Here is a 72,089-nt window from a genome sequence, read left to right on the forward strand (position 1 = left end):
TCATGGATTTGATTTGCATATTTGCTCAAATCCTTCAATTGTCAGTATAAGAAAGCTAGAGACATGCATGATCAAATTGCCAATGTCCAAAAAAAATGCCTCGATATGTTCATTATGTTGGAAGCAAATTAGATATAACATTTCTTATGGGTCAATCTTGAGTGACTTGAGGTCAACTACAAGTGGGCCTAATTGTGCTTATTGAAGGAAATTGCATTGAAAGATGTGTTACGTTTGTTCCAGTGTTTGATTTGAGTTATTTGTAGTCCTATGATGTTGTGAGAGCTATGAGACAAATATTCCCAAGTATTGGTTGGTTATTTCACCATGTTGCCTTATATATTTTTGACTTGTGTTGAGTTTATGAGAAGAGAATGAGCTCATTGAAGAAATAATATGTTTGTAAGTTATTGAGAGTTGAACCTTTAGCCCCAACATCACAATCCACTAGAATGTGATCAACATGAAGTTGAAAAACTTGAAAACATAAACAAAATTCTAGATATATCAACTCCAAAACTCCAAATTAAGCTTGTTATGTTGAATTGTTCATTAGGGATGTGGATGTGACTCATAACTTAAAATTATTTTTAATTGACAATAACATTTGAAGAAGTGTATCTGCATAAAGAATGATTGTTGGTATAAGAAAGCTACAGACATCCATGATCAAATTGCCAATGTCCAAACACAATTAAGAATATTTTCATTGTGTTGGAATAAAGTAGATATAACATTTGTTATGGGTCAATCTTGAGTGAGTTGAGATTAATTGCAAGTAATGCATATTCATCCTTTGATGCACTATAAATATGATTTGACATACATCAAGCTTTTGTAAAGTTCATTATGAGCTTTGGCATCTAATGATGCACAAGAACAATAATATTTTAGAATACCTTTAAGAAAATTGTTGGAAGACTACAGGGCAAGTTCTCTTAGGTAAACCCTTTATTAGATTGACTTTATGCCTTTGGCCAAATGTTGGGAGATGACATGTACAAGCTTATAAATGGTATAAATGGTAATGTATTCCCTTTGAAACCTCAAAATCTAACTGCTCTTATAATAAACATTCTTCTATGATTAAACATACTTTATTATTCCTTGAATTTTTTTAATTGCACATATGGATGTCTTTAAATGGTAAGATATATGAACAAGTCATGCAAGTGTGTATCAACTTCTAATGACTAGTGTAAAAGGGTTAGATTGAACTTAAAAATTTAAGTTGGCGATCAATCTTGACTCTCTTGGGATTAAATCTAAATCCACTAAAATTTAGCAAGACAATGGAACTATAAAATCAAAATAGGAATAGGTGCATGAAAGTCTAGATTAACAATACAAAGAAGGTATAGAAATGAGATTAACAAAACTAAAAAATAAATTTACATGAATTTGAAAAAATCTCTATATTAATAATTATCTTTGTAAATTAAAATAACTCTAAATTGTTCTCAAACATCTTGTAAATAATGACAAATACGCTGACAATTAATTAATTCTTAATATACTTTCAACACATACACATATCTAGAACCAAATTTTTTTTTAATGGGGGCACTATTTACTTTGACGTTGAATAGAGTCCAAATATTTAATAAAGGTTAGCACATACCTTGAAAAGCGAATTAATTTTTGTAAACATTTGGAGACCAAATAAAGTGTTCCATAATCGTAAAGATAAAATAATATTAATAATAGCTAATATTATAATTATGAGAAACCACAATTTGGTGTTTCCGTTAACGGGATTTTTTTTCCGTCGCTAAAATGTGAATAATTTAAAGAACAGAACGGTCCTCAGGAACATCAGCCGATCGACGGACAGTTATTTTTAAAATTTTATTTTCAAACAAGACTTACTTCACAGATGGCAACGCCGTCAATCTTTAATTGCAGGCAAAGTATGAGCAAATTTAATTATCTGCTCATCGAGAATCCTCCCAGATCCGCTGCCTCCGCCTCAAATGCCGAAACTTTCTCTTACACGCTTTATAACGACGTGCAGATTCATGGGATACAGACAGGTACTTTATATTCCCCCTTTTAAAAAATTTCTCTGCTTTAGGACTTTCAGTGTTCTAATTTCAACATAGGGTAATTTCTTCTGACTTCGAATGTACGACTAGCTCGCATTTTTGAATTTTTATTAGTGGATTTCCGTGCTTCAAAACTGACAAAGTGTTTACCTTTTTTACTTTTTAAGAAATAGTTTGGTCCTTCAATGTTTCTCCAGACATCCCATTACGTTAGCAATCCAGAAATGGGCATTCGACAAATTAAATATCCATTTCTGCTGTTTTTTCAGATGCCCATTTCATAAATTAGAATACCTATTTCATATATAGGACAACTGTTGCGTATGTAAACTTGAACACGTAGAAAAGGTGGATGCATTTGTTCGTGCAAATATCCAGTTCAATATTGATTGGAATTAGCTTGTTTTGTTGTCAAATTGGCAGCTGCATTGGGAGGAGTTTATATGCTTCCTTGATGACATTGCTATGTATGATTGTGAGACATTTGGCAGTGCAGCTTGTCTGAATATCACAAGAAACCATGGGCTCAAACGCAAGGTCAGTTGGCCTTAACCTCTTACACTAGAGTATACATTTTATTTCATAGTTTTTAGCCCACACAGGGATCATGCTTATGGAAATAAGGCTGTAAATTATTAAGAGACGCATTTAAAAAAATAATTTTGAGACATGAAACTTACTTTGATCTTCAAATCCTATCTCAAGTGATATTGTCTACATTTACTGCAAAAGACCTATGGAAATATAGGAACGGTTGTCTCCTGAGTATAGGAGATGCAAAACGAGCACCATAGATTTAAACTTTGAAATGGAACTGGATCACTTGTCAACTGCATTTCTTGTTTGTATCTGCTCGTAGGTAAATTTGCTCTCATGAGAAAAATCAGGGTTCTGAGATGAGGATTTCAAAAGCAAATTGGCTTTGTACAGAAACAATAATGTACATATGTCAGGAGGAAAGTCTTGGGTTTTGAAGGAATTAGAAATGGCTGGAGAAGTACAAATGCACCTGAGAGTAAAATAATTATAACCCGTGTAGCCTAAAAACTCTAGAGTTAATGTTAAGAGAGCTTCTGGAAAAACTCTGTGTGATGTTGAAAATGTTAAAAACTCAACATACATTTTTTACCAGAAGCTTTCTTAACTAATGTCCAAGTTCCCAATGGGGCCAATGAAAGCCAACACCGTGAGTTCAAAACCATAAAAAATGACACTTATTGGGGCATATTGACCCACTTTTACATGAGCTTTAGCTAGCATCTGGAGACCCAACTGATCCTGAGGTCTGAAGTATGAACTATGGTTGATCGAATGTTGATCCAAAGGATTGGAAACAGTACCTATTGTAGACCTTGTTTTCTTTAAGTCTGCACTAGTATCGATTAAGTAATGACCTACATTATCGAACTTTGAACTCTAGACTGCTCATGGTAGTGGTCGATCCTGTTCCATATTATATCCTTCAGGCGTATCTTAGACTGATACCTACTTATTGTGTACAAATGGTATGACATAGCCTTGTATAATATTCATAGATTTAGGATCCATTTGTTTGGGTTGATCAGTTAAATTACAGTACAAACATAGAAATATGTTTTCAGGGTCACAATTGCTGATCGATAATAGACTATAGTGTGCATGCTTGCCAAGAAGTTCTGTGGTCAAGAAGCCTTTAGGTTATAATATTTTGCACTGTAAAAGATGCACAAGTTTAAGCATAATGGCTTAGCGATTTTGTAATTATACCATTGTTATGATATATTATAATTCTATATACAGGACCCCTTCTCTCTCTCTCTCTCTCTCTCTCTCTCATTTCCTTAAAGAGGACTTGGTTCTCGTTTGGCGTATATATTGAAGTTCAACAAATAATCCTAACATACAAGAATTCACTTCTATGATTCCTTTTACTGGATATGCTTCTAGTAGCAGTAGTTTCAATTTTTTAGCCTTTGAATGCTCAGATTGGACTTTTGAGAGCTTAGAGTTATGCGACAAAATAGATTAAATTTTTTGAGTTTAATATGGTGCTTCATTCCTAATGAGTGTCCTTGAGTGTATCTTGTTCTATGAGTGTTGTTGCACCCAATGAAATCCATTGTTTGTACTTACCTCATGCTCGTTTGTTGTTAAATTGATTGTTGTTTATGGTCAGCTTGAAGGTTGTCATGTGGTGATTGCAACAAGTTCGACTAAGAATGATGATGATGCTTTATATGTTGAAGGCGTCATAAAAGGGAAATTATGTAGAGATTGTAAGGATGGGGAATAACTTTGCATATCATGAAATGTAGCTTAAATCATCCAAGGGTCGGCAAAGTCATGGGAAATTGGCAACATGGGGAGAAAATTCTACTTAGCATAGAAGTTTAAGTAGATAGAATTTTGCCAATGTTTGAGGTGGCTAGAAGCCTAGCTGGAAGATGTGTAAAACAGTCCCAAAGGCTGGGAAGATTTGTGTTGCTTCTCTGATTGCTTTTAACCTATTTCTGGTATTCTATTTTAAAAACAAACTACTTTTACTTCTGAACTAATCAAGAATGGTCTTTAACTTGGCTTAAGAAATATATTATGATTAGTGATTAGGCTTTGAGAATTTAGAGATTTGAAATTAATGTTATACAACTTAAAGGTTAAAAAAATATACCGAGGAAGGGAACATGAGAATTCAATTTTTTGTTGTTGGAGGGGTTTAATGTTGAAGATAATGTACTGTTGGGAGGAGCAGGGGTGGCTACCACTACCATGGGGATATCAATGCAACTGCTGATTCATTTTCTGCATGCAGAAGAATGAAACTAACAGGCTAGTAAGTTGAAAATCTGGAAAATGACAAAAAAGGCGAATAACAAATCAGAAATATTGTAAAGTATCCCTTACAAATGAATTAAATGACAGGGTTGAAAGGTAAAGAGAGTGAAGTCAAGAATACTTGAAAGGAGTTTTTATAGATTATAACACTGTTGAAACTACTCAAGAATTTGCCAAATTGGCCAAGCCACAATTATGCCTCTTGGCATTACAAGATAACTATGAAAATCCTGTAATAATTAGTTTGACATCAAAATCATATAAGTTCTAGTCACAATATAAAGCCTTTTGACATGAAAATCTGCTATAATATGAATGCTTTGAAATACTTGTAGAAATAGATTGGTAGAAAAAGCCAGTGTTGTTTGCAGATCTTGGAGGAAATAAGAGAATGGAAGCTTGGCATGCTGCCATCTAGCACAATGTAGGATTGTCTCTGGTTTTGCAACTGTAAGAGGAGAGTTGATGAATGAAAAGAAGGAAAAATTATTTTGTTGTAGAGTTCATTGAAACTTAATAGGTTTGACTCGTTTGAGATTTGATGCTTACATGGCAAAATGAAAATAATTCTTGGGAAGTTGCAGCATCGAGTCAAGGCTAAAAAGAGTTGCTTTGGAATATTTTCCTTATGTCAGTATTTTTTTTTATGGTTTAACTGAACAGTGACAAAGCTTCTTATCTCTGCAACTTCAGTGATATTCCATTTGAAGATATACCTTCCAATTGTGTTAAAAAAATCCTAGTATTTATATCATTGTCTCTGCACCTATAACATTACACTGTTCTTCCCATAGTAGAACTCATTACCTTCTTTCCTTTGACATAGTGCCAAACTGACACTCTATTGAGATCTAGAACATTTTTTCATAGGGAATCTGCCCACATTTTATTACAATTCCTAGCCTATGGTTAAGAAATTACATTTTAATCTAATCTGTTCAAAAAATGCCATGTTCATACTTACAACTTTCCTTCCATCGGCCTTATCCTAAATCACGCTTTCTGTATTTCAGAACACAAAGGTTCATGTATAACCATCACTTCACCATTTCCTCTGTCAGACTTCCCTTAAAGGTATTCTGTTCATGCTAGTTGGATTAAGATACAACATATCATTATGCTCTGACATATGTAGAACAAAGGATGGAAGAACAGCATATGGAATTGTTAGAGCTTAGCTAGTTAAACAAAGTAAGCTAGTTGGGTAACACTTATTAATAAATCATTGAAACTTTAGATTGACCTTTATATCAAGAAAGCTTGGAAATCTTTTAATTTTTAAGTTAAAATAAAGAATGCATTATGTATTAGCCAAGGTTACCCCAAGTTTCTGTCATGGGTACGGCAGGGGACAGGGGGATGAGTTTCTGGGATGACAATTTTTTTTGCCAATTCTGGGGCAGCAATGTAAAAGTAGGGAAAATCAAAAAATGTAGGGAATTTAAAATATTCAGATGAAAACATGCATAAAGCATGTACTTATACGTTATAGAACTGTAAGATATTATAATCAGCATTATTCTTATGCCCAATCGGTGTTGTTTTGGTCAAAGTCAAATATCCTCTATAATTAGAAGTCAAAAGTACCCTAGGCGTACCTTGTCCCCATGATGTTTCCAGGATGGGGACAGCTGAAAAAAACTGTCCCTGGGTAATGTAGACTTTAGCATGCACTAAAGAGAAAATCATTCACATTGTTTACTATAAATATTATATTGTGGATTTCTCTTGAAAATGATCCAGATGTTTGGTTGGACTTCTGACAGTAAACAGCTTTGAGTTATGGACCCCTTTCTAATTCATTTATGCAAACATGCTTTGCCGCTTCTAAATATTATATGCCACTCTTAGTCCAGTTCTTCTATATTTAATTTAGATGAAGAAATTTCTTAGTTTATCATTCTGTTTTGGCCGTTTGTGTGATTCCCAGTCATTTTGCTTACTTTTCGTGAGAAAAAATATATATTTCTTTTTTCTTATGCCCAGTACTTCCGGTTTACATGGATTGACAAGCTTTGGAATTACTGAAAACATGGTGAGTGGTATAAAACCCAAAGACGTGCAAAATCTGAACAATACTTCAAGGTGAACAGAAAAATACTTCTCTCATGGACTTTTCCTAGGGAGCTTTCAGACACTAATTTTGTGTCTTGTTGACAGTGACCTATGAAACCAATTATAACTTTACCTTTTAGTAATTTTGTTTCCTCTATTTTTATAAAGAAAAATCTAAGCATAATGAACCACACACACATACACACTCATATTTTTCTAATATGAGCTGTGCTGTTGAATGGTATCCTTCTCTCCTGTCAAATCAGGATACTAAACATTGCCTAAGCTTATGATGAATTATGTGAATGCAGAATATTCTCAGGATCAAGAACAATATTACATGATAACATCGATGAAGAAATTGGTGATGTGGACAAAGACGTTGAAAGGGCTGTTCGGGAGCATGGGTTTATAAAAGTGCGCAACCAGGCTCTTATTTCTGGATTGGCATATTGTCTTTCCTCATGCAGCATGATACTGCTCAATAAAATTGTTCTCTCAGGCTATAATTTTAATGCAGGAATATCACTAATGTTTTATCAGGTAAAATGATTGAATAGAGTTGATGATTAATGGAAAATGTACTTTTGCAGAATGTTGACTCCTTAAATTAGGAATTTGTAACCATTAGTAGATTCCCTAATTGATTATTAACAAATTGCAGAACCTTGTGAGTGTGGTGATTGTGCGTCTCCTAACAATATTTGGGGTAATCTTGACTGAACCACTCACTCGGAAGCTTGTCCAAGTCTGGTTTCCAGTTAATGTCATCTTTGTTGGGATGCTTGTAACAGGTATTTTCAGGTATGCAAGAAGAGATGTTAGAAACGAAGTTAGAATTTCTTGTCATTGTTTGCTGGTAGCTACATGATTTTTCAGTTAATGTAAATATTGTCTGCGCTAGTTCTTTCAATGGGCTAACTGCATTGTCAAGAGCATTTTAAGACTATCAAAAAGCTATTGGCATATTGCATAATTCTATCACAGGAAGCACTGGCTCCTAGGACACTCAGAAAAAATAATATACTAGCCCAGTTATAACATTTACCTAGACTCACTATATTTAATATTATTGCTTTCACATACCCTCTCCTCCCAACAACTACTCAGCAATATAGATAAGTGTGAACTGCACTATAATGAAAGTTCCATTAACTGAAGAATTTTGACTTGATCCATTTTTGGGATTCATTTCTATGCATGTATGCTCATGGTTACACCCAGGATTAGCCTTTTAAAATTTTCATTCTTGTGACCTAAAGTTTCAAAAATCTCTTCTAACATAGAAGGTGGGAATCTGCCTCAAATAACATTCAAAACATCAAAAGCCATATATAGCCATTCCATACCATTAGAGGCTGAACTTGGTTGAAAATAGTTGGCTGTGAACTATTTGCATTGTTTAATATGTATATGATAATGAACTTGCCAGGCAACCAGATAGCTATAAGAAGTCAACATCCATTACCCTGTTCAATACTAATAGCATAGCTTCATGTACATAATCATATCGAATATTGTTGAAAGATTTTCCTTTTTAGAGGTTAGAAAGATGCACATGGTATTTGGGGTACATATATTACGAGCAAGATTATCTAATACCTGAACTATGTCTTGAACCCAATATATGGTGATTTCTATACAAATTTCTTCATTATTATACTTATACTAACGTTTAGCTTGTATACATGATGGCTACTGAATAGTCAATGAATATTTCCTTGGAAATATGTACATGTTTCTAGATGTAAATTTAGAGCATAAGGGTGTGAGCTTGTGCAAGATTGTTCAACTTATAAAGTTTTTGGCACTAGTGTTGATTGGGAAATTTGAATAATTAAGATGGATTGGTGGGCTGATTTGGTTACTATATGTTCTCATCGAAGGACTCAAAGGCCTATTCTCAAAAAATGAAACATAAATTGAGTTGTATGAGGCATAAGTTGTTTGTCAAAGAAAGTGAAGGAATATGAACTGTAATGAAATATCTTGCACAAATGTGAAATATGCTGCAAATACGTTATGCTAATATGCCACTTCAAGTGGCCAGCCTCTTTAATCTACTTTGAGGGGTTACCTGCAATATTATTCATTAATGACACACCTAACATATGCCACATATATATACCATACTTGTGATTTGGATGCGAAATAGGTTGACTTAAATAGCCAAGTATAAGTCCTAGGATGACCTAAATACATATATATGATTATAATAATTATTATGTAATTTATTTAAGTGTTAGCTAGCCACCGGCTACTCCTAACACATTACACATTATAGTGTTAGGGGCATGGCATTGCTCCCTCTTTACAATATCATTATCTTCAATGCTAGCTTTTTCTTTTCTTCTTCAACTACTTTTTTGGCATTTTTTTCTTTTTTTGTTGTTTCTTGATTCTTCTTCTTCTTCTTCTTCTTCTCTTGTTCTTGTTCTTGCTCTTGCTGTTTCGCTTGTTGTTGTTGTTCTTGCTCTTGCTCTTTTTCCTTCTCTGGTTCTCGCTCTTCTACCTTTTGTTCTTGTTTCCTTCTCTTCTTCCTTTGCTACCTTTTCTTATAAAGATGTTTGACAAAAAATATTGCAATAAATCACACAAATGAAATAAAAATAATGTGAATTTTTAATGTAACTTACCAAGGATTTGATGACACTTTCCCAAATTGATCACCAAGAAATTAGCTGATATGCAGCCTTGGGATTGAATTTATTGGAAACCCTAATTCCACAATAGATTGTTTAATTATGCTCCAAATTTGTTTGAAATTCTTAGTGTAGACTCCTCAATGAGTTCCTCAAACGCCCTTTCAAAATTGAGAATAAATTTGCTCAAATTAATTAGATGTTTTTTTCTTCAAAAAAATTGTGCAGAATCCCTAGTTTTAATGATGATGTTGCTTCTGGATTCGATCCAGAAGCAACATCATCATTAACAATGGATTGTGGAAACTTGATATTATTAATCCCTAGTTTTGTAATAATTCCTCTCAAATTTGCTCCAATTTCTTTAAAATCCGAATTGAAGATGCTTCAGTAAGTTCTTCATCCCTTTCAAAATCAAACAAAAGTTTGCCAAAATTAGAGAGATATGGACTTTTTGTAATGCCCTTCAAAATTGAGAAAATAACTAGTCTTCATGGTGCCAAGATCATGCTCTGATGGCACTTGTATAACTTGAACAAAAGATGAAGTATGCCGCAAATACTTGATAGCAATATGCCACTTAGATGGGGGAACCTCCCAATCTACTTCAAGGGGATATGCCCAATATTCTTCAAGTAGAACACAATACTCAACATCATGATAATACCTAACCAATACCTCCTACATATACCATATTTATGGCTTGGATACCACCTAGGCCAACTCGAATACTTAAATATAACTCGTAGGATGACCCAAATACATATGTATGCTTATAAATTCATAATATTGATTATGTAACTTATTTATTAGTTAAGGCAGCCACAAGCCGTCTAAGGAAAATGCAAGGTTGTTGGTTTACTGAGAAATTGCCCTTGACCTAAGTCCATACTTAGTCTTGTTGATGGTCCAATTGACACAATTCAACATAAGTAGTCTACCTCTCCTGAAAAGATAACTGACAAATTGGTTACCTCCAAGGATCTAGGAGTTGGCTCACAACTGTGTTACTATTGGGCTGGTCACTTGGCCTATGTGGTTTGTTAATCAAGAGGGCCTTTTCTGGTTTGGGATCTTATGTAAGCTAGATACTAGATTTTGGGGCTTTATGAGGGTATGCATCTTCGTGATCACACGTTGCAGCTTTAGTTTCCCTTGGGACATGATTCTGATCAGCTCATCACTTCCTTCTTCCCATCGGTCGGCCCCCCCACCAGAGGCACCGAGTGTTCATTGGGCTAGTCATATTTTGTTCATACCAGATCTATGAGACCTTGCGGAGATCACATGCATAGGCGAAAGCCCTCCACCCCTAGGGGTACTCGGAGATGGTCTCAAATCCCCTCTCACCCCAATGGTTACCCTTCGGTTTTGGGTTACTTCCCGTCAGTCGATTGATTGTTATTGGTTGTTCTTCACTGTTCTACACTACTCTCGGCCTCCAGGTGGTGCCTCTCTTTTCTCTTTGGCTTTGGTTATTAGTTCTTTTCTTTGCTTTTGTGTCTCTTTGTAACATATAGTCCCTTAGACCCTTTTGGTGGTCTCTTGTTGGACATAAATAATTTATCTTATCCTATCTTATCTTCCCTTTTTATTTTTTAATTCTGGTTTTATTTTCTATCTTAACAAATTATAAAAAAGGTCACAATAGAAAATGGGTAATGAGAAGGAAAATTTAATATTTCAACTCACTAAGGAGAACATACTGATTCCATTCACTAAATCCTAGCCTTTATAATGAAGAAATCCTGGATTTTTTTAAACCCTACTTTACTTTAACCAGTTAAAAAATTTCACTCAATAATTACTGCTGGTACCATTTTCGAAGATTTTTCCTTTGAGAAGTTCACACTCAAACTTAATGTATTTTATCAGCAAATATTAATTCAATGTTTTGAAGGTACCTTTAAGATTAAAACACATGAAGAAAGGAAAAAGTAAATAGATTCCACCACTCAAGAGAAGATAAATGTTGAAGAAAATACTATTTTTTATTGATTTCAGTATTAAGAGATTCCTGTAAGATGTCTACACTAATAAGATCCTTATATTTCTCTCTATTTACTGATATGACTATGAAAATAAACCAACTTGCTACAGAGAAGAAAAATAGGGTCTAGAAAGAGAACTTTTACAGTTATTGGAGCCACCTTTTATAGAAAAGGAAAAATAAAAGTACCTATCTACAACAGATATATAACTCCCTCTATTTTGTTTATGCAAAAGCTCTTATTTTTAGATACTCTAAAACATGTTCTGTTATTTTCAATGATAGTTACGTGACGTTGCAAAATTGAGTCCAGTCTCAGCATTGTATTAGTTTAATGCGAAAACTTGTAATTAAATCTAACAATACCTAATCTTAGGAACCATTTATAAATAGAATGGAACCCATTTACATGCAACTTTAGAGTCCTTCCATGATTGAAAAAAATATTAAATCGGTATCTTCATCAAAATGAATTAACTTCCACTGTTCAAATTGCTAGAGATAGCAATGTTCCTTTGGTGCCCAAAACATTTAAATTTTTTTACTTGGTAGAATTTTGCATCCTTTGATACTTGCATAGGTTTTGAAACATCTTCCCATAACTATGTCGTTAGGCACCAGCTAAATATCCCAACCTGACTTGATTATATAAATTAATATCATTAAAATATGGAGCTTGGTTTAAATCTATTATTTGCCACAAAGTTCCTTTGAAGTGTGCCTTGGAATCCTTTTCACATTCCCTTCATGCACAAGTTTAGGATTGATTGCATTAACCAAAATTGCACATGAGCTGATACACTTCCCTTTATTCCTTTCTTATCTTTGGTATGTAATGGTTTATTGAGTCACGTTAGAAAGAAATGGCTCATACACTTTTGTACAAACTTTACTCATCTACGTATCCTGTTAGCTACTAAATATTTGTGGCTCATTTTATTCACCGTTCTCAGCATCAGGTGATTCTTTTCAGACATGTCTTCATTTTCCATTAACTGTGCAAAAATGTCCTTGACTCCTCAAGGCAATGAGCTTGATCATATAATTAGCATTCAGTAGTTATTATTTCATTAGCATATTTAAACACTTACTTAGCCATGTGTCCAACACTTGATCTTTCCTTTCTAACCTACAAAGGCTCAATCTCTACTCTGGAAGTCAAATGTGGTGGTGTTGTGGAGGCACTATCCAGTTTAACTAAGGGAGAAATTAAGCCTTGACAAATATCTATAGCTGTTCTAACTGATCTTTTAATTATTTTTTAGTTTTCTCATTTTAAGCTGTTCTCAGCTTCACTGTTTCCATTGCAGTGTCAAAAGAGGCAACTTCTTTGTCTGTTTGTATACATGTATCCTGTTTATTTGATGATCATCAAATTTAAGCTTGCTAACATCTTTATCTACCATTGGAGTATCAATTTTGGCAATTGTCTCTCTGCATTTATTCATCCTAATAACAGCAAGAATCTAGGATTCTTTGGCTTTTTTCCCCTTTAACTGTTATAAACTCAATATCAAGTGGTTCCCAATCACATTTTTCTTCTTGGCAAGATTAAGCTTTAACTAGGTTGTAATTGGAGGGATATCTTGTACACCTTGATTTTACTTTCAGGTGTCTTTTGTTGTTGCTGTTCTTTGGAGTATCAATTTTTGCAACTGTCTCTCTGCATTTATTCATTCTAATAACAGCAATCAGTCTAGGATTCTTTGGCTTTTTTCCCCTTAACTGTTATAAACTCAATATCTAGTGGTTCCCAATCACATTTTTCTGCTTGGCAAGATTAAGCTTCAACTAGGTTGTCATTGGAGGGATATCTTGTACACCTTGATTTTACTTTCAGGTGTCTTTTGCCGTTGCTGCTCTTTTCTTGGTGACTTTGGTGTTTCTCTTGGCGGTTCCTTTTCTTCCAATATATTGGCCATGTCATCATGAGTTAATTCTTTTCAGATTCTGCATGTTTACCCACATATAGCTCTTCATTGTGTTGGTCATAATCCTACGATTAACTCTCTTCCATTCTTTCTTCATCCTAAGTTTTTCTTGTAGTAGATTGAAAAGTTTACAGAATCTGTTGCCCCTTGAGCAAGTGCTCTTTAATTTATCTGGCCATATGAGCCATTTGATCCATCCCTTTTTGGTGCAAACTATCTACTCTTTCCTCTGAAATATTAGTTGGTACGTTAAAAGGGGCTGAGCATAGTGGCAATTTCTCTGGAGAAGGCGTCTTCTATTAGGATGAACTAAAATCAAACTCCAAACCCTAATAACTTCGGAGACAGTGTCTTCTCGGAGGATGAACAGGGTGAAAGTCTGAAACCTGCATAGTATCACAGAGGTTGACAAAGAAATGAACATGATGCTTGGGTGTTAGGAACCTGTGTGTTCCTTCTGTTTATTTTGTTAGAGTAGTGTTGTTGGACGCATATGCTTTGTAAGTCGTCCCGTGAGTATATTTTATTATCCCACATGCATAGGTAGTATTACTTTTCTAGATCGTACCCAGTATATAAGAATAGGTTGAGGCCCTTGATGGGCACGGACGAATTTATTGTATTGAGCTTGCTCAAAGGAGGTTACCCCCTCGAAGTGGCCTGCGATCAGTAGATTCATTCTGAGTTCTGCTATCACTTTGTATTCTGTTATTTCGAGCATTCTCACGATATTGCTATAAGGAGGTTCTTCACATCTGGTATCAGAGCACTCTCTTGGGCTCGCTGGGTGGAAATTACATCAAATTTTTTTTTCTGTCGTGGCCTTCAGGTTCCTCTCACTTCTAATATCTCTTGTTATTGCAATAACTCTTTTCAGTTGTTCTGTCTGTGAGTGAATTTTTCTAAGTCGACTGTTAAAAAAAAAAAAAAAAAAAAAAAAAAAAAAAGGTTTTTTAGTCGTAGCTTCCTTGTTTGCTTTCTGTTTCTGCTCATACTTCCGCAGAACGTCTGCAATATCATTTCGCATACTTCCTTCCTTGGCGACCCAACCCCAAATTTTACATATCAAAGCCCTAAATCCCTCATTTATCTAATTTTAGGGTTTGCCCTATCTTTTTCACCTCTCATCCAATCGCCACCAAACTGAGCCACAAGATTCAATTCCTCATTTTGCTCCCTTATCCCTCTTGGACTGTTCGCCTCATTTCGCCTCCCTACCCTTGAAACCCTCATTTTTCTTTTTCCCTTGTCCCCAGATAGTCTCCCACCACCCGTCGAACACCCATTTCCTATATGAGTTTTACCCAAATCCAAGTTTGCCGTAACTAAAAAAGTTTTTGTTTCTCATCTTCTACCCATTCCAAAAAAACAAAAAAAAAAAAAAAAAAAAAAAACCTTGTTTTATGGTTGTTACGCGTACAGGAGCAAAAATCATGGAAGAGGAAATTGCATCCCTCAAAACCAAACTTCAAGATCTGGATGACAAAATTCTGGGTCTTAACTTTCAGCAGTCAGCCATGAGCCGAAACCATTCAGGAGATACTGGGTCCTCTTCTGGCAATTTCCGTGGACCAAAGCTTGATTTTCCACGCTTCGATGGTTCTGATCCGACTGGATGGATCTATAGGGCAGAGCAGTATTTCAGCTTGCATAATACTTTGGATAACCACAAAGTCCCCCTTGCATCTTTTCATTTGGAACATGAAGCTCTTCAATGGTTCCGTTGGTACATCAAGGCTAATGTAGGCCCAACGTGGAGAGAATTGTGCACCCTCATTTTGGAGCGCTTTGGCCCTAGTTCCTTTGATGATTTCACAGGAGCACTCACTAAACTGCGTCAAACAGGCACTGTAAGAGAATACCAGACAGAGTTTGAAAAATTAGCTAATCACACAGAGGGCTTGTCTGATGAATTCTTCCGTAGTTGTTTTGTCAGTGGTCTGAAGGATGCACTTCGCTCAGAAGTCAAAATGTTTCGACCTACTACAATGATGGAAGCCCTTGGGTTGGCTAAGTTAGCGGAAGACAAGATTAGTGCTCTACAACGCTCCAGATCTAATTTTGTTCCATTCAGAAATACAGGTTCTCACAACCCTCCAGTCATACCAGCTCCCAGAACTACTCCGATCAAGCACTTGTCTGAAACAGAGATGCGAGTCAGGCGAGACAAAGGGCTTTGTTATAATTGTGATGAGAAATGGTCTCGGGGCCATAGATGTGTTCAGCAAAAGCTCTATCTCTTGGATGTGGATTCTCCACCAGAACTGGAAGAATATGTAGATGCTCAGGAAACAGTGGATGATGAGGTTGAGCCTCACCAGCCTGAACCTCCTTCACTAGAAGCTCCACCAGAGATATTTGTCCATGCTTTGGCAGGAGTCACTACTCCACAAACCATGCGGGTCCAGGGTTTCTTCAAGAAGATCCCTCTTACTATACTCATTGATTCTGGTAGCACTCATAACTTCATTGATCCACGAATAGCCAAACAGGCTGATTGCTTTATCCATCCCTGCTCTAGCTTTGAAGTCATGATTGCCAATGGGGGCACTTTACCTTGTAAAGGGAAATGTCGCAATGTGCGTCTCTCTATTGGAGATTATAACATGCGCTCTGACATGTTTGCCTTACCCTTAGGTGGCTGTGATGTGGTTTTGGGTGCCCAATGGTTACGCACGCTTGGCCCCATTCTCTGGGATTTTGCTGAACTTTGGATGCAGTTTTCAGCCGAGGGGCACCAACACACTTTGAAAGGCTTACAACCAGGGTCTCTCAGCATCATCAGTTCACACCGTATGGAAAAACTTCTTAAGAAGAATTCACATGGTGTCATCGCTCAGCTCCATTCCATTCAGATGCAGCCATCAGCAATCTCTAGCACTCCTGCCGATCTCCAACACATTTTGGACAAGTATTCTGGTATATTTGCTGAACCTGTGGGATTACCTCCTTCTCGTCCAGAGGACCACCGTATTCAGCTCCTTCCTGGCAGTGTTCCGCCCAACATCAGGCCCTACCGCTACCCATTTCATCAGAAGACCGAAATCGAGATACTTGTTCGTGACTTACTGAAGCAAGGTATTATTCGCCCTAGTACCAGTTCCTTTTCTTCTCCAGTTCTGCTTGTTCGCAAAAAAGATGGGTCATGGCGACTCTGCATTGATTTCCGAGCACTTAATCATCTCACTATAAAGGACAAGTTTCCCATTCCAGTTGTTGATGAACTTCTTGATGAACTTCATGGGGCTCATTTTTTCTCCAAGTTAGATCTTCGTTCTGGGTATCATCAAATTCGGGTTAATGAGGAGGATATATCTAAAACTGCCTTCCGCACACATGATGGTCACTATGAATTTTTAGTCATGCCCTTTGGCCTCACGAATGCTCCTTCAACATTTCAGGCAGTGATGAATAACATATTTCGACCATACCTCCGGAAATTCATTCTGGTCTTCTTTGATGATATCCTCATATATAGCAAAACTTGGGCTGAGCATCTCCATCATCTGGAGTTTGTCTTGCAACTTCTCTCTGATCATCAACTCTGTGCAAAACTATCTAAATGTGTGTTTGGCCAGGAGGAAGTGGAGTATCTTGGGCATATTGTTGCACAACATGGAGTGCGGGTGGATCCTACAAAAATAGATGCCATGAAAACTTGGCCGCATCCTAAAACTCTCAAGAGCCTTCGGGGTTTTTTGGGGTTGACTGGCTACTACCGCAAGTTTGTCAAAGATTACGGGAAAATTGCAGCACCATTGACAGCTCTGTTAAAAAAGGATGCCTTCTCCTGGACCCCTGTTGCTGAGACTGCATTTGAACAACTGAAACAGGCTATGTGCAGTACACCTGTTCTCGCGATGCCAGATTTTTCCAAACCCTTCACTATTGAGAGTGATGCTTGCGGCAATGGATTGGGTGCTGTTCTCCTGCAAGATGACCATCCTATTGCGTTCACTAGCAAAGCCCTCTCTGGTAAGAATCTAGCCCTCTCTACTTATGAAAAAGAAATGATGGCTATTTTGCATGCTGTACAGAAGTGGCGGCCATACCTCTTAGGGAGTCATTTTTGCATCAGAACCGATCACCAAAGTCTGAAATACTTCCTGGAACAACGGGTATCCTCTCCTACACAACAGAAATGGGTCAGCAAACTCATGGGGTATGATTATGAGATCACCTACAAGAAGGGTAAGGAGAATATTGTGGCAGATGCTCTTTCTCGCACATTTGATAATCAAGCTTCCCTTTCCGCTATTTCTATGCCCATTCCCAATTGGTTAGCGTCTGTTCAGCAGGGCTATGACAGTGACTCTTCTTTATCTCAAATCATTCACCAGCTAGCCAATAATCCTTCTGCTATACCACATTACTCTTGGGATGGTGCTTCTCTTCGATACAAGGGTCGGCTAGTGCTTCCTCAGAACCCAGCTCTACATCAGGCTATTTTTTATGAACTCCATGCTTCTCCTTCAGCAGGGCACTCAGGCTTCCTCAAAACTTATGAGCGAGCAAGGAGAAACTTCTTTTGGAAAGGGATGAAACAGACGATTCAACAGATGGTGGCTGAATGTGATACTTGCCAACGCCACAAGGGTGAAACGACCCTCCTTCCTGGCTTGCTCGAACCATTGCCCATCCCTACACGGATTTGGACTGATATTTCTATGGATTTCATTGAAGGGCTTCCTAAATCCGGTGGCAAGACAGTGATCTTGGTTGTGGTTGATCGTCTCTCGAAATATAGTCATTTTTGTGCCCTCAGCTACCCCTATACTGCCTCCTCTGTTGCACAAATCTTCATGGACCAGATATTTCGTCTTTATGGACTCCCTTCTTCCATTGTCTCTGATCGTGATGCAACTTTTAACTGTCATTTTTGGACTGAACTGTTTCAGAAAACTGGCACCAAACTGAAGATGAGTTCGGGCTATCACCCACAAACTGATGGTCAAACTGAAATTGTCAATAAATGCTTGGAAACTTATCTTCGTTGCTTCACTTCCGAACAGCAACATCAGTGGGCCAAGTGGCTCCCTTTAGCTGAATGGTGGTACAATACCTCTTACCACACTGCCTCTAAAATGACTCCATATGAAGCAGTCTATGGTCAGGCACCTCCAGTGCTCCTTCCCTACACTCCCAACAGCTCACCAGTCCAGGCAGTTGACATAGTTCTCCGCAGCAGGGATCAGATTCTTCGTACCTTACAGGATAATCTTCACATGGCCCGTAATCGGATGAAACAGCAAGCAGATCAACACCGTTCTGAGCGCTCATTTCAAGTTGGGGATATGGTTTTTCTTCGTCTACAGCCATACAAACAATCCTCCCTAAAGCTGAAAGGGCGTCATAAGCTGGCCCCAAAATTTTATGGGCCTTATAAGGTTCTGCAGAAGATTGGTTCAGTTGCTTATAAACTGGAACTTCCTCCTTCTTCCCGCATTCATCCAGTCTTTCATGTTTCTTGTCTAAAGAAAGTTCTGGGTACCACTGTCAGAGCACAAACTACTCTCCCTGAAATGGATACGGAAGGATCCATTATCCTGGAGCCGGTGGCAATCATTGACCAGCGCACTCGCCAGCTTCGCTCTCGCTCCATCTCTGAGGTCTTGATTCAGTGGCATGGCATGCAACCAGAGGATGCTACCTGGGAACCCCTTCTTCAGATTCAACAACAATTTCCACACCTTAAGCTTTGAGGACAAAGCTTTTTTCTAAGGGAGAGGGGATGTTAGGAACCTGTGTGTTCCTTCTGTTTATTTTGTTAGAGTAGTGTTGTTGGACGCATATGCTTTGTAAGTCGTCCCGTGAGTATATTTTATTATCCCACATGCATAGGTAGTATTACTTTTCTAGATCGTACCCAGTATATAAGAATAGGTTGAGGCCCTTGATGGGCACGGACGAATTTATTGTATTGAGCTTGCTCAAAGGAGGTTACCCCCTCGAAGTGGCCTGCGATCAGTAGATTCATTCTGAGTTCTGCTATCACTTTGTATTCTGTTATTTCGAGCATTCTCACGATATTGCTATAAGGAGGTTCTTCACATTGGGCATCTGGATTCCCAAAAAATAAAATTTTGAAAATTTGTTGGAAAGAAGGGATCGAAGTACCTAGTGTTCAGAAGTGACATTTCGGGGATTTTGGTTTTATTTTCGGTATGTCACATATGAGACAAATTCAAATCCTCTTGTATTCTTAGGTCAAGTTTCCAGAGCAATTAGAAATGTCTGCAATTCAAATTATACACTGAAAAGTGGTCCGTTAACAGTTTTCAGCGCAATTTTGTAAATGTCATCCAACTACATTTGAACACTTCTGAAACTTCTGAAGGGTAAATTTTATCCTCCGGAGTTTAATTACTTAAATAAATTTTTGGAAACTTTGTTTTATTGTTTTTTCTGTTTCTCTTTTCTCCTCGACTTTTGTAAGGGGAAAATCCAACACCCTTGTAGTGGGCAATTTAATGCATAATATACCCTAGAGAATCCCAAAAACTCTATTTTGAGCACACACTTTTCTATGTGCCTAGTAATTGCTGGTGGAATAGAGATTTTGAATATGAAAATCATCAGGGAGATACTTTGCCAGAATTGACTTATTGCAGGAATGGTGACCTGAACGATTTCAATGCCCAAGATGAGAAGAGAAATTCAGAAAGAGAAGATTTGAAGGGAATATGGGATGCCTAGGAAAGGAGAGCAGAGAAGAAATTGAAGGTTGGAGCTGAGAAGAAGAAAGAGAGACAAACTTGTGCACATAAGTCTGGTGCCTAAATGCAAAGAATCAAAATAGAGTGGCTTTTTTTGTGGGTTGTAAGAGCTTGTTATAAGTTTAATTTTGCAAATCTGAAGTGAATATCTATTAGTTGTTTTGTATAGTTGACATTGTTACGTTGAGTTTGAATTTAATTTCTTGTAGCTTGCAATTTGCTAGAATTGTTGAGTCAATATCTAATGTGTTATTCAAATAATCTAGTACTAAGTCTTCCCTACAAGAATCCTTATCTATGCTTTTAAATTTGTTAAGTGTTAGAGGTTTCTTGTGGAAATCTCAAGGGTATTTTGTTGATTTACAATTGCAACAATTGACCCCCATTAAGGGTTCTCACTGGTAATAAGTTTTGTACAAAAGGAAGATGGTGTCATAGTAGATGTATTGGCAAGAGTTTGCCTTCAAAGTGTCACGTCTAAAGGTTTGTCTACAATTCTAGTGTCATGAGATAACCTTGTGGTTAATCCAATTATAGTTCTTGCCCTTTTAACCTTATTTCTTGGAAAGGCCACAAGAGACAATAAGTCTTGGTGGCATATATCATCAGGACAATTTCTGCAAGCCTTCATATTGTGCTAAGGGCTCTCACCAGTAAGTTTTCTAGAAAAGGAAAATGGTGTCGTAGTAGATGTTTTGACATGAGTTTATCATGGAAGTGCCTTGCCTTAAGGTCCCTCTCCATGTCTAGTGTCATGAAATGACCTTGTGGTTAATCCAATTATAGTTCTTGCCCCTTTTACCTTATTAAATTATTTATTGGAAAGGCCTCAAGAGGCAATAAGTCTTGGTGAGATATATCATTAGGATAACTTATGCAAGCGTTCATATGATGCCCTAGAAACTTTGTTGAATTCCATTTGAAATGGTCATTGCTCAATTGGTTTTGTTTCCACAAAAAATGTATTTAGCTAATGGAAATTGTGCACGGATTTGTAACAAGTTTGTGTGAAATGTCTTTATCCCATGTAATTAGGTTAAGTTATACACTAATATGCATAATGTTAAGGTTAATAAAAGAAGATTTTCTAGACTCGGATTCGACTTGGACTCAACAAGGCCGACTTGACTCGTGACTCAGCTACAACTTGAAAAATGAAAAAACCCTTCTAATCATATATATATATATATATATATCATATTCTATAACATGAGCCAAGTCTTAAAAATTCGGCAAGGTTTGCTTGGCTCGGCTGCCCAAACTACACACACGACTTGCAAAGAATCATGAAACTCTGAATAATAGTAATAAGAAAAGAAAAACACAACAGCTTGAAGCCTTAGGTATAGTAGGGTTAGGGTTAGTTTTAGCATAGTAGAAAAACCTCTAGGTATTGCTTAGCAAAAATTACAAACCCTAAACCTAAATTTGAAAACAAGTTTTCTTGAGGATAGGTTAGGGTTTATGAGATTATCTTCTTAAGATATTTGAATTTCTTATGTTTTATTCTACTCGACCATGAGAGTTGACAACCATCTTCGCATGACTTCCACCTGGTCGATCTTTGCTCGTGGGCTTCCCGCATGAGCTAGGTGACTCTATGTGTGGTTGTCTGTTTACGTTTGGGGTTTTCTAGTCATCGCCTTCTTCCTTCCCTGCACGATCGATCTTGCCTTGTTGTGAATTGCGTTTGGTACTCAGGTTGCTTGTTGTGTGCATGTTTAGTTTTTGGTGTGTTTGTTCATTCTTTCATTTGATTCACATATTGTGCTTGAAGTGGTGTTGTGCGTTGGGTGTGCAACATCTAGTCAATGAACAAAAGTAACACTAGTTTGTGGAAGTTATTTTGTTTGTGTTGGGTGTATATTTTGCAACTAACAATTTATGCAAGTTCAGTTGCAAAATAGGTTGACCAACCACAACATGTGAGACAGAGTCTCTCCTACCTTAAAGGGAAGGCTCCCCCTTCTCACCATTCCTTGTATCAACTTAAGGTAAGCAAGAAGTTAAGAGATATTTTAAGAGGGATTTTACCAACATTCTTTCTTCTTACTTTAAGAAAGAATCCATTGACTCGTAGAGTGAGTAATAGGCAAGATTTAATCTCTATAACTACACTTCTATCTAATAGTTAGAAATAGTGATACCAATACTAAACACCAACTCAAAGGCTGATTAAGAGTGTATTGGCTTAGATTTATGTCTAGTTTTCTAATTTATAAGAAAAATCTCTACCATTAGGGTGCACAAACTTCTAGAAGTAGAGAATTTCTAAGCTATAATTAAATTCTAACTATTTGCGCGAGTACGAGATAGTAATAAAAGCTACAGTCAAAGCCTCTAGTCTATATATTACCACAATTGCTCCCAGTCAAAGCTTCGGCTCCAATTGTTTCTTGTACTCACTATGCTCTAGTAAACATACAATAATAACATGAATGAAAGATAATAGAAACAAATCACAGTCACAACTTCCAATTTGTTCTATCACAATTGTTTCTAGTCAAAGCTTCAAATCCAATTGCTTCTTTTTGTTTTGTTTTTTTTTTCAAATTTGCACTACACAATCAAAGCTATGCTTGCACAAGTTTGGTAGAGATCTTTTGCATATAATAAAATATCATTTTTACAATTAGGGGCACTCCTTTATATAGGAAAAAAGAGTGAGAAAAAGGAGAAAAAGGTGGGAGAAACTCAACCACCTTGACTAAGTCAAACTAGGAAAGAAGATTTATTGGATTACATGCACTGAAGGTTTGTGCAATCAGGTTACTCATAATCTATTTTTTTGTAACTACAAAACTAAAAGTGATCCTGAAGAAAAAGATGAAACTGTTGAATCAATCCTATAGATTATTAGCAAAGGTTTTGTACTTGATGATGCAATTGTGGATGGTCTCTACAATGGGTGTTCTTGTATTCCGTGGCACTATATTTTCTTTGATGAATTGCCAATTGCCATTTCAAAACTTGATGCAATCAAGCTTTTCCTCATTCCACAATTGTGAATTCTTCTTTGTTAGATTTGCTTATTCTGGAGTTTTTGAAAGTTTGAAAACCTTCTCAATGATGTTCAGATATAAACTTGGAACCACTTTCCCATCAAGATCTTCTGTTGACCCCCCCCCCCCCTCTCTCTCTCTCTCAAAGTGCCTTGGCGCATTCCCACACGAACTCAGGTTCTAGGGCTGCCATTGGGAATGTGGAGATCAAATGAATATTGCTTCTTCTGAGTCAAAGCATTTCTTCTTGACAGGAGGTCTTAATTCTTTGAAGAAATTCTGACATATCTTGACTTGAAGAGTTCCCTGACACATGACGTTTCCAAATAATGAAAATATCATCCGACGGGATTAGATCCATGAAAGCTTCAAGATTCAAACAATAATGACAGATCCATGGAGGGATAAGTGTTCGAAGTATGGATTAGATACACATTGAACACTTTTGAAGGCTGGAAATTAATGGAACAACTTGTAATTTGGGCAAAAATGACCAAAATCAGGGTTTGGATGGTGGATTACATGTAGGCAAAATGGGGCTTTTTCTTTGAATGGCTTAGAATGCAAGTGGGAAGCATATGTATGCGTGTAGGATGAGAATTTTTATGTTAAAAAATGTGAGTTTTGACCAAAATTGGGTTTAGGAGATACAATTACATGTGGTAAAAACTCATCATTTTACTTGATGAAAATATATAATTGGGTTTTGGGATTGAGATTACATGTTTAGGAATATGGAGTTTGGATGTATTTGGATGATGGATGAAAATGGAAGGTGAAAGCATGGAAATGTACTTGCATTCTTGAAGGAAGATCTCCAATTTTTCTCAAAAAACAAACCAAAACAAGCAACAAAAGATATACAAAAACTTAAAATAAAATAAAAAATATACCTCTTGCTTTGACTCAAAGTTGATAAACTTCAAAACTTCACTTTGCATGTAATTTCTTTTTTTGCAAGGAGAGATCTTTTGCATTTGCAAAGACTGAAAGTTTCAAATCTTTGTTAAATAACTTGAAGCAAAAAAGTAGGGCTGCATTTGAACAAATGGATGATAGAGAGCCAAAGATTGCAACAAAATAGCAAAGTGATGAAGAAATGCAAACAAAACTGGATTCTTGCACTTACTTGGAGAGCAAAGAGCAAAATTTGGAAGAAGAAGAAGTTGGAATGAACTTGTTCTCTCCAAAATCGGGTTCTACAAGTGTGTTTGTGTGTAATGACCAAATGCCTTTGAAAAATTCAAACCTTACCTTCAAATCATGGTCTAGAGATGCAAATGCATGAGCAAGATGTTGCCAATGTTGTTGCAAATGCATTACTAAGTGCAGGTTGCACTTCTTGGAGTGATTTGCATGTTTGAAATGTTCCTCTTTAATGCAAATCGTGGTCTAGGAGCTGCATTACACATGCATGTATTTGATGCAAAAAACTTGTTGTAAATAAATTTCCTTTCAAGGTGCTTGGAAAAATGTGGTTTGGATGCCCTATTGCATGGACATTTTTGCGTTGGAAGAGCAAAATCTGGTTCTCCAAACTCAAATGCATGTTTTAAACATGCAATGAAGATGTATATAGCTTGTTCCCAAGTCAAAATCGGGTTTAGAAAGATGTATTACATGCAATGTTTTTGATGTAAATACATTCCTAAAACTTTCTATGTCCAAGGCAAAATTGGGTTTAGAAAGAGCCTTTGCATGCGACGTTTTTCATTGAAAGACCGAAATTGGGGTCTCTAGACTCAAACACATGTCTTATATATGCAATGTAGACGCAAGAAAATTACTTGAAAACCAAAATCAGGTTCTCTAGAGGAGATTACATATTTAAAATGTGCAACGAAAACACATGTAAGTCAAAATTGGGTTTAGGAAGGCCTATTGCATGTGATGTTTTGCATTGCATTTGACCAAAATTTCATTCCTTTGAAATTGGGGTTAGAGGAAGTGATTGCATGTTTTAAATATGCAATGCATTTGGACGCCCAAGCCAAAATCGGGCTTAGAAAGGGTCATCGCGTATTTTCATGACTTGTATTTACACGTAAACGAAATCCTTTGGCAAATCGGGGTTACAAGATGTGATTATGTGGGATGCATTTACATGTAAAGAGGAATATCGGGGTCAGAAGATCCATTTACATGTTCTAAAATGCAAGTGAAACCACCCAACAAGTTGTTTTGTTGAGAAACTAGTGGTTTACAAGCCAAAAACGTGGTTTGGAGGAGCAATTACATATATTTCAAACAAAAATAACATGTAATGGATTTGCACCACTTAAGTTTTATTAGCACCACATGTCTAATTGCTTCACTTAAGTGTATCTCACTTGAAGGGGTCAAATACATATTTACACTAATATGTTTTACATATCATGTGTAAATTTATTCAAAAAGTGACATTTCACTTACATGTTTTGAATTAAAACATTAAAGTAAATCTCAACATCAAATTATACTATAAAGTGATAAATTATAAAGCAACTAAACATCAAATTATAACATGAAGTGCACTAAGGGGCTTGGCTCCCTGGCTATAAACTTAAGTGGTAGTGCTTCAGACATCACTTTCAGGATACCACAACCACGTTGTCCCTTCTAGACTCTTTGGTTTGATCGACTATCCTCTACGGGTCCATTGTGCGAGGCCTCTCTCTTCTTGAGTCCGATTGGGCTTTTGTTGCGTGGGTCTAAATCCTTTTTTGGTGCATTATCCTTTGTCATCGGTCTACACCTCAAGTCGAGTTTGGCACTCATCCTTTCAGGCATGGGACCATCTTTAATGTGGTTTGGTTTGTCTACAGGCTTCAGGGCTTTGTCAATTCTTCTGAAGGTCAACATAGATACTCATACTTGGCCCACTACTCTTTTGAGGTGATCATGGGGTCTGATCTGGCTGGTAGGGCTCACTGTTGGTTCGCTTAGGCATCTTCCCTTTTTTGTTTGGATTGAGATTGACTATCTTCCCCCCTTTTAGTTCTCTCTAGATGCTCTTGTTCACATTCTTCCTTCTTAGCTGGAGTTGAATGAGCACATCGATATCGACATTTATAGACAATATATTATCACGGCATGGAGAAATCCTCCAGGAGGGCTTCGCCCGAGGATGGCTTTCTATGGTAAGCACTACATGGATATTCAGGTTGGGCTTATTGTGCGCCCTTGGTACCTCACTTGTCATTGGATTCATGCCCTCTACATGTTTTTGGGGTTTTTTAGAGTGGGTTCTCATCGGTTACGCGTACAAACTAACCATCAAATTGATAGAGAGGACATGATTTGTCATCTTTGCCCGCTTGGGGAGGCAAAGTTTGAGACCCATTTTTGTTTTCCATTGCCCCATCTTCTATGAGATCAAGGGAAGGTTTTATTGCCTATTCAAATAGTGCAAATCTCTTTCATCTTTCTTCAGATACACTAATCAATGGTGTCTTGCCCTTTATCTCCAAGAATCCTTGCGGCTTTGTGCTCACACTTTATAGCTTTAGCTATTGTCGACACAAATTTCAGATCAACTCATCACCTCCTTCGCTGCTGGGCTTCTTGCTCGGCGGGCGAAGCAATCCCTCGACCATGCTTAGGGCCACACCAGGTCTATGAGATCTCACAGAGGGTACACTCAACAACACCCCTACCTCCAGCAGCTCCTCAAGACGGTCTTGAGCACATCCTCACCCCAGAGCATACCCTTCAGTTTTGGACTGCTTCTCGCTTATGAGGAGTATCTAGGCTCTTGTGATTTTGTTCTTTTGCTTTCTTGTTTTGTTCTTTCCGCAGGCACTGTGTGGTGCTCTTGCTGCTAGCATTTGCCTTTTTGCACGCTTTTCAGTCCCTTAGACCCTTGTGGTCTCTGGTTGGACATTAATAATTTTATCTTATTTATCTTATCTTATCACCACCCATTGTTAGCATTAGGATTGAACTTTATGTTGGAGTTTATATTTAGCACTTCCAACTGCAAATGCAAATGCTAATCTTAACATTGTAAAGTCAAATTAAACAAAAAATCCTTTGTATGCCCCACCTCTTTCTCATGGCAGCTTGAAAATATTTGAAGAAGGTAAAAGGAATGCTGAAAGATTGACAACCAACAACGCTGGAGGCATACCCTACTTTGTTGATCAATGTTCACTGTTTCAGCTATTCAGACATTCACCTTCACTCAAAAAGTCTGATTTTTTTTTTCTTGTAGTAAGAAGGTGAAATTTTGAAAAAAGAAAATTATATTGAGGGGGGTAGAAATTTGTTGAGAAAAAGCCCCCCAAAACTTTTTTTTGTTTAATGCATAGCAATTTATTTGTATTTATAAAAAATCTACAATTGCCTAACCAAATAAGGCAATCGACCATTTCAATGGTTAACTAGCTTAAATTTGCACAAGTGAAAGTCTGGGCCGGGGTTAACTGCAGGTTCTTCTCAGCTTATGCTTCTAAATTAAGATAGTCAACTAGGCTACTTTGCTAATGGGGCCTTATTCTTGAAAAATGACACACAAATTGATTGCAAAATTGTTTGTTGAAGAGAACATTTGGGCGATGAACTAAAAGATCTACTGCTTAGACTAAAGGTATCTGAAAAAAGTAAAGACAATATCAACATGTTTGAGTCTTGACCACAGTTAAATATCTCTGACTAGTTCAGCTAGGTTGACTTTGTTTATGTTCCGACTGGATGTGTAGAGCATGTTCAGCTATAGTCCAACATGTTGAAGAAGATGATAGAGACATAGTTTGTGGGGTTTGATGGCTTTTAAATGTGTCAAAATATTTTCTTTCATGCATAAGGATGCCTTGACTTCCTCATTGATTCTTCTTGTGCTTAATCCTTGCTAAAAACCTCCAAGAGAGGTCAGTGTACTTGATTTTATTTGTTACTGTTAATATGAAGTTGGTTTTAAAGGGTTATGTGTTGGCAACCTATGAGTCATAGGGAGCTGTAGCAGAGATTTGGGGTGTGTGGGAGCATTACAGATCTTGTATGGTGCTGACCATTTCTGTCATAGACAAAAGTCTTTGAAAGCATCGCTTTACACAAGAAACCATTAAACAGATCTTGGTGGCCTGAGGAAAAAAATCTTACTCTTCTAGAGTTTTTCCCCAGCTTGGGTTTAATTAAGTCATATTGCTATTACCATTCATTGTTAGTGTTGTTTTATGCTCTTTGCTTCTAAATACTTAGTTCAATACCTTTCTTTTAGCTTTCCATAACTTTAGAATACATTTATAGGGACTTGTTTTTCATATTTTCATAAATTGAACAAAAGCTTATGCAATCAAACTACATTAGGGAAATGGAAGGTCTTTTTCAATAAATCATGTAGTGCAATCTTTGCACTATTTTATGGATTGACCACTGTCTGAAGATTAAAGAATAACAGAGTTATGATTAGCCAATTACATAATAGTTGCGTAGTATAAGGGCCAACTATAGTTTTCAATTTTTCTTATGATATAAAATTTAAAAATTGTCAAAATTTAATGGACTAAAGTTTCATATTTTCACTGATATGTAATTTCATATCGAAACTTATATTCATTAGGCAAATGTCTCATTATTGACCAAATGTGTAATGCACTTATCCATTACCATTACAATTGGTAAATATTAAATGAGTTAGAGATGGGTAGTCAATCAATGTCTATGCGCTGTTTGTGTATCAGGTTCAGCCATAGATGGAAAAGTCACAGTTTAATTACTGAGTTTTGCAGGGAAAAACTCACAGGATCAGTGGTGCTGAGTTTTTGCAAAGACTCGTCAAAACATCAGCGAGTTTTTTAGTAAAAACTCGCTATTTTTTTGCTATCACCAGTGTTTATTTCAACATCTAAAAGCAAAACAAATGTCTTTTTTGAAGCTCTTTTCTTATTTGCATGAGGATTTAGTCATTTTTGAAGCTCGCTTCTTTTTATAAATGCTATCAGGATGTTTGAGATAGTTTTCAGCTTCATAGGAGTTGAAATGCAGATTTTAGATTTTGGGTGTTTTCAAAAAATTCCAGGCTAAGGCAAATTTCAGGATTGAACATGCCTTCAACAGTGTTATCTCCCACAACCTGTCACGGCTATTTGAGGTCAAATTGAAGCTGGAACAAGAATATTCTAATGATTCTAACTCATTATCTCACAAATCATTTGGTTTCAATTCTATATTCCTAAGTCATGTCAAACTTAGCTCAACCATTGCTCACACCCAAGACAAGTGTTACTTTCTAGCCGGTCAAAATTGCTCAAATTCACTCTTGGACTATTTTGCTATGATGTATTTACTGCTAGTTTTATAGAAACTATTTACTATGATGTACTTCTAGTTTTATAGAAACTATTTACTATGATGTATTTACTTCTAGTTTCATAGAAACTAACTGCAATGATGTATTTACTTCTAGTTTTATAGGAAACTATTTACTATTTTGCTTCCCACCATCAGCATTTCACATGAATATGTGATTTTGTACCCACTTTGCATATATATATATATATATATATATATAAACTTTGCTTGTTTCTTTTGCTTTCTTATTAATTAACTCATTGGCTGCATCTTCTCATTGAATTTTCCAAAAAAAAAGTAGTTTTAATTAATCTGAAGCTGTTGTTTAGGTGCCCGAGTTTTTTAAAAAATATGGCCAATTTTTTCCTGAGTTGTTTTTTGGGCTTGGCGAGTTTTTGTCGGGTGAGAGTTTTCCATCTATTGGTTCAGCTATGTGGGAAATTATTTAGCAAGTACTTAAATTTGTGTCAATCTCTACTCTTGCTTTTCATTGGCTTTCCTAATCTTTTTTATGACAACCCAATTAGTTGAGTTTAAAATGGAAAAGTGAGGTTGTTTCTAACAGTTGTTTGAAATGATTTCTGGATCTCATATGCAATATTAGAACTCTTACCATCTTCAGATTCTTTTGCACTAAAGCAGCTGTCTGCAGTTCTTTAAGTTTAGATTTTATTTGAATTGATAAGTCTTTGTAATACATACTGGCTCAAGTTCTTTGTAGTAGGCACAGGCTTAGCTTTTTTGCCTTGTTTTTTAGTGATTTTAATTAATCTGAATAATCATTTTGATTTTCTGAATGAAGCCTTTATTGATGCTTCTTAAATAAAATTTCTTAATGATTGTCCTCATTTTGGCAGTTTGAAATATATAAATGTTGCAATGGTGACAATTTTGAAGAATATCACAAACATCATAACAGCTTTGGGAGAGATATATTTATTCAATAAGTACCAGAATTGCAAAATATGGGGTGCTCTCATTTTGATGGTATGTCCTATTGTTTATACATGGTTACAGTTATTTCTAGATCTATATGCTAGAGGATGATGGTTGTTTTCCTAATTGGATTTAGCATTAAGACCTTTTAATTAATGTTTCCAATGATCTGTTTTTAATATGGTTCCATTTCAAGAGCCAATTGAACAATTGTTCCCTAGATCAAAAGTTACTTTTTTTCTGCATATCTTTCCATTTACTTTTAAATATACACTTTCATGAAATAGAGGAAAGTGAATTGTGCTATAAATTTCTGTAATATACTCACCATTTCCTCCAAGATCACCTGGAATGGACGAGTCCCAATTTTGAAGGCAATGTTCTTGGTGTTTCTGTCTTGAGCCTGTAAATCTGAGCAACCCTACATAGATATTAATGTAGGAAAATATAAATCACTCCATACCTTCATCAATCCCAAAGTCTCCTTTTATAGTATTGTTTCAGTTTTCTTGAAGTTGCTAATTAGCAACTTCAATAAACATCAGTCTTATAAAGTCACTTTAATTATTCAATATTACCTTTAAACTTACCCAATATTAATTTTCCCATTGGGTAAATTAATTGAATTTGATTCCTTTTTTGATATTAAAGGAATTAAGTAAATAATTTATTTCTGAACTTGTAAAAAGTGGGACATTAAAAAAATACAATGAAGATATTAATGAATCTTGTTCCCAATGATTTCTAATGAAGTTAATTTCAAAGGAGAAGATGGAAAAAAAGTAGCCTTATGTAGATTGGTACTTCCTTAGTGACATCCACCTATGGGTCAAAATGAGAAAACTATAAGTTTAGAAACAAAGCACTTGAGCCTGTAAACCATGGAGCTCCTTGGAATATGGCATCTTGCACTTCTTTGAATGTGGAGTATCTTTTTCTGCACAGTAGGAGTATGTATGTAGAGATCTTGGACACCTCGACTAAAGAAATATATTTTTCTAACATTGTCAGTTTCAACTAAATCTTTGAGAACCTTCCCACTAGAGTAAACCTTGACAAAGTGGCAATGGAGTAAAACAACTATTCTAGGGTCACTTCCACTATTTATGTAGAATCCAATGAGGCAAAGGAGCATTCAAGTTCATCAAAGGTCCAAGTCTAGAACTATTAAGAACCAAAACTAACAAAGAAAGAGTTATTCTTTAGAGGTAGTTTTCTTTGAGAGGATTGATGTTGTTTAGATCTATTCAATGGTGGAGAGATGAAGAGTGAGAACATTAAAGAGCATATAAGGGTTGCAATATCCCTCTTTCCTTTGTAGATCCATTCCTCATAGTGAATATTTAAAAATTGGGAATTTAAATAGCAAAACAACCCATCTGTAAAATAGAGCTGCTCTTGCTCAATATCAAGGCAACTACAAACTATAGTTTTACGAAGCTTGCTTTCCTCTTGTTTGCAATATAAAAAATTATATTAGAGCATTTAAGTTAAATACTCAACTCAATATGCTGCATAAAATAAAGGAGGGAAGGTAAAGAGTTACTTCCTTGGATTTGACATGTTGGCATGTTAAAACTCTTTTATTGATTTGAGCATGTACTTAGAGAGATGTAGGTAAGTTTAGGAAGGATAAGACAAACCCTAGTAAACCTTCAATGTGATTTTTCTTTGGCGAGCTTTAGGATTTAGGAATGTCATGTTTCTTGAATATTTAAAAGACACATTGATAATTTTGATCCTAACTATGGAGTTAGGATTCAAAAATGTATAGGGGTTCTCAATCTTAAGGTCATTTTCCTAGATGCCAAAACCACTAATAATGGTGAGTATAGTTAGATTACATTGAGGCACTTGAAAATATAGGATGCCATTCTCCTAAGATATTGTAGCTATATTAAGATGACTGGTGGTATGCCAAGACTCTTTGGATCACCTAATAAACAATTCCCCAATGACTCTTCGAATAACCCAATGGACAACCTTTCACGTTACAATCTTGGGCATCCAAAGCATGACTATTCATATCCCACAGGTGTAGCTAGCCAAACTCAGGGCCCAAGAGTTGTGCCTTGTTCTTGCCTTTAAAGAAACTAGATTGTAGACTCAATTCAAGAAGAAACCGGTGTCATATCCAAAAGATTTTATGAATGAACTACCAACATAAACAACTTTTCATTTGAGGAATATTTAATTGCAGGTGTGAGGTCCATTCTTGATAATTAATGCAACTCTTTCTAGATGATAAAACAACAATAAAATGACGCATCTTGCATATTTGGCTCTTTAATTTGCCTTCATAAACAAATTACGATCTCGATCCACTTTGGATTTGTTTTGGCTTCCATGAAGGAAGTTTTTTTTCTTGTCTAACAATTCCATAAACATTGGTGAGTTTATTAAGCCAATGTTGGATCTTATAGCTAATGCAAAAAATAAATGACAACTTAACTATTGAATCCTTAATTATTATACTTATTCTTTGGAGAATGTGTAGAATTATTAATATACTGACTTAGAAGGCATCTGGAGTGTTATTTATATTGAAAAACAACTTGTTCTGTTTCGAAGTTTGGAGAGTTTACTACATTTAAATAGTCTATCATGCACCCCACCCTAAACCCCCCCTGACCGCCAAACCAGGTGCGTGTACGTCCCTAGGATAGGTACTTGGCGCATACGAGCACCCCCACTATGGTAGTGACACTGCCGCACTAGTCTCTATACGGTAGTTGGGTGCAGCAAGATGGTCCCTAGGGACTGCTTGGTGTCCCTTGACTACATCCAGGGTATAGCTGGTTGTGGGGGCCAACCAAGAAAAACTTCAAATATATAATATATTGTATGTGGTGTGTTATATTGAAACATCTTGTCATAATTAGCATTTTAAGTTATGTGTATAGTATGCAACACCCCCAGTACCCCTGCCGTCGTCTTGAAATTGAGGCCCTTTTTTTTTGTGCACTTGAAACTCGTACCACCATCCCTCGTGCCGGTGTTACACTGCCTTTAAACCATACAAATTGAGTCAAGGGTACCTCTTTCTTGAAAGAAAATATATTTTAGGGTCTGTTGATGTCAGTTTTGTACCACTACATAACATATAGTGATTGAATACTTGACATGGAATGTCAAACACTCAATCCCTCTCTTGAAAAGTTAATACTCAAGAAGACATGAGATAAACTCCAATGTTCCTTACACCTGTGGATACTAACTTAGTTATCGATGTGATTTGTTGGTAATCACGTAGGCGGCCTTAAGTTGTCCATTCAAGGATGACTTGGATTTTGGGATGATGGTGATGATTTTGTATGAGTGCTAGATGATGTTGATGATGGTGGTGATGGTGGAGGGTGTAGCGCCAGATAATGTTGATTGCGCAAGGAGGCAATAATGCTTCTAATGACTTTTACCTTCCTAACTTTCTTAGAATGAAATCGGACTACTCAACTACTTGCTATTCTACTCCTACTCTTATGAATGGAAAGATTAGCAAATGGATGGGGATCAAATTTGATGAAAACTAACCAGCGACTCTACCTCCATAGATACTATGATTCAAGAGAAAAGACTAGTTTACCACGCAAGGCTTCCTAATAAATTGCTAGGATGCTAGTGGCCTAGTTATAGATCCCTATCAAACATCCACTAATATCACCATGCAACTATCCATCTACTCTTACTCTTACTTAACAACTTCTTGAAAATGAAATCTACTTTAACAACTTCAAAGGAAATCTAACTCTAACTATTGGAAGTAGAAACCATCCAATAACACCAAATGTTCTTAATCACCATGCAAGTCACAACAATGATAAAAAGAGGCAATTTTGGTATTATCTTAAGCAACAATTTTCTTCCCTTTTAACTTTAAACTATTGGAAGTAGAAACCATGCAATAACACCAAGTGTTCTTAATCACCATGCAAGACACAACAATGATAAAGAAGCAGTTTTGGTATTATCTTAGCAACAATTTTCTTCAACCCTTTACAAATGAGAGCAAATGGCCTTATATAGAGGCCAAAATTACAACCAATGGTAGAGATAAAGAGGCAAAACCAACGATCCAGATTGGATCCTAGAAACCCTAATTAGGGTTGCCACCCCATTGGCCAATGAGAAGATGCCACCTCATTAGTGGACCAATGAAAAAAAGGAAAAGTGGCAACCAATGAGAAGACACCAAAATGGTAGCCAATCAGAATGAGACACCTATCCCACCCAAGAAGAAGGAGAATTTGCCACTTGGGCTTACATCAAATGATCTAATATAGTTCTACCCTTTTCTTTCATCCTTTTAGCCAAAGCAATGAACTTGGCTAGCTTGTCATTGACTTCCTTCATGGGAGGGCAAAGTGTATGTTTCATCTTGAGCTGAGCTGAATTCATCATGTTGCTTGTTGCTTGCAGTGTTTTCTCATGATCTTTTTCACATTCTTTCGCATATCCGATAACGGCATTGAGGGAGGCAAGGGTGCCCAAATGTTTCCTCTTGATGGCAACCTTCCCTAACTCATCCAATCTCGATCCAAACTCTCTCTCATTGACGTTCTCCTCTACCGCGGCCCCTTGTCCACTTGTATTATTCCTTTGGCTTCTACCCTCAATTATGCTCTCCCTTGACGGTGCTGCATTCAGTTTCTTTGTTGGAGGATCTTGATGTTTTTCACTTTTTTCAACCTCCAAACTCCTCTTCTTGCTCTTAACTATTCTTTGTTGCCGGCTACTGCCCTCACCTTTCTGTCTGACTGACTTCGCTAGACCTTCTTCCTCTGGTTTCATCTTCTCATAAGTAAGGTGTACCCTTTGACTTTGTAATTTCCTTAACTTCCCATTCTACCACGACTTGGTGTGTAGATCAACTGTCCTTGTAACTGCCTCTAAGTAAGGATCCTAATGATCATCCCAATCTATTGGACCCAATTATGTTCCATCTACTATATCATAATCTTCTCTTAGCACATTTTCATCATCTTCCAGTTGATCGAGGATATCGAGGCCTCTCCATCAATACTACCTTGTTGGGTGGGTACCTTGGAAGTCTCTTGGGACAAACTGTACTTCTTGCCACTCTAATAAATGTGAATTGCGGAAATTGGATGAACCAACTCCCATACTTCTTAACATTTACTTCTGCTTCCGTTGAGAGCCTCTTAGCAGGTGTCCCTTGCAATATCCTTACTGTCTTCATGGAAAAGGCGTCATAAAACATCTTATAGTCTTTGGTGTTGTGCAAATGAAGCTATGGATAGCACTCATGCACCAAACATTGCCCCAGCCCATTGCCAATCACTCCTAAGGCTTTAAGTCAGGATTTTCATATAGTCTCGCAATTAGATAGAAAAGGTAGGATCCCATATAAAATTGCTTTTGATTTTGCATTGTCCTAAGTTGCAACTCTAAATTTTCGCTTATAATCCTAGCCCAATCAAATTTTTTCTTTCCATTTTCAATTTCATCAATAAAGTACATCCAGTTTTTGAATTGCATACCTTGAGCTAAGCCCATGATTCGGCTGAGAAGCACAATAAGATTGCCATACTCCAGTTTGAAATTTGACTTGGTGAGCTTTGATGACTTGGTGACTCCCTTCTTGCCCTTGTGTAACCAATTTTGCTTTAGAAGAATGAAGTAAGCCTCCTGATTATCCTGAAATAACTTAGCCACCTGATCCATCATTACCACTGTCATGCCCTTGTACTAGGGAATATTAAATGCTTCTTCGACCACTTGTCCGCCGATGTTGGCTAACACTCTCTTCCCTTCATAAAAAATGATGGACTTCGTAACCAAATCAAACCGGGATGCACACTCCATTGCCAATTTCGGATAAGGCAAGGTAGGAGGGAAAGCCGCCGTGTGTACAATTCCGCTTTTGTAGATCTTCTTTGCCATGGGGGATTGTCCTTCCTTCAACTGTATCATGTTCATTGTACCGATATTAGTATCACTTATTTGCTTCACTTTCGAGAAGAAGGTGGTCTTAGGCATCATGTCTTCTTTGTCTTTTTTGGTATTCGTTCTCTTTGAGTTTTTGCTTGCACTAACATCTACCATCCTAAACACTTATTTTTGCCCCTTCGTTCTAAATGATATGGACTACACTTATCAATCTCCAACCTTCTTTCTATCGATGGAACCTAGCTTATTTTTGCCTTGTCAAGTCCTATCTCTACACTTATCAATCTCCAACCTTCAACCTAGGGGTGGGACTACCGCTTATTTTTGCCTCTTCGTTACCTTAGGATGGACTATACTTATATTCCCAACTTCAACCTAGGGTGGTCTAGCTTATTTCTGCCTCGCCAAGTGTCCCTTAAGAAGAATATAAGGGAAACGAAACCAAGCAAGAACAAGAAATAGAATCCGCCTTTAACAATCTTCACCTCTAAAATGAATTGAATTTTACCTTAATTTTGTCTTTACCAATAACCGGGCCCTCTTTTAGTTCCGATCAGATTTCCGAAATTTCAACCTTCCTTGTAAATAATGATGCCCTAGCAAAAATCAGAATTTTGCCTTCTTGAAATCGCCCACACATTTGCCAAAATCAAACCTTGGACCATGTATCCTTTACCAAACAAAAAAATTGCTCAAATTTAGGGCAAAATTCGTAGCCTTTAGCAAGAAAATCAGACTCCACAAAATCGCCAAGCAAGAGAAAAGTTCAGATCTGCCTCAAATCGCCTAGGGCAGAAATCACAGCCATTTTATGGAAGAAGAAAAGACGCCAAACAATGAAAATATCTGCTCCAAGGAAAATCGCCAAAGTTTGAAAGCTGCCCCTCTTTAGAAAATTCACTCATCATGGAGGAGGAGATGAGATGGAATGAAGAGATAAGAGGCGGGGAGTCCCTCTTATACCACAATCTTCTTGATCCTTCAAGCTGGCCAACTTGCCTTGGAGGAGAGAAAAATTAAATTAGCCCTTCATTAGTGGCCCAGATTTAAATGCCATGCCAAAATTTATTTTGCCCATAGTGAAATTTGCCTGTTCAATTGCTAGTTGTGATAAAAAATTGCAAAATAAAACAAGGAAATCCTATGAGATGCCAAAATTATCCTTTAAAAGCATTTTAGCAATTAAAATATCATTAAAATCAACTCTAGCAAGCCAAAATCGATTTTCAATTTTAATTTACCAATTTCTTTCAACATTTAAAAATCTTCTGGGCAATATTTCAACCAATTTAATGCAAATTTTGCAATTAAGTCCACTTTCAATTTTGCAATGCAATTACAATTTTTAACAAAATAAATCCTTTTTTCTGACAGTCAAAATCGATTTTCCAATTTCAATTTCACTATCAAAAAATTTCCTTTTCATCGAAAAAATTCAAGATTTTCGGAAATGACTAAATCTAACAAATTCATTTTTGAAAATGCTCAAGTTTATACAATTATATCAAATTTTCAAAATCCATTTAAGTCCAAAATTTTGCAATTTTATCTTGCGAAGTATTTGTTTTAGTTATTGAAAAAAATGTCGTTCTTGAAATTTGTTTGGCCTAAGGATAAAATTACATGCTCTGGAAAATCAAGTTAACACCGGGTGACAAAGGAAACCACATCAAATCAAATCTGTCTTGGCCCGAAGGCGTCTAAGGTGTGAAAATTTCAAATTCAAAACCTCTGGACCGAAAAAAGGGGGTTCCCAAAGTTTTGGGGCAATGGTGTGAAAACCTCACAACAAGTGTTGTATGCTTTGAGGCATTATCTTATTCTTTTGAAAAAGGAGACAAGCTATTAGTATTCCAAAAATTGGTAAAGAAAATGGTGGTCAAATCATTTGAAAGATGATCAACTTTTAATGGGAAACCTTGATGTGTAGAATATTACAAGATTCCAAAAAAAGATATATTTTGTGTGATCTCAATAATTTACAACACAACAAAAAATTGTTTTGCAACACCACCCTAAACTAGGAACCAACATGAAAGGCTACGAATTACAAGGTGGTTGAAGGACATTATTTCCCATAAAAAACATGGAACAAAGACTAAAATACTAAGCATACTTCAGGTCGTTTGATCTTGTGATGAATTACAAATTTTGAGACTAGTCGTTGATGCTTATTAATTGTTTCTCATCAATCTTTGCCAATAACCAAGGCCCATAGGAGGTTCACCAAATGCTCCATGAAGGGAATTGTGATAAGATGGGAGTTAAGATGGTGTAGTGTCTACTAGGATTGCAGTCCTCAAATGCTGAAGTTCTTGAGGATTTTAAAATCTTTCCAAGGGTGAAAGCAACATTTGTCTTTAAATCATCAAAATTGGGAATTGCCTTAATGGAAATAGGTTCTTGGGGAGCCAATGTAGAATTTCCAATTTCCATAGATGGAGACTTGTTTGAATTTTTGTGCAATTGCATGGCCAAATTTAAGATTTAAACTTCTTGTTTGAGGTTGTGAAGGTCTCGGATGAGACCATTGGGGAAGTCCATCTAAGTTTCTACCAATGAGATTTTGCTAAAGCAAGGGATAAATCTTTAAAGATATAGAAGTTGGAATGACCTTTAACTAGTTGAGCTTGATTTTTGGATTACCCTATGGGAATATATTTGAACGACCTTTAGCAACAACTAAATCCCACACAATATGCTTAATATGATCCAAGACAGATCTTGTCTTCAGACGTTTAGTATTGCAGATTAAACACTTCATTGGTGAAGTGGCCTCTGATGTTCAGTTCCTTGCAGGGCCATAGTGGTCACAGACCTTTTGCCTTCAGTGAGTGGTTGCACTCGTGGGTTTCAACAAGTGATGTGTGGATATGAGATCCCCCTTTTGTGGTCTCACCGGTTCATAGCTTCATGTCAAAAGAATTTCATGTGGAGCCAAAGGGCGTGTCATGCCAATGTCACATGTTGTGTTAAAAGTTTTTCTAGACATTAATTTGAAACAAAAAAACTAAGATTGATCCCAAACGCACTAAGCCAAGTGCCATCAAAAGAGATGGTAATCTAGGCATGCTTAAACTCGTTAGTATCCTTAATATTTCCATAGTGAGAGTGTTTATCTCCAATCTTTCACACATCCACCATAAACACGAGAAGTATTTGATTCCTATGGAGAAGATGGTTTTGGAATTAAATCATCTATTAACTTCTACTTGCCATTAGAGTATGGTGGAAAAGAGGACACAACTAGCTAATGGGAGGTAAGAAGTGAGAAAAACCTAAATTGATTAAGGCAAAACTGAAACACCAAGAGCTTGTGAGAAGGAGAAATCCATGAGAATGCCAGTCCGACTCTACACAACACAACAAAATGACCAAGCAGAATATCGACAATTTTGTGAATTCGTCACAAAGGCAACAAAGAAATGTTAATGCAACAAATTAAAAAGTGAATAGGAGGAATGAAAATGACAACAAAAGCTATTTTGTCATGATAGATGTATGTGGCCAAGATACCTCCCACATATCATGATGCTGCAATAAATGTTGTGACAAAAAACCCAAACCAAAGGGCCATCATCATAGTTGAAAAGGGGTCAATGAAAATCATCTTGCCAAAAAAGGCAACAATTGGTAAAGAAAATAGCGGTCAAATCATTTGAAAGATGATCAACTTTTAATGGGAAACCTTGGTGTGTGCATTGATCCAATAGGGATGATCAATTGCATGATTGCTATTAGACCTGTGGGGCTTTCAATTGTGACAATGGATGTAGGGCTTTTGTTGTCCTGCATTTGTCACCACAAAATGTAGGTAACAATACGAAATTTTTTCAACTTAGTTTGGCATTTCTCTGAGATAGTTCAATATTTAACTGGCTACATTGATCAACCAATCAACCCCAATTTGTACAATGAATCCTTTTACTGAAGGCTTTCATCAAGTCCTTTTCGTTTTTCATTTTATTAAGCTTATGCTTGATTTTTGAAACCTTCAATGTCCTTTCTTGTGTTTTTGAGTGTGTTTAGTTGCTTTTAGTCTTATTGTTTTGTCCAATCTCTTGCTTTCGGATTTCCGTTCGATTCTGTATTTCTTAGAGCTTAATTGGATTTAGTAGTCAAAATATATGACCATTTAAGTGCCCAAAAAGTGGACTCTCCAGACACAATTGCATATTTAAAAATATCAATGTTATATTTTAATGTTGACATTCAAATTTTGAAAAATATAACATAAATTGACTTTATGTTATGCTTTTAACTTTAAGTTACTTTATCACTTATCTTATCACTTAAGTGACTATAGAGCACTTTATGTTTTATTTTAAAACATCCAAGTTAAATATTACTTTTTGAATGATATTTGCACATAATATATAAACTATATAGTGTAAATATTATTTTTGACCCAATTAAGTAATATTGACTAAAAAATCAATTAAAAATGTGCTTGGTCTTTTAAGTTGTGCAAACTCAACTTACATGTCTTTTACATGTTTTTATGCAAATTAGTGTTACATCGGTGTGGGGATGCAGCGGTGTGGGAAAAAAAGGGCCTCAATTTGGGGACAGTGGGGGTGTGGAGGGGGGGTGTTGCATAGTATACACACACACACACACACACACATATATATATGTGTGTGTGTGTGTGTGTGTGACTAAAGTTGCTAATTATGAAATGATACTTCAATATAACATGCTAAATATAGTTGAATATAAAAATTTGAAATGCGATTCACGAACCATAAGTTCAAACTTGAAACTTGAAACTTCATAACCATTACCAATGACTATTGAACTTAGTAAAATGCTAAAACTTTTAAACATAATAATAATAATGATAATGATAAATGAAAAATATAAACCACACATAGTACCATGTAAGTCAACCATTGACTATCACTTTGTCAAATGACAAAGATGCAAGATTCAAAATTCAATGTTCAAACATGAATATCAAAAATGAAATAGACCTCAAGGGACACACACCAAATTAGGGTTCCCTTGCTAAAAGAAACAATTAAAAAACAATTGCAAATTTTTTTTTTTTTTTTTTGACTTTTTAGCCAACATGTCGACCACACCTTGCGCGCACCCTAGCCGCACCCTGTGCGCACACCCTTGCATCTCGGACGCACTTGCGTCACACCTGGGTGCTCCAATCGATGCGACCACGCTTTTTGCGTGGTGGGGGTACTCGAGTGAGCAACGTATGTGTACCCGGTGCATTGGGTTTTTGACCTCGATTATGGGCCATACCCACAAAAGCCCATGTTTGCCTACATGCAATCCACCCTTGAGAGTTTGATTTTGGCCCTTTTGGCCCAAATACATATGCTTTTCGGTTCATTTCCAGCCATCATATGTGTTTCACAAGTATCTAACCCATACCTCGAATACTCATCCCTCATGTATTCATCATTGTAACTCAAATCCCAAAATTTTTATGACAATCTCATTGGAAGATATGTCAAAACTTCTTCAAAGAACAGTGACATCTCATCAAGAAGATGTGCTTCAAATCCAAGGGCTTTGACTAGAAGCAATTGTGATAGAGCAAATTAGAAGCTTTGACTGGAAGCGCTTGTGATAGAGCAAATTAGAAAATTTGACTTTAATTTGTGCTAGTAGTATTTGATTCATGTTATTATTGTGTGTTCAATAATAGAGCATAGTGAGTTAAGAAGCAATCAGAGCCGAAGCTTTGACTGGGAGCGGTTGTGGTATTACATAGACTAGAAGCTTTGATTGTAGCTTGTGTTACCATCTCAAATTTATGAAAAATAGTTAGAATTTCCCTACTTTTGGAAGCCTTTGCGCCCCAACGGTAGAGGTTTTTCTTATAGAATAAATTAAAACTAAAAATAAGTTATAGAATAGATATCATCTACTTATGGAAGTCTTTGTGCCCTAATGGTAGTGATTTTTCTAATAAATTAGACAAACAGGACTTAGAGCCAAACCGGTATGCTTTCAATCTGCCTTTGAGTTGGTGTTGGTTTATTGGTATCACCATTTCCAGCTACTAGATTGAAGTCTAGTTAGAGATTTCATCTTGCCCATTACTCGCTCTACGGGTTAGTGGATTCTTTCCTAAAAGTTAAAGAGGAAAGAATATTGGTAACACCCTTTATGAATCTCTTAGCTTCTTGCTTACCTTGAGTTGATCCAAGGAATGGTGAGAAAGGGGAGCCTTCCCTTTATGGTAGGAGAGACTTTGTCTCATATGCTGTGGCTGGACTACCTATTTTGCGACTAGATTTTCTCAAAACTATCAGTTGCAAAATATCCACCCAACAGCTTCTTCTACACCTAAAGATTGAATCTTCAACAATCCAAATTCATGAGACTAGGACGGGAGATTTGCTTGGTCACTGTGTAAGTAGATTTGTTAGCATTGCTTCAAACATGGCAAACCTGATATTTTTCAAATTTTAGGAGAGCACATTGGCACAAGTTTGGGAAAGGATATTTACAAGCCATTATAATCTGAGAGTTTTATTTAATAATGAGACTCTGATGTTGACATTGGACACAAAAATCCTAATTAAACCTAAGCAAAACTTCAGCCTGGCTAACTCAACCAAGTCAACCCCAAACAGGAGCTGAAGGCAAAGAGGCCTTAGTATTGTGACTATTGCCTAAAGCTCCATCCTGCCATGGATAGCCTTGAGAGGACCCATTTCTTTTCATATTCAACCAATTTTACTTTGGTGGCTCCCACTTGATAATAACCACATGGAAGTTGAGAATTTCTTTGCTGGAAGAGACATTAGTGCTGAGGCCAAGCTTGTAGGGTATATATTGCTATGAAAATTACTATTATGTGGAACTAGAAAAACTTGAAGTCATTGATCAGCATGTCACTTGTGTGGTAAGCATATTGGAGCAAGTCATCCTTGATTTGTAGATAGAAATCTCATTAGTTGTTAGCTTTGTCTCTGAGTGACATGTCTAAGAGATAATTCATTGTACAATATGGAATCACTCATATTTAACACTTGTCCTAGTAGCAACGAATGGTGAATGATATTTTTGAAGTTATCCTGTAGTCGGTTATCTTATTCTTTATCTAAAATATAATTTATTTATCAGAAAACCTATGATTACTAATCTATTAGATTTGTTGTAATTGGCCGCAGGTTATCTCTGCAGTTAGTGGAGGGATTACAGATCTTTCTTTTCATGCAGTGGGATATGCTTGGCAAATATTGAATTGTTTTTTCACGGCAGCTTATTCGGTAATCATTCTGTTTCTTGCATTTCTTGCAAAGTAATGATTTTACCATTTGTGCAATAGTTCTAATTTCATTCATCCAGTTCTGGCCAACAAAAAGCTGTATTGAGTTTCTGAAATAAAGTTGTTAATGATATTATACTTGGTTAAACTTTACTAAACATTTTTCATGTGTTTCTTGGTAATTAAGAGCTGGATGATAATTGGGTGCTGTTATAACTCTTAAGACAATTCAATTCATGAACTTAATGACAGATGTTTTGATTTTCCTTGCACAGCATTTCAGTAGCTAAAGTTTCTATCTTTTTCACAGATTTTATTTATGAACTTTCAATAGTGTTAAAAACTCTTATAGCACCTTTGCTATAAAATATAGTTTTTTGTGGATCTGCTTTGTTTACTCCATCTATTTTCGTGCTTTGGTATTACTAGATTTGAATATTTCTGATTGTCTTCATTGGCACAGAGTCAGATGATTATATATCAAACTAAATTGGTATGTTTGATGAGCACATTTTCTGTTCTTTGCTAATCACCAGGGCTATATTGAATTTAAAAAGAAGATAATACTCTGAAAATGTTTTTTCAGGCCTTTATACACTAGAACATAAAAAATCTTTAGGTGGTGTTGTATTAGGAGTGTATGGTTTACGTACAGACCCATAAAATACTTCAAACTGGTTAAGGCATGTGATCCTCTAGTGTCTCCCATTAGCATAGAATTAATTCATGTTTTGGTTCTGAAAACATAGTGCTCTAAACTAGTTTGGCTTTGAAGAGAGACTGGCTACTGTTAAACAAGGTTGCATGGGTACACGTACCCACACCCCTAGGACGCATACCCACATACCGGAGTACTGCATACACGTACCCATGTACCGGGTACTCAGTAGAGAGCATCATACCTAAGGACCTTGATTAATATTTCTGATTTTTGTTAAGTTTTTTCATTTGCATATCAGTAATTCAATATGTAATCAGTTTGAAACTGATACAATACTGATTAACGGTAAACTTTATCACTGTTTACATCAAAAGTTTATCATTTGCAATATGTCGTTGTTATATGATTATGATCTTCTTCTCCATGTTCAAAGTTTGCCTTCTCTCTTATGCATCTAAACATTTAGCATATATTATTATTACAAACATATTGCAAAACTGAAACAGAAAACAATATATTACATCAGAAAACAATATATTACATCTGCAAACATTATCACTGTTCTTATTTTGAAAAACCATTGTTATGACTCAATTTTTTCAGATTTACTAATAATTATATTAAAAAACAATTTGATGTGCCCAAGTACCCCCGCCCCCTATTTTGAAAAATAGCCGTATTAGTACCCAAGTACCCCTGTACCCATGCAACCTTGCTGCTAAATTAATTGAATGAAAAAAGTGATTTTTGCTAGACTGTTATTTACATGCACAATAGTAACCTAATTACATTACAAAGTCATATCACATCACAAGTAGAAAGATGGTACATATTCTCTATGATGCTGTGTCTTTTTCAGATTCTGTATATACCATGTTATTCCTGTGCCACCCAATTTGGTCCATTGCTCATGAACTGGGATTCGGTACACTATTATATTGAAAAAAGCATCTTCATCGATTGAGAAATGACCATTCTTGTAGGCATGTATAATGTTTTTTAATAATATGAGTGGATTAAAAAAAAGTAGTTTCATGCCCTCTTTAACTTGTACAAAAACTTAAATACTTGATATTAGAAATCAACACATGTTAGAAATTGTGGCAGCTGTTCTTAGTGTGTGTCTCTGTCTTCAGAGGAGGACAGTTTTGTTATCCAACATCAGGTTGGACGTTTTGTGAATGATTTTTGGTCAGAGGTTATGCACATTTTGGCAGAGCTAGTGGTTGACTCATCTCAGTAGTAGAGTCAATGGAAGATTAGTCTCTTGTTGAGGACCGTTATGAAGAAGGGGCAGCCTTCTTTTGTTTTTGGCTACCGTTGGCCATTGACATTCAACAGACCCATTTTTGGTCAGAGGTTACGCACATTTTGGCAGAGTTAGTGGTAGACTCATCTCAGTAGTAGAGTCAATGGAAGACTAGTCTCTTGTTGAGGACCATTATGAAGAAGGGGCAGCCTTCTTTTGTTTTTGGCTACTGTTGGCCATTGACATTCAACAGACACAGGGAGAGTCTCAACAGTAGTAGAATTTCTGCAGGATTTATGACCACAAGACATGTACAATCTTCTCAGGGTAGTTGATAGAATGACCATTAAGGGAGATAATTAGAATATTTTTAGTATCCAGTATCCTAGGTTCTTGTCATATTTAGTTCATTATTCTAAAACGTTAGTTAATGGTCATTTAGTCTTTATTATTAGTTATCTTAATTTGTTCTATTTTAAGTTGTATTTATTTAGACAACTCTGATTTTTTAACTTTTCGTTGACACTTTTTGTAGCATTTGTAAACTATATTTAATTGTCTGATTTGTTAATACAGTCATTCCTTTTTTTTAAAGTTTCAAATTTTTCTTGAACTTACTGTTCACATAGTTGTCAGGAATTCTTTCAGTGCACATGCCAGTTTCACAAAGTTTTCTGGTTATTGCAGGAACCAGTAACTATGTTGCACAAATGTTACAGTACTGAAGTACATTAGTCTCTTACTTGTATTGTAGCAATGTTAAATTGTCAATACAACTCGGACATGAAAAGTATTGCTTGTTTGGTACAGAAGCTTGGTGGGTTGGGTCACAACATCCTGGCTTGAGTTCAATTTTGGTAATAGTACACTTATCAAATCTGAGACTTTTATAAATAATGCTAGTACGGGAAAGAAATAAATCCTGAAAAATGAGTTGCATTATTCACAAGTCATAGATTTGCATACTAGTCGTGAACAATTTGAAGTATTTGCTGTCAGATTACATCATTGTTTTAAAAAATTAAACATGTTAATAAACACAAGGATTGTTATATTGTTACCAATCACAAGTATGAATCTTCTACCTATGAAGAGTTCCCTAACATGGATAATTGGAAGAAAAGTAACAAGAACTGTGCTCCAGTCCAGTTTACTGAGGCTTTTCATCTATATCCAGCTTTATTTCCATTGATCAAACCAATAGTGACCTCAGAAAATTCTACTATTGTCATAGAGAAGGAAAACTTAAAGAGGAATATAGATGTTCCAATATACCCAATGGGTCCTGTGCCTTTTCTGTTACTGAATTCAAATATCCGCAAAATTTTGAAATATGATGAAACAGTTGCATTTTTGTTTTGTTTTCGGGGTGTACAAGGACCATTGCACCTGATTGCTGATTTTAGTAAGAATATGTTACGGATATATTTGAATTACACTGCTTCATTACACACATCCATTTGGAATTCTAATCAAAGTACAAATGTTCTTGGACTTGAATCTTTGAGATAAAGGAATAATAGAGTCAATATATTGTGAAATTGTTTACATAATGATTATGGATGCACATATTACCATAAAGAATTATTCAACTTATGGAAGTCATGATGTTGTATTCTCTTATTAAAAAAATTGAATCTAAAAGAGTGTTTGTTTATCTGATTTGCAGCTAACATTACGCAAAGTCATGGATGAAGCAAAGCAACAAACAAAAACAGGAAATTTGAATGAATTTTCCATGGTCTTACTTAACAATTGTCTTTCATTACCTTTGGGACTTGCGCTTATTATAGTTTTTGATGAATGGAAGTACCTATATTCTTCGTAAGTATTATGTTATATTCAATTTCTGCAATTAGAGAAGTGAATTTTCTTTCTTTTGAATGGGAGTTTGTGCCTAGTGTTTCTAGGATGTATTGCCTGCCAATCAAATTCCTTGAACTAGAATCTAACCCTGGAAGATTTTAATATATTTTGAACTGGTTATATAATTATATCCATGCGTCTAGAATTGCTGTTATATATATATGCCAAACTTTAAACATAAACTTCTGCGACTTTTTAACAATTGATTAATAGCGTCAATATTTCTTTTATGAATTTCATCTAATAATTCTGTATTCTATTGAATTCAGTCCTTTACTTAGGATACCAATGTTTTGGGTAGTGGTAACTGCAAGTGGATTGCTGGGCCTTGCAATCAGCTTCACATCAATGTGGTTCTTGCACCAAACAGGCCCCACAACATATAGGTGAACATTTGCCTCGTGTATTGTTTTATTAAATATTATTATGGTCTAGTAAGTTTAAAATAATTGTTAGCTTTTTTTATTGTTTATTTATGGAATACTAGTCATTTGTTCATATTTTGTGGATAAGAGCAGAAAATGTACAATTTTAAGTAATACTTTTTGTTCTCATGAAATTGTTCTATGCTTCTATGTAGTTTGGTAGGATCACTGAATAAGATTCCTTTGTCAATTGCTGGGATCACGCTGTTCAAAGTTCCCACAAGTCTTCCGAATCTGTTGAGCATATCTTTTGGTAATTCATTGATGCAGAGTTTCTGTATTCACTTTAGCTGCAATTATATGTTGACAGACATATTTTAAACATATATACAGGTTCTTTGTCTGTTTAATTTGAGAGGCAAAATATTATTTCTCATAATGTCTTGTGGTATTACACAGGTCTTTTTGCGGGAATTTTCTTTGCTAGAGCAAAAATGTCTTGATGTAATGTTGATTTTACAATGTTTTGTTAAAGGATTGGGGATTTTAGAAGGCCCAGTCTACTCTAGATGTTGCTGGTGGAATACATGATCTTCAAAATTGTTACCCTTTATCAGCTCAGAAACTTATTTGCAGTGGAGATTTTCCTTCCTCTACACATTTAGTTTCTGATGTCAACATACGGCTTCAAAATACTTCTATAATCCAGGAGTTGTTGTAGGAAGCTTGCATTATTCTTCTGTTGTAACAATAATTGGCACATTGAACATCATATTCTATTGAGAAATCCAGTGAATGAATATGTATGTTCAACCTTTTAATCATTTGTGTCCGGATGGTTTCAAGTTTTCAACAGTTGGTTTACTTTTTTTCTGGACCTGTGTATGTGAAATCTGATTTTGATAGAGATTACCATTTCTTTAGTTGTGAATTTCACATAGTGTTCTTTACTTCTTTACTTGCAATCTCTTGGTTACACAACTAAACATGTCATTTTTAAATTTAATGCAGTTTTATCCTTGAATGATGCAACCATTTCCATTTATTTTAATTTTTATCCATAACTTCATGCCTTAAAATCATATCTATTGTGGTTCTCTGGTGACACCACCTCCAAGCATGCATTTGTATTGATCTCTTTTATTAGATGAAGAGGGTTGTGTCTAAGAGGGACTTTAAGGTAATAAATACGCCTTCATTCATTGTGGTATTGTTGAGGAACTTCCTAGAAGTTTAAAATAAAATAAAATTGAAAGGCTATCGCTGTTTTGTTAATTGAAAGAAGAAATTTAATAATATCACTGGGTATTTGATTTCTGAGCAGCTTGATACTCCTAACATGCTTTTCCCTCGCTTCCGCATTATCAGACTGTATGAGGCAGTGGTATGCCATATTTCTATAGGCATTCCTGACATTAAATTACTCATGTTAGTGATCTTCTCTTTTTCCACTAGATCTGCAACTCCTTAAGCTTTTGTGAGGGTGTTTACCTCTTGTCCAAGAAGGCTGTGCGTGCAACTTGATGTTCTTGATACCAAGCAGCTACTGATGAATCCCGGTGAAACCAAGATCATGAATTACAACAGTACCAAGGAGGCCACACTTACATTTTATCCTTTTTCAAGCGCTAGGCATATGTAGATCACTACAATGTGATATGGAGTATATTCATTGGTCTTTTCACATGCATTGCACATTGAAGAATCCTCAAAATTCATTCACAATGCTTTCTATATGGAGTGTACGAATAACAGTAACATAAAAATTTTGGTTTCCTTGAGGGCTATTTGGTCATGTTGAGATTTATCTATAATTTCACATCACACAGCAACCTGCCATGAGGGATGTTGCTTCTACCGCATTGGTCTGCAACAGTTCTCTGCTACGCTTTCCCAACTGTGCCAAATTACCACTCAATTTTGCAGAGTTTCCCAATTTTGAATTTTTTAAATTTGAAATTTGAAATCTGGTATCGAAAGTTGGAAATAAAAAAGGGATGAAACAAAACCATTGCCGTTTCACAAATAAGTGAAAAAACCATTGCCGTTTCACAAATAGCCTAGGATTTGAATCAAACTTAGTTGCTACCTTTGAATCTTGATTGTGTGGAATCATTAAGCATGGATATTATATTAGATTAAGTTCAGATGTGCTTCTTGCATTAAAAGGTGGATAATTTGTAAAATTGACAGGAAAAAAATCATTCATATGGATGGTATTTTTATTGTGTTGAAACACACGGATTTTCCCTTGCTTTGTTTGTAGACCCCTTGGCATATATTAGATGTATGTTAACTTGGAGCATTTACAAAAACGGAAGCTAGATGTTTTATTTTTTCAACGAAAATCAAGCAATGGCCGCTTTGACCTCTCTCTAATCAATTTAGAGATGGAAATGGGAGAGCTGTTTTTGGTCAATCCATATGCTGATATTGACAAAGTTGTGTTTGGACCCTCTTTTATAAAAATATTGCATGGCCAAAAACCTCCCTGATGCTGATTGCGAGGAACTTCGACATGGTCGAACATCATGACGAGCGAAGTTGGTAATAATGAAGAAAATGGATATATTGCCACAACTTCGTGATAAGATTGCTCTTATATGCAGATGATCTCATAATTCTTGCTAGAACAACTAAAGGTTTGAAAGAGCACTTGAAAGCACTAGAAATTTTTTGTCATGATGTAGGAATGCAAGTTAACACTAGCAAAACCAAAATTATGATTTTCTCACTAAAGAAGAATAGAGGCATACAAGACAAGTTTCTGTTTGAAAATAGTCTTCATGAGATTGTGGAAGAGTACAAATACTTGGGCATCAATTTTCATAACAAACTCAATTGGGATACTTGCAGATCGAAAAGGATCCAAGGGGGCTGGAAGGCGTTATACTCTTTACAAAACAAGTGCAGGAACGCATAATTATGGGATTGGACGACCATGAAAACTCTGTTTGGTTTGCTGGTCACTCTGGTTATTTTATACGGATGTGAAGTGTGGGGCGGTAGTATGTCCAAACAGAAATGGCAACAAGTAGAAAGAATTCAAAAACACTTCATCACATGCAATCTTAAAGTCAAAATCACAGTTCCGTATGAAATCCTTTTGGCGGAGGTGGATTCCTTTCCATTAGAAGCCGTCGCATTGATCCGAATGCTAAGCTATTTAAAGAAAACCCAAGGTCTGGAAACACATCGTTGGCCCAAGTTGGTAATAGAGAAAAAACTTGTGAGGTGGAAAAGCACATGGATGAAACAAAATGACAAATGGATGCAAAAATGAGATATCAACATCCAAACTTGCTCGGATAACATTAAAGAAATAAAAAAGTTTGTCAATGAAAAATTTCGCAATATTCTGTGGACAAGACACATAGGGCGGAAAAAATCTTATTACATTAAAGAATTTAATCCCACTTCTAGTCATGATGAAAAGGCCTATATAAGGGCACCTATTAACTGGAAAGCAAAAATGTTGATGACACAAATTAGAACTAGTTCACATCAGCTGCGATGTGAAACTGGTAGATGGCAAGTTCCAAAGGAAGAGTGGGCAGACAGAACATGTTTATTCTGCAATATGGGAATAGTGGAGACAGAGCAACACTTTGTCATGGAATGCTTGGCTTACAACGAAATCAGATCTGATTATACAAAAATTCTGCAGAACAAGGACTTCAACTATTTATTTGAGGAAGATCAAATGAAGAGAACATCGGATTTGATTATCAAAATTCAGAGAAGAAGAGACAAGTTAGCCAAAACTTTGCAACTGACTAGTTTGGCTCCTGACTCGGGAGGGTGATTGCATGGGTCCCATAGACTACTTTAGTCTCGTGGACGTCATTAAAATCTATCATATCATATCATATCAATCATAGATAGTAGTATCTTTCTTTTTTATGTTTTAAGTTCTTACGCTTTCCGGCCTTTATTATTATTATTAGTTCTTGCCAACTTATGCTTTCGCTTACTCTATTGTATTAATAGCTGCACCAATCAGATTTTAGATTTCATTCATATAGTAATGTTTGCAAAAGGTTTTGTAATTTGCATGATTTTTTGGAATTGAAAAATACAATTTTTTGAAAATCTTATTGGCTCATGAGAAAAAAGGCAATGAAAAAAATTTAATTTTCTTCAACAAAAATACAACTATTTTTTCCAACACCTCTATTAATGCAAGCATTAATTGCAATTTTATCTTTTCTTTTCTTGTGACAAGTGGATAAATTTTATTAAAAAATAATCATTTTCTTAACACCTTATGAATGCATTAATTTCAATTTTACCTTTTCCACATTTGTAACTAGTGGACAAACTTTTTTTAAAAAAGACAATCAATGTTTATTTTTGTAATTTGTAAAATGCTATTAAATATAGATATTCTAATCAAATATAGGTATTTTAATCAAATATAGACATTTTAACTCTTTTAAATTGTCAATTTCCAAAAATTATTTTTTATATAGATTAATTTCATATTTATTTTAATTTTAATTTATATATTAGTTTTAATTAGAATTTAGTTTCTTTTATTTTGACATATCTAAACCAATGCTTTTAATAGATTTATTGTTTTTTTTTATATATATAATTTTTATTATATTGATATTTTTAATTTATACTTTAAAATACATAATACTAATTTTGTATCAATTTTAATAAAGTTCAAATTGTTTAGCTTTGTATATTATCAACTTTATTTATGATAAGTGTGTTTGGTTTTTTTAAAGCATAAATGTTATTTTTAAATTAATTTATGTTTATTTATTTTTATGCATTAGATTTAAGCTTAAGAATATTGTCCACCTTCTTCAATTAGATGAATTTATCGCTTAAACAAGATATATCAAACAATTTCATCATTAAAATTAATCAATTTAACTCTTTTTTTAAAAAATTATATAATTTTATCTATATCTTATATATAATTAGTTCATAAATATCTTTGGTCTCATAAATGTTCTTTACGATGTCATCTAATTTTAATTTACCATGATACTATAATATTTATTTATATATATTTTTTACTATTTTAATTAATATATATCATTGCAATTATATAATTTAATAATATACAGACTATACTCTGTAATTTAATTTAGCTTACCACTATAATATTCTATTTGTCATTATTATTTATTTGTTATTTTATTAAACTAAATACATTATATTTTAACCAAAACCTACTTCAATCAACCATATAAAATCATGAAAGCAGGAACTTTGGCGCTTGCACCCCTTGTTATACTTATGTTTTCATTTACCTCCCTTCAATTTATTTTTGTGCAGATTTCAATGCAAAAGTTTAAGGTTTTGAAAAGAAGAATTTAATAAATCAAATATGCTAGTTTCTGATTGGTCAAACCAAATTTCTTGAGATTTATGTCCATTTTTTAAATAGTTAAATTGACAAAAATATTAAATACCATGTCAGAGGAGACAGGCAAATGGCAGCCGTCAGGCAACAACAGCGCGCGGATTGTCATCATAAAGGAACAACAAATAAGAAAAACACCGACTCCAAAACTGCAATGAACTCCTTCGCTGTGATGACGATTTTATTTATATAGATCTCACAAGACACAGAGCAGAAAAATCTTACAGGGGACTGGCTCTGGACTGTGGTTTTGACTGGTGGGATGCCGTCTTCTCTTCTCTTACTCAAATGCAATCCAAACCCATCAGATTTATAAATCCAAGATTTCCTTCTCACAGTTGAAAACCAAAAGCATTCGGAGCCTAACCCTACCGAGTCACCGACTCATAAAGGGTCTTGGGAGTCACATTTTGTGTGCCGTCCATGTGGCAAGTATCAAAAGAGGTGCAAGCACTTGCATCAAATGACGTGCAGGGTGTGATTGAAAATAAAATATAACATTGTATGAATAAATTATTTTATGGCTACTATTTTTAAGAAGGAATTTAAAATATATCGATAAATTATAGAATATTAATTCAACAATTTGTTTATAATGTACAAAAAGTAAACGAAACAAGAGACGCATAAATTAAAGAAGAAAAATAGATATGTATAGATAGAAAGGTACGATACGAATAAATTATTAATATTTTTAAAAATATTAATAGTTTATTAAAATATTTTCTTCTTTATTAAATTAATTAAGAGTTAAAAGTATACTAATTTTTGTGTGAATGTAAATTCATATTAAATTTTTTTCTAGATCTATATTATATGTAATTTAGTAATTTTTAGCACTAAAATTAAAAGATTAAAATGGTATTATAATTTTCTAAATATTTTAAAATTAAAACTTAGGAATAATTTATTTAAAGTTTCAAATAATTTGAACCATAACTATATCTCTCTAAAAATGATATTTTTTTTATAAAGTCTAATTTTATATTTTCTTTACAACTATTTATTTTATTTATTAAATATTAATTATTTCATTATGTATTAATTTTTTTGTCATATTTAAAATGATTTTTAAGATCTATGTTCCAATATTTTGCCACAATATCTTTATTATTTTACTATCAAAATTTTACTATAAAAAATTATATAGATAAATACATTAAAAATGTTACCTATTGAATTTATAAATTCAAACATTTAGTCATCTAAATAAAAAATAATAAAAAATCTTTTTAATTAAAAAAGAATATTATAATTTTTTATACTTACTAATTAATTTATTTTTAACTAAACAAAATATACTTCTACTTTAAACTAATTGTAAATTTACTATTTAACAAACATTAAAATAATTTTTCTCCTTGCTCTTTTGACAATAGGCAGGGACTCCTGCTCCACTAGAGCTCTTGTTCAAGTCAATTCTATATTGAACCTTGTCGATACATTTAAATGTGGAGGGCCAAAAACATATAAATAATTACCATATGAGACTTTCAAGCGAGTAAGCGTTAAAAACTATGAGGGATTAGCAATTTGAATATGATCAAATACATTGCCAATTTTTTTTTTTTTTATATACTAGCACTTGCATCTGTAAGAGGTTCAAGGGATAAGCTGATAGAGTATTTTATGAATATTATCATTGTCTGAAATTGCATATATAACTAAAGGGTTAAACATATTTTTCTTATGATTTATTGTTGGAGTTGATGAAATCCAACTCTGAAGACGCCCAAGATCACCTGCATGTGAAAACTTGTCAAAGAGAAGCCAAGGAAAGAAGAGCGCGGAGCAAGGGAAAAACCCTAAACGGACATGAGAAAAAACAAGTATGCAAACACAAGAAAATATGTATTTATAATATGCTAAAAGTCTTGATATACAATGAGAAAGAGGCTACTTATAAAGGCCTCAAGGAATCTTCCAAAATAAGCTAGAAGACGTTAGGAGATAAGTGTTACAACTAAGCATACATCCACATAAGGTGGAAAGTCCTCAAACAATGTGAGAGAGGATAAGTATGACTTAGGAGAGAACAAACTCCCGTATTGTCAACAACTTATAACTAACTCCTAGACTACAACTAATAAATAAATGCATTTACCTAAGTAAGCTTAAGTAAATAGAATAAATAATTAATAAATTAATGATTTACTCTAACACCCCCCCTTAAGTGCAACTTAGAGAAATGCCTTAAGCTCACAAAACTAAGATGAAATGCAGAATGGGTCCCGACAACGAGGCCATGTTAGGTACCCATGTACAATGCAAAAGAGCAACCTCTGAAAATAGGGAAAGAGAGAAAACCACGTAGGAAAAACCCTCCCCCAAAAAGAGGTAAAAACCTAGTGAAGAATTGAAGAAGCCTCCAACTAGGAAAATGTCCCCTAAAACAGGAACAAAGAGTGATCATGAAGAGCATCACTGAAGCATGAAGAAGTTGCAAAATCTCTACCATCAAGAAGAAAATTGCTGATTTGAAGAACCTCCATGGAAGAAGAAGGCACAAACCGAGCATGTCTATATGGTAGATGATCCATCTAACCGAAATGCATAGGTAGCCAGCCACTGCAATCGCCTTGTGTATAGGATCAACCATTAAATACATAGTTCACACTATCGAACCATCGAACCAAGGATGCATTAGAACAACAACGTAACCCCCCTTAATGCAGATAGGGTGTGATGATAGGCAACTAGAAAGGTTAGCCAAAGTCTCCTGCAGACGAACCAAGAACGACGAGAGAGGAAGAGGTACAAACACCTATAGAGACACAGTCAAACTGACTCTTCATGGGGCTAATGTCGTGGAAGGGAGACTCACTTGACAAAGGGAGAAGGCCTAAAATAGCAGACAACTATCCCCCCATGGTGCTTTATAAAAATAGTGCATATACAACTGACTCAAAACAACGTTCATGACCCCCGGAATGCAAGAGTGGCACTTTATCTCAGTGCGATACATAAAAGTGCTTCAAAATGATAGCTACAATGATCAAAGCCAAAAACAAGCTGCAACAAAACAAAGTAAAACCTAAAACAAAGGAAACCAAGCCAGGAAAACGATCCTCGGGCCTAAAACACTCAAGATATCCACCATATGAAAAAAATGCTAAAAAAATGATAGAAAGAGCATGGGCCAAAAACTAAGAAAAAGGACCACATTTCTGAAAAGGTGACAGAACCGGCTTTCCAAAAATATAAAGTTTTCAAAAAACTGACATGGGACGCAAAAGATATGCTTGCCGGAGTAAAAAATAGGACTTCGGACTTTGACTGAAAAAAGGGCAACAAAAATGCAGCAAAACCTAAAAATACCTACACCAATGTCTCCGTCTCAGAACTAGCTTTTCGGCGCTTCTTTTGGATCGAAAAAATACCTCTGTATGCTCAAGTTATAGCCAAAAAAACGAAGGTAGGTCCAAAATGACCTAAGAGATGTAAACATTTGCAACTTTTGTAAAAAATTGACGTGCAGCTGGTTGTTCAAATTAATATTATTGTTAAAAAAAAAATTATATATCTCTTTAGTTACAAGTTTGAGTGGACAATAATTGTCCGTTCAGAGGAATAAATAAATATTTTATTTGAACGGTTACATGCAATACCAGCTGAGTTGCAACTGCCATCCGCTTTTGTCTCCCCCTCTTGAAGCAACACTTTAAATCCAAGGTAATCAAACTCTAGAATCCAAAATTTTAATTGAAATGATTCCAGACTACTCCATCATTTTAGGCTTGGGAAAGGTTGTTGAGAAAAAGGAAAGGCTCTGTGAGTGTTGTAGAGGCCATTGTTACCATGAGAGATTGCACAGAATGCGGGTTACCAGTTTGGATATCGATTTCAATAATATTGACAAATTCTATTTAAGTCATCCGTTCCCCCATTCTTTTAAAATCTAGCCATTTGTCTTCCCCATTGTGATTTTAGCGAGAGCAATTTGAGATTAATTTGTGCGTTTTGTCGAATAAGAAAGCAGAGGAAGTTGTTATGACTAGATTTATCTCCATGCTCGATTCCAAAGTTTTCTCTCAGCTTTTAGGGCCTCCAAAAATAGCCAGGTAAGGCTTTAGATTTCCATAAATTTCCTCCTAATTTTCTAAGTCTCTGGTGCAAAATGAAAGGTTTTTTAAATTTAATTTGGTTTGTTTGTGATTTGCAGGAGAGAATACGACACTGTAGCAGGAAAAATGGAATTTTTGGGGTGAAGGCAGAGGGGAAAGAGGCAGAGGAGAAGAAGAAGAGTAGATAGAGGAGTTGGATGCCTCACCCCATTGCTGCTATTATTTAACAAAGGCCCATTTTGGGGATAATCAAGATGTTCCCCACATCGGGGAAAGTAAAATGAAATACAATACTCTTCCCTCTCGCTGACTAAATTGATCTCTATAGATTTCATTGTTCCTCATCTGCTGAAGATACTTTCTCCACACAAGCTTTAATGTGACTTACACTGATATCAATCTCCCAATTTTGGTGAAAACAGGAGTTTCCAAAGAAGTTATTTTCCTCTCTCTCTCTCTCTCTCTCTCTCTCTCTCTCTCTCTCTCTCTCTCTCTCTCTCTCTCTCTCTCTCTCTCTCTCTCTCTCAGTTAGTATTATGGTTATGGATATGATTTATATTAGAATTTAGATAAAGGTAAGTGTTAGGATTAGGGTTCAACATTTAGGATTATCATTTAAATTTTATGTTTGAAATTAGGGTTTAACATTTATTATTACTATTAAGGCTAGGTTTTATTATTTATGTTCTATTACATAATTTTCTATTAGGGCTTATAGTTTATCATTTAGGATGTACATTTATTATTTAGGATTAGTGTAAGGGTTAGGTATTAGCATTTGGGTTTAAGATGCTATTTATTTTGATATTCTTAAATGGCTAGTAAAAAAGTAGTTGTTAGTGCCATGTTAGTTATGCCATCATCTTAAGAATATATAATCTTTGAAAGACATGCATCTATCCCATGTTTTGAATACATTTTTTTAATAATAGGTAATTGTGACAATTATTAGCATGCCATTACTTGTGCTTAGTAGGGTCAACTCCTCACCAATAGCTCCATTCATACAAATTCATGTCACAACACCCTCCTAAATAGAGAAGTTCAAGACCTACCTCCAACGAAGGGGACTTCATGTTAACATAAGATGGTATTGAGACTTTATTATGACTTTGCTTCTATGATTGGGAGTATAATGTCAATTTTTATGTAGGACTTCTAGAATGGATGGCTAGCACATCTTGGATTCCCATTTCAAAAAAAACTTGTTTCTCTATATTTTGGATACTTGGTAAGACAATCCACCTTTTTATCTCCTCTCCCATTCCCACCTCTTAATATCATTTCTTTTGCTTACCTAAACACAAAATTGATATTTTACTTTTTTTTCTCTTAATATCATTTCTTGTGCTTACCTAAACATAGATTTGATATTTTACTTTTTTGTTTTCAACTAAGTGGATCATATTCTCTTGTAAACACTCTATATTGCACTATTACTTCTCAAATAATATAATGCCCCCACACGATTGCATAAAAATTTTAATGTTGTGATTCAAATCAAAGAGCTCCCTTTTTCCTCAATTGCTCTAACAATTCAACTTGACACACTCATTTATACTGTTAGATATTTTGTTATTAACTCAAAAATAGAACATGATTAATTAAGCTTTAACTTTTAAATTAATTTTTGTTATTCAAACACATATTTTAAATAGTTAGATAAAAACTTAATATGAAAAACTATCAAATTACAGATGTAGTTACAACAATTATTATAGACAATTATAGATGTGATTACAATGCATCTATGGATGATTAAGTGATTAAATTGTCATGTAAGGGAGAAAAATTCTGAGAAATACTCACATAATGTAAGATTCATAAAAGTAAATTTTCAATATTATTAAAATTTATTAAGAAATTCTCAAACCATATATATAATAGTCAACCTTATTTTTCAATCATTTTTTCTTAATAATCAATTTAATATTACTTTTCAAATTCTAAAATGTTATATTTTACCATATATATAATCATATAAATTCATATGAAATATGACATGAGCTTCCGAAAAATAATATTTTTTTGTGTTGCAAAAAAATTATTTTATTGTGTGACAAAAAAATCCCTAAGAATGGCCATGCGTCCATTAATTGACCTTACAACCATTAAATTAAGTAGAAGAGAGGAAAATAACTTCTTTGGAAACTCCTGTTTTCACCAAAATTGGGAGATTGATATCAGTGTAAGTCACATTAAAGCTTGTGTGGAGAAAGTATCTTCAGTAGATGAGGAACAACGAAATCTGGAGAGATCAATTTAGTTGACGAGAGGGAAGAGTATTGTATTTCATTTTACTATCCCCGATGTGGGGAACATCTTGATTATCCCCAAAATGGGCCTTTGTTAAATAATAGCAGTAATGGGGTGAGGCATCCAACTCCTCTGTCTACTCTTCTTCTTCTCCTCTGCCTCTTTCCCCTCTGCCTTCCCTCCCAAAAATTCTATTTTTCCTACAATGGTGCCGTATTCTCTCTTGCAAATCACAAACAAACCAAATTAAATTAAAAAAACCTTTCATTTTGCACCAGAGACTTAGAAAATTAGGAGGAAATTTATGCAAATCACAAACAAACCAAATTAAATTAAAAATACCTTTCATTTTGCACCAGAGACTTAGAAAATTAGGAGGAAATTTATGGAAATCTAAAGCCTTACCTGACTATTTTTGGAGGCCCTAAAAGCTGAGAGAAAACTTTGGAATCGAGCATGGAGATAAATCTGGCCATAACAACTTCCTCTGCTTTCTTATTCGATAAAACACACAAATTAATCTCAAATTTCTCTCGTTGAAATCACAATGGGGAAGGAAAATGGCTAGATTTAAAAAGAATGGGGGGACAGACGACTTAAATAGAATTTGTCAGTATTATTGAAATCGATATCCAAACTGGTAACCCGCATTTTGTGCAATCTCTCATGGTAACAATGGCCTCTACAACACTCGCAGAGCCTTTCCTCTTTCTCAACAACCTTTCCCAAGCCTGAAACGATGGAGCAATTTGGAATCATTTCAATTAAAAATTTGGATTCTAGAGTTTGATTACCTCGGATTTAAAGCGTTGCTTCAAGAGGGAGAGACAAAAGTGGATGGGAGTTGCAACTCAGTTGGTATTGCATGTAAATGTTCAAATAAAATATATATTTATTCCTCTGAATGAACAATTATTGTCCACTCGAACTTGTAATTGAAGAGATATATTATATTTTTTTTAACAATAATATTAATTTGAACAGCCAGCTTCACGTCAATTTTTTACAAAAGTTGCAAATGTTTACATTGATGAATGCTTCCACTGTAGAAAGCCTCTCGGCTTAATAACTATATTTCTCTAAAAATGATATTTTTTTTACAAAGTCTAATTTTGTATTTTCTTTACAACTATTTATTTTATTTATTAAATATTTATTATTTTATTACATATTAATTTTTTTGTCATATTTAGAATGCTTTTTAAGATCTATGTTCCAATATTTTGCCACAATATCTTTATTATTTTACTATCAAAATTTTAGTATAAAAAATTATATAGATAAGTACATTAAAAATGTTACCTATTGAATTTATAAATTCAAACATTTAGTTATCTACATAAAAAATAATATAAAAGCTTTTTCATTAAAAAAGAATATTATAATAATTACAATGCATTATGCATCTTAGCCACTTATAACAATGTTTTAAGGTTCATAGAATGGAGCGGGAGTTGGCGAACCAAAGGTTTGAACGCGAAGGGCATCGGTCTTCTGCTTTAGGGTGAGGTTTTTATGGACATGGTAGAGAAAGCTGTTCGAGGTTACGACGCCATGAAGGCTGGTCTTATGGGAACCAACTCTCTCGAATATGGCCTATGAATCATTACAGGAGGAATGGAGGGCATTTAGCCTTTCCTGCTTACCAAGAATGAGAGCATTTCCCGCATCCACAAAGAAGGCAAAATGGAAGGAGCGAATGGCATTGGGGAACTGGGAGAAACAGGAGTGATCCTTTCTACAGACGTTTTGATAAGTTTGACTACTCAAAGATTGCCCACAAGTTTTACAAACCAAAGCAAATAGATTAAGCAGTCAAAGGGGCGAAACCGACGGTGAAGGAGGCAAACCACATCTTAGAAGATGATAGAGGGCCACACCACCCTTACTCACTCACAATCAAGAAAGCGACAATATGGAGACCAAAAAAATGCTTCACAAGAAATTTTATTATATTTGAAGATCCTTACAACACCCACAAGATGATATTAAGCTTCTCCTTGAGCTTCTTCTTCCACAACTTCTACTTCTCAAGTTTCTACTCTTCGAGCTTGATTACAAATGATAATAAGCCTTGCTTAAATAGGCACTTCTAACCCAAGACATTACAAACACAACCAATGTGGGATAAAAGGTAAATACAACTATCTTTAAATAAATATTAAATTCCCACCCAAATACAACTAAGCACCCAACAAATATTAAATACATGATTTATCCAAAACCTTCTAGAATTTCCACCTACATACCTCGATTAATGGAATGACAACTATTTTTCTTATTTTTCTATTTTATGCCACCTATGCACCTCGAAAATAGAAATTCCTCTTTTTTCCTTTTTCTCCTTTTTCTCTTTTTATTTATTTATTATTTCTCCTCTAATTTTCATCACTTTCTCTCTCCTCCACAATTTTTTTGTTTTTTTTTTTTAAATTTCTTTTTTTTCCAATAATTTTCCCATGCAAGATGCTCCTGCATCAAACTCTCCCGGTAGATAGAAAAGTGCGTCCCACACTTTGACGCCAAAAGAAAGATCTACCACCATCTTCATCTTCACCAAAGGCTTCCACCTCAATAGGGACAACAAAACCACCATGCAAATATTCCACACCAACATCTCAACCATCCAATCAACAAGCTCATTCCCAGGAACAAACTGAACATAATGCTTCATTAGCAAACTCCCATTCACATCAACAACTACTAAATCCACACCAGCAGCAACAAACCCCACATTAGCAACAACAAACTCCATATCAGCACCAACATGTAGATCTCCATCAATACATGCCAAACTCTCAACACCAACAACCTCATTGCTCACAACAAGATGCTCTGCAATACATAACTCACCTCCAACAACTGGATCATTCACGACCAAGTGTTCTGCAACATACAAGTCACCACCGACATCAACTAGATCATCCACGACCGAGTGCTCCATAATCTCCATGTCAGTCTCAACCATTTGATCATGAAAACCAACCTCCATCCCAACATTAGCAAGGTTAGGAATATCCTCAGCAACAACCTCTATTTGCTCTACAGGTTCTGCATCAGACTCCACAGACTGATCAGCAAAACCAACCTCTTCCACCTCAACCTTGTGATGCCATCTTCTCTCACGAACCTCCTTAACTTGATCAGCCAATTTATCATCCAACCGAGAAATCATCTTAGAAAAATTCCTCTCCACTATATCATGGATTTTGGCAATCATCTTAGGGTCCAATCCTCTTCGAGCCATCTTCCAAGATCTTCGTAAACCCTCTGCAACAAATCCTTCCCACGCTCCTTGTGACAACCAAATTATTTGCGAGTCAGATTGCAACCTGCCACCTCGCACGAGCAATCAGGAACCACATCACAAGTCTAGGACAACAGATTTGCAGTCCACCAGCTCTGATAAACTTTGCCCAACCAAGGTCCTGGTACAAACTACCTCACACTTCGGTGATCTACTTGTACACTCAGGATCTCCCGCTCTGATACCACTGATAGAGGGCCACACCACCCTTACTCACTCACAATCAAGAAAGCAACAATGTGGAGACCAAAAAAATGCTTCACAAGAAATTTTATTATATTTGAAGATCCTTACAACACCCACAAGATGATATTAAGCTTCTCCTTGAGCTTCTCCTTCCACAACTTCTACTTCTCAAGTTTCTACTCCTCGAGCTTGATTACAAATGATAATAAGCCTTGCTTAAATAGGCACTTCTAACCCAAGACATTACAAACACAACCAATGTGGGATAAAAGGTAAATACAACTATCTTTAAATAAATATTAAATTCCCACCCAAATACAACTAAGCACCCAACAAATATTAAATACATGATTTATCCAAAACCTTCTAGAATTTCCACCTACATACCTCGATTAATGGAATGACAACTATTTTTCTTATTTTTCTATTTTATGCCACCTATGCACCTCGAAAATAGAAATTCCTCTTTTTTTCTTTTTCTCCTTTTTCTCTTTTTATTTATTTATTATTTCTGCTCTAATTTTCGTCACTTTCTCTCTCCTCCACAATTTTTTTGTTTTTTTTTTTTAAATTTCTTTTTTTCCAATAATTTTCCCATGCAAGATGCTCCTGCATCAGAAGAAAATGTCACTTATGAGGTAATGTCTATTATTCACATTAATAGTGAAAATCTAAATGATTTTGTTAACGATTTGAGAGAGAAAGCTTTCTTTTTTAAATGGCTGGGCCCATGGCCATTGGTTAAAACTGTTAGAATGGGTTGTAAATCCTTATGGGGGGTGGAATGCAGTTTAAAAACCCTTTTGAATGGCTTCTATATGGGCATAGCTCCGAGTAAAGCAGACAAAAAAGCCATTCTGGATAATGGTCCTTATTTATTGGAGGGAAAGCGTATCATAACCAAGGAATGGAGGCCAAACTTTGACCCGAGCAAAGAAAAAATACAGTCTCTCCCTATTTGGGTCAATCTTCATAATCTACCAATAGAATACTGGGAAGAGAAGGTGCTATTACAGATTGGTAACACAATAGGAGATTATGTAATTTTTGAGATGGCCCTAAATAAAAAAGATTCTTCTTCCCATCCGAGGATCTTAATTTTTTTAAAAGAGGGAGATCCTTGCCCAGGCTACATCAATCTTAACACGAAAAATGGAGTGTGGAAGCAACATATTGAAATATGGAAAGGGGAGGTAAACAACACTTTTTTAACAATAGTTCTAAATGACAGAAATTGGAAAGGTAAAGGTCTAGAGGTAAACAAGCTCCTAGATGATTTGGAGAAGATGGAAGGTCAGATGCCATAGGATCTACAAGAAAACCACCAATCCCCCCTTAATAATTTAAAAGATAATCTAGTATCTCCTACACAGAGGATAATAGAGGAAAGGGGTATGGAAAGCAGAGTAGCTATTACAGACCTCTTGGGGGGAAAAGAATACTCCACTCAAGTGGTAGAGGAAACTCCCTGGGAAGAAGAGATAGTTCTGAGGGTGAATAAGGAGCAAGATGACACTCAGTCAGTAGATATGGGAACACAAGGACAGGTAAACTTGGTGGATGAGAGTTGAAGGTTGGATCCACAAAATGAAGAGACAAAATTACATGATCAGCTGAATCTATTGGGAGAAAAGGCAGATTTGAATAAAACTCCGAGTGGTTAGATGCCCTTAGTAGAAGAGGAGTTAGTATTCAAAGATATTGAAGTCTCCCCAAGTAGAATTTTAAGCGAATCCTTTGAGGAAACCTTGGATAGTTACAGTGGTAAAGATGAGGAGGAGTCACCCATAGAAGAGGATCCTTTAAATGACCTCGATCTTTCAGAAGTGCCAGGCATCATGGAGGAAAGGTCTTTAGAATAGACTAGTACACAAAAGAAGAAGCCTAATGTTGGAAGGAAAGGGAAAAGAGGACCAAAACCTATAGGGGTTAAGTTAGAATTAGCAAACAAAGATGCAAGCCAAACCAAAATCTTGAGATAAGCCTTTTCCCGGGAGCCATGAAAACACTATCGTGGAATGTCAGGGGCTGCAATGCCCCTGACAAGATTCAGTTGATCAAGAGGTGCCTTGATCAATCGAAACCGGATCTGGTTTTTCTTCATGAAACCAAGATCAAAGAAGAAGATTTTGCTAGGTTTAAAAACAAATTTAGGTGATGGGAATGTATGCTGACAGGAGCAGAGGGTGCGTCTGGAGGTCTAGCGATTCTATGGAAATCAGAAACAATATCCATCTCGGAGACTTTTTCAAGTGCAAATTGGCAATGGGCAAAGGTTTATGTCAAACACCTTCACTGCTTCTTTAGGGTGATAAGTGTTTATGGTCCAAATAACAATGCCTAGAAGAGAATATTATGGCAAACTCTAGCGGAGAAAGTGCAGGAAACGAGCAATGAAGTGACTATCCTAGGAGGGGATTTCAATGCCATTTTAAATCTGGAAGAAAAAAAAGGGGGGAAAGGATGGCTTTCAGTAAGTCAAAAAGATTTCAGCGCCTTTGTCAATAACAATGGTTTAATAAATATAAATTTCAAAAAAGGTGACTTCACATGGACCAATCGAAGAGAAGGTTTTGTGCATATAGCCGAAAAGCTGGACAAGTTTCTAGTGGCAGGGGATTGGGCAGAGGTAAATTGGTCTTGTGATGCAGAAATCCTCCCTTACCAAGGTTTAGATCACTTTCCTATAATACTTAGGATTCAAGATGAAAAAATGCCTGATAGATGTCCTTTCAAATTTGAGGCTATGTGGATGAAATCGGATGGCTTCTCAGAAATGATTGAGGAATGGTGGAAAAAGGCCCCACCGAGAAAAGGTAAAAAAGCTTTCATTTTCTTTAAAAAGCTGCAATATTTAAAAGAACAACTTAAATTATGGAACTGTGAGCATTTTGGGAACATTTTTGATAAAAAAAAGGATATTGAAGAGAAATTAAGAAATTTAAGCCTCAAAGTAATAGAAAATGGCATGTTTGAAGAAGATTTCAAGGTTGAGAAATTTTTAAGGAAGGAATTGGAAGTTTGTCTAAATAAAGAAGAGACCTTTTGGAGGTAGAAATCCAGAGAAGTATGGCTAAAGGAAGGGGATAGAAACACTACTTTCTTTCATAACTCAGTCAAAGTTAGAAGAGCAACAAATAGTATCTACGAAATCCAAGATATGAATGGTAGTTAGAAGAAAGACAGCGAGGAAATAAATAAGGAAGTTGTAAACTTTTTTTCACATAGAAGGCAGCAAGTAGAAAGGGATGCTCAGGGGGTTGAGGGGGTTCTGAATATCATTCTAGCAACGATCACCGAAGCCCAGAATATAGCTCTCATGGGGACAATTAACGAAAGTGAAGTAGTTCAAGCTTTGAAAGGGTTAGGAGGGGATAAAGCTCCAGGACCAGATGGTTTTCCAGCAATGTTCTTTCAAAAATTGAGTCATATCTTCTTGAAAGACCTATGGGAAGTAGTAGAGGAATCAAGGCAAGGGGGTTTCATCTTGAAAGATTTTAATAACACCTTTATAGCACTTGTGCCAAAGAAGGAAACTCAACAAACTTTTGAGGACTTCAGACCCATATCACTATGTAACACAGTTTACAAGATAATTTCAAAGGTGCTGAACTCAATTATCTCCACAGAGCAGAGTGGTTTTTTGCCAGGCCGATCAATTTTTGAAGGGGTAGTAGTGGCACATGAAGCAGTGCACACCATCCGAGCCTCAAAATCACAGAATATGATGGTAAAGCTAGATATAAGAAGGGCATATTATGAGGTGGATAGGGGTTTCATGCTGGAAGTATTTAGTCATTTTGGTTTTAGCAAGGATTGGATCCAATGGGCAAAGAGTTGTATTCAAACTCCGCGTTTCTCAGTTTTGATAAATGGGAGTCCACAAGGTTTTTTCGAACAAGAAAAGGGCATTAGACAAGGGGATCCACTATCTCCTTTCCTCTTCATCATCATGGAAAAAGTTTTGGGTAGGCTGATTCAAAGACAAAGGGAACTTGGTCAATGGAAGGGGATAAAAATCACAGAAACAATGGAACCTCTCACGCACTTGCAATTTGTGGATGACACTTTTTTAGCAAGTGTAGCAAGTCTAGAGGAAGCAAAGGTGATGAAAGATAATATAGAGTTATATGGCAAAATTTCAGGACAGTTTATAAACTGGAAAAAGTCAATTTTTTTTTTCTTCAATACCCCCCAGAATGTCAAATGTAGAATCTGTCGTATTCTGAATAAAAAAATGGGACTAATGCCAAATAAGTATTTAGGAATCCCTTTTTTTGCAGGCAGGAACAAGTCGGAGCTTTGGGATAAGCTTATTGAGAAGTGACAACAGAAAATGGAAGGTTGGAGGGGCAGATGGTTAACTCTAGCAGGTAGGATATTGATGCTTCAAACAGTCCTGTTAGCAATGCCAGTCTTTGCTATGATGTGCCTTGATATCCCTAAAAAAGTGGTTCGGATTTTGGAAAGGAAGATGAGGAATTTTTTCTGGAATGGAGCCAATGAAGAAAACAAGATTCCATTGTTAGCATGGGATAAAATTTGTCAACCCAAGGATGAATGGGGAGCAGGATTGAGAGATTGGAACCTAATGAATAAAGCACTTGGAGCAAAACTAATATGGGCTCTATATGAGAATCCACAACTTTACTGGGTTAAAGTTTTGAAAGGAAAATACCTAGATTCTATGGAAGACCAAAGGATTTTCACAATTAGGAATCCCCCAAGAGGATCAGCAATTTGGAACTTTATGCTATCTTGTAGAGAAGTGATAACAAAGCATATATCATGGCAGATAGGGGATGGGAAATCTGCAAAATTCTAGGAGGACTCGTGGAATGGAATGATAGTTCTTGGAAATTTAGAAGGGGTTAATGAACTAAAGACCTATTTTAAAGAAAGATGGGGGAACTCAGTTAGAGATTACATGAATGAAAAAGAGAGCTTGAAAGGAAAGGAATGGTGTTGGCCAGATGTTTCAAGGGAGGACTTAACAGAAGAACAAAAGGAGCAGATGAAACTGTTCTTCAAAGAAAGGAATGTGCTGATCACTATTAGAAAAGACAAAATTGTATGGTGTGGATCCTTATAAGGTAAGTACTCAGTAAAACTCGGATATAATCTTTTAGCAAAAATAGGAAAGGAAGGCTTCCTTTCAAAAGACCTCTACTGGAATAAGGATGCACTACCTAAAGCAGGGGCTTTCGCATGGCTTTCTTATAGAGGAAGAATTTTAACAGTAGAAAGACTAAGGAGAATAGGGATTATAGGCCCCTCGAGGTGTCCTTTATGTGAAAAACAAGAAGAATCTTTAGATCACTTACTAATCCAATGCCATTATGCTAGAAAATGTTGGGATCTAGCTCAATTCAAATTACAATGGCAAGGCCCAAGAGCACAATCATTAAGGGAGGTCTTTGATGGATGGCCAAGGGGACATGGAAAATCAACCCTGTCGAGTATTTGGTTAGTAGCTCCATCTCTGATAATATGGGAGATATGGAAAGAAAGAAATAGGAGGATATTTAGGGGTGAAAAGGAGAGCATAAGAATATGCTTAAATAGAATAATTAGTGCAATAGAAGAAACAGTAAGCATGGCGGCAACAAGGAGACAAGGAATGATGGTCCCATTTACAAAAGCAGACAGACTTATGCAAAGATTGTGGCCAGGGATTAGATTTAAATCTCCCTCAGGAGCATTGGTCACAAGCAATAAAGTAGTAAGACAGGAGCAGATTGAATGGGTAAAACCACAGGAAGGTTGGGTTAAAGTTAATTTTGATGGAGCGGCAAAAGGCAACCCGAGAGCTTCAGGGGTGGGGGTAGTCTTCAGAGATAGTGCTAGTCAATTTTTACTAGTAGGAGCAAAAAAACTTCCAATTGGCACAAATAACATTGTAGAATGCCAAGCAGCTCTGATAGCAGTTCAATTAGCCAGTAAAGAGGGGTTTAAAAGAATACATTTAGAAGGAGACTCTTTAATTACAGTGCAGGCAATCTCCAAACTTAGTATAAATGCCTGGCATCTGTAACCTATAATAAATCTCATAGAACAGGAATTACAAAAATTTGAAGACTATAGAATAACCCACATTAAAAGAGTAGGCAATAAAGAGGCAGACATTTTATCAAAAAAGGCTCTAACAATGAATGATGAGCAATTGAGGGTAGATAAAGCTTTTTGGCAAGGAGAGCTTTTTAAATTGCTAAGCAAAGAAATTGGAAGGATGAATGAAATAACAAATATATGCGGTAGATGGAAGGCATAATAACCAAAGAATCAAATCCATATAAGCATGCACACATTTTTGAATATAAAGAGGCTGCATATTTCCTCTAAAGATATTGTAAGGTGATAAAACTTCATTAATGAAGTCTTCAAGTGCCACATGAATTGGTGTTTAATAAGTAAGAAGGGGGAACAGACAGGTAGGGCAAAGTTTTTGATCAGTTTGAAGAAGAGAGAAATGGAACCCTCATTCACTTTCAAAATGGAGCATCAACAAAAGGCTCTCTTCGGACGGGTTGCAGACTTTCATTTGAAAAAGATGGTAAAATGCTCCTCTCAAGTCATGGTGGAGGCATTGCAGAACACACTGGGCCCTCTTATTCAAAATGCGGAGCATAGGTGGAAAATCCAAATTGACATAGCGGCTATGACGATGGCATGGGGCCTGGAGGTAGGCGAGCATGAATAGATCGTGAAATGGGTCATGAATCAACTCTTCGAAGACACTCTTATTCCGAACATGGACTCCATGTTGGAGTGGGCACACCCGGGTTGGGCCTTCGACTATAGAAAATGCTATGAAGAAATAGAGGAAGGGCGGGAGAGAGGGATTATCCCTTTTGTAAATTGGCCATAGGGGCTTTTCAAAAAAGAGGCATATGTTAATGAACACCAAGAAGCATGGACTACCCTAAAGAATGCCATCATAGATTTCAATGCGCAAGGACACCGGAAGAAAATGAACTGGGTTGTTCCAAAGAAGAAGTGTTCAGCAAGAGGAGGTAATAGAGCCTAAGGGAATGGAGTCTGCAAGTTGTCTTTTTGGTTGGTTATGATAGCGGGATGAACTCTCTCCCTTACACAAAATTTTGTGCCAATATGTAAGCGACAAAATAGTAGTTTTTGAATTCTCGTCTCCAGCATCCGAAAAAGGTGAAGCAGCTCAATGGAAGTCATTTGATGCAACGGATGGGACCAGCAAAGTGGAAGCAGCTGTGGAAGGGATAAAAGTTGATAAACTGTAGAAAATATGTTCATAAGGGATAAATTTTTTGTCGAGTTTTGTAAATCAGATTACGGGTATGTTTTTGATAAATCAAATTGTAAAAAGCTAGCCCTGGGAATTCTTTTTTGTAAGTATGGGGGTAGTATAGTAAGCAGATGTAAAGAGATAACAAGCCAGGAAGCATTTTTTGTAACGATGAAAAGGAGTATGTAATTTTTTGAAGATTAATAAAATATATCTTATTACCGATCAAAAAAAAAGAAGAAGAATATTATAATTTTTTATACTTACTAATTAATTTATTTTTAACTAAACAAAATATACTTCTACTTTAAACTAACTGCAAATTTACTGTTTAACAAACATTAAAATAATTTTTCTCCTTGCTCTTTTGACAATAGGCAGCGACTCCTGCTCCACTAGAGCTCTTGTTCAAGTCAATTCTATATTGAACCTTGTCGATACATTTAAATGTGGAGGGCCAAAAACATATAAATAATTACCATATGGGACTTTCAAGCAAGTAAGCGTTAAAAACTATGAGGGATTAGCAATTTGAATATGATCAAATACATTGCCAATTTTTTAAATTTTTTTTTAATATACTAGCACTTGCGTCTGTAAGAGGTTCAAGGGATAAGCTGATAGAGTATTTTATGAATATTAGATCATTGTCTGAAATTGCATATATAACTAAAGGGTTAAACATATTTTTCTTATGATTTATTGTTGGAGTTGATGAAATCCAACTCCGAAGATGCCCAAGATCACCTGCATGCGAAAACTTATCAATGAGAAGCCAAGGAATGAAGAGCGTGGAGCAAGGGAAAAACCCTAAACGGACATGAGAGAAAAAAAGTATGCAAACACAAGAAAATATGTATTTATAATATGCTAAAAGTCTTGATATACAATGAGAGAGAGGCTGCTTATAAAAGCCTCAAGGAATCTTCCAGAACAAGCTAGAAGATGCTAGGAGATAAGTGTGACAACTAAGCATACATCCACATAAGGTGGAAAGTCCTCAAACAATGTGAGAGAGGATAAGTATGACTTAGGAGAGAAAAAACTCTCGTATTGCCAACAACTTATAACTAACTCCTAGACTACAACTAATAAATAAATGCATTTACCTAAGTAAGATTAGGTAAATAGAATAAATAATTAATAAATTAATTATTTACTCTAACACCTCCCTTAAGTGCAACTTAGAGAAATGCGTTAAGCTCACAAAACTAAGATGAAATGCAGAATGGGTCCTGGAAACGAGGCCATGTTAGGTACCCATGTACAATGCAAAAGAGCAACATCTAAAAATGAGAAAAGAGAGAAAACCACGTGGGAAAAACCCTCCCCTAAAAAGAGGTAAAAACCTAGTGAAGAATTGAAGAAGCCTCCAACTAGGGTAATGTCCCCTAAAAAAGGAACAAGGAATGATCATGAAGAGTATCACTGAAGCATGAAGAAGTCACAAAATCTCTGCCATCAAGAAGAAAACTGCTGGTCTGAAAAACCTCCATGGAAGAAGAAGGCACAAACAGAGCATGTCTATATGGTAGATGATCCATCTCACCGAAATGCATAGGTAGCCAGCCACTGCAATCACTTTGTGTATAGGATCAACCACTAAATACATAGTTCACACTATCGAACCATCGAACCAAGGATGCATTAGAACAATAACATAACCCCCCCTTAATGTAGACAGGGTGTGATGACAGGAAACTGAAAAGGTTAGCCAAAGTCTCCTACAGATGAACCAAGAACGATGAGAGAGGAAGAGGTACAGACACCTATAAAGACACGGTCAAACTGACTCTTCATGGGGCTAATGTCGTGGAAGGGACACTCACTTGACAAAGGGAGAAGGCCTAAAACAATATACAACTATCCCCCTCATGGTGCTTTATAAAAATAGTGCATGTACAACTGACTCAAAACAACATTCATGACCCTTAGAATGCAAGAGT

General features: G+C 35.7%; 1 protein-coding gene across 4 annotated transcripts; it reads left to right on the forward strand.

The window, feature by feature from the left end:
* Positions 1–1,752: 1,752 nt before the first annotated feature.
* Positions 1,753–48,559, forward strand: LOC149544842 (GDP-mannose transporter GONST1-like). Of its 4 annotated transcripts, none has more exons than XM_089795415.1 (10): positions 1,753–2,033; positions 2,469–2,582; positions 7,223–7,454; positions 7,576–7,715; positions 30,320–30,449; positions 43,448–43,546; positions 47,125–47,279; positions 47,591–47,707; positions 47,902–47,999; positions 48,146–48,559. In XM_089795415.1, exons 2-10 carry the CDS (start codon positions 2,566–2,568, stop codon positions 48,187–48,189), a joined length of 1,032 nt encoding a protein of 343 aa, XP_089651541.1. In that variant the 5' UTR covers positions 1,753–2,033; positions 2,469–2,565; the 3' UTR covers positions 48,190–48,559. The 4 variants fall into 4 exon arrangements, with proteins under 4 accessions (XP_089651541.1, XP_089651543.1, XP_089651542.1 ...); XM_089795416.1 differs by lacking the exon at positions 1,753–2,033 and adding an exon at positions 2,043–2,103; XM_089795417.1 differs by lacking the exon at positions 2,469–2,582 and having other exon boundaries at positions 1,754–2,033.
* Positions 48,560–72,089: the final 23,530 nt, after the last annotated feature.

Source organism: Cupressus sempervirens, chromosome 8, assembly GCF_028749045.1.
Source record: "Cupressus sempervirens isolate cs-2001-9-10 chromosome 8, ASM2874904v1, whole genome shotgun sequence".
NCBI classification, from domain to species: domain Eukaryota; kingdom Viridiplantae; phylum Streptophyta; class Pinopsida; order Cupressales; family Cupressaceae; genus Cupressus; species Cupressus sempervirens.

Bases quoted from the DNA above. Each gene is read 5' to 3' on its own strand.
- LOC149544842 (XM_089795415.1), top strand. The intron at 7,455-7,575 runs GTAAAATGATTG...AACAAATTGCAG, and splicing joins TATCACTAATGTTTTATCAG to AACCTTGTGAGTGTGGTGAT. The intron at 30,450-43,447 runs GTATGTCCTATT...AATTGGCCGCAG, and splicing joins GGGGTGCTCTCATTTTGATG to GTTATCTCTGCAGTTAGTGG.